Here is a 60,948-nt window from a genome sequence, read left to right as displayed (position 1 = left end):
GTTGTTCCTTGTGTTTCTGCTCACGGCAAATCAACCGGGAATTTGGGCTCAGGAACCGGGAAAGAGGAAAATGGGGAAAAAATGTGATTTTCTTTTGCTGGGGACAGCCAGAGCCAAGTCCCGTCCGGGGGAAGGAAAAGAGGGAGACACTGTGGAGCACTCGAATTAAATCCTGGTTTTTCTTGGGATGTTATCTGAGCCTGTGAGAGGAATGGAGCTGCAGAGAGGGATGGAGGGATGGATGGATGGACGGATGGATGGATGGATGGACAGATGGACGGATGGAACCACATCCCAGGGAATGCTGAGTTATTTTTGTGGGAGCAGTTTGGGATCCCTCAGAGCTGACCCAAGCTCCTGCCTCTCTCCCGGGCAGGACTGGACCCTAAAAGGGTCTCTCAGAAGAACCCCTGGAGCTGCAAACCACGCCCAGAGATGTCCCCAAGACCTGGGTGTCCCCAAACCCTCAGCCCATCCAGGTTTGGGGTGCCTGGCAGGAACCCCCCAGCTGCCCCAGAACCCCAAATCTCCCCGAGCTTTCCCCTCTCCCTGCCCCCTCCCAGCCCCGCAGCACATCTGGGACACCCCAGAGCCTTCAAAGCCACGTCTGCCGAGAGACGAAAGGCTCGGCTCGACTCCTGGCTGCAGATGAAAGGAAAAAACTCTCCCTCGGCGGCTGGAACGAGTTGCCGGTGCTCCGGAGCGGGGCTGGAGAGGCCCATTTCCTGCGCCGCCCTTCCAGAGGGACTCCGGAGCAGATTCCCGGGGCAGCCGCAGCCCCAGAGGGCTCGGGGATGCCTGAGAGGCTCCCGGGATGCTCCGTGGGTTGGTGGGGATGAGGGGCAGTGGGAATGGGAGGGGAAAAATCCTTCGGGATGAGCGCAGGACTGGGGAGAGGCTGCCGGGCGGATGCGAGCGACAGATTTTCCTCATTTCGTCCCAGGAAATTCTATTCCGATTAAAGGACGTTTGATCTCCGCGGAGCAGGGGGGGGAGGCTGGGGTGGGGTTGGGTTTCTCTCCAATTGTTGGGCTTTGAGGGGCGAATGGATCAGCGCAAAGCTCCCGGGATTTCAGGGCTGCAAAATGATGGTTTTTGGGGTTTGTGAAAAGGTGGAGGAGGAAGGGATGGAGACACAAACTCCCCCTCTCCCGGTTTTCCAAGGGGTTCATCCCTTTCCTTCAAGGAAGGGGAATCCTCCAGCTCCTCACCTCCTCCATCACCTGGAATAAAAGGGTTTTTTCCCAGGCTGAAGAAGGAAAATGTCCCGTTGTCGTGGGGGGCTGGGGGTTCTCAGGGGATCCACGGGGGTCTCGAGGAATTTGGGATTCCCCAAGGGCCGGAGTGGATAGGTTTGGTTTGGGTTAATTTGCTTTAAAAGGGGGTAAAAACCATTTAAAAGTGAGGCAGAACCACCAGAAGGGAAAAGCAGGAGGAAAGGGTTTGCTATTTCCCTCTGGTCATTATTCCAGCCCTTTCTCCACATCTCTTTCTCCCATTCCCAGCTGAGGAGGAAGAGGAGCAATGACCCTTCCATGGGAAGGTCCAGTTCCAGGCTGGACCCCCCGATGACCCCTTGGCCAAACCGTTCTTTGGCCCCTTCAGGCTCTCCACAAACCCCATCCCAAAAGCTCTTCCCAGATATCCCAGCCCGGGGATTTTCAGCCTCCTCGTTAAGCTCTGGGCCCATATTGAACCGTTTTATTCCCTTGGTTGCTCTCCAAGCTGAGGATTGTCCTAAAAATAACCGTTTGCAGTTCCGTGTGTGATGTTCACCCCCCTCTCCCAGCCTCCTGCTCCATCCCAGCTCCCCCTGCCCCGGTGAGGTCATCCTGACACCAAAACCGCTCCGTTGGGGACCTTTGATCCCCAGATTGTCACCCAAACCCCTGGCTGGAGGCATGGATTCCCTCGGGAATGGCAGCAGGACCGGGCTGGTGTCCATCCAGCTGGACAGATGGACTCCAGAGCCCCTGAGAGCCAGGAGACTCTTTTGGGATTTGTGGCTCCAGCCCCAAACTCTTCCTCAGGGATTCTTCCTCATCCCATCCTCTCCAGCCCTTCCAGACCCTCAGGACGGTGTGAGTGAGGTGGAATTTGGGGGATTTTCTGATTTTTCCCGGCAAATCCAGGCTGAGTCAGCCCCGTGTCCAGGGAGCGGTGACACCGCGGTGACACCCAAATGTCCTGGGGACACACTCCCTGTCCCTCACCATGCCCAGCAAATTCCCAGCCCCATTCCCAAGGAATGGCACATCCCAGAAGGATAGGATCTGCTGTGGATTCCCCTGGCATCAAGGACTTGTCACCCTCCTCCCTGTCCCCAAAGCCAGCACCCCTCTGGAAGCCCCAAGCTTCCCTTTGGAGCTAAAGGACACCCCAAAACCCCTTGGGGACACCCAGCCAGGACTGGTGTCCCTTCACACGAGGACAGTGTCCCCCCCAAGCCACCTGGAGGGTCCCCACTCCCGGCGTGGCTCATCCGGAGCCTTTGAGGTGCCGCTTCCGCCCTTCCCCTCGCCACATCTTGAGAGCAGATTGGGGAAAATGTGAAAAATCTGTTGTTTTCCTTCGGGTGCCTTTGAATCTCCACGGGCAGGAAAAGTGGGATCAGGACCACCGCCAGACCCTCGGGAGGTGTTGAGACCCCCCCAGTGAGGTGTTGGTGACAGTGGGGGTCACCCCGGTGAGCCCAAATATCCCCCAAAATCCAGCGGAGGATCCCCAAATTCCTGAGGATTCCTCGCATTGAGCAGCACTGGGGAATTAGGAATGCTGAGAAGGGGAAAAATGGGAAATTCTGTGAAAAATGTGGCTGGGAAAGGTTGGTGCAGTTGGACAATGGGGCAGGGTGGGCAGGATTTTGGGGGGTTCAGGGTGAAGGGATGGATTTGGGGTGGCTTTGGAGCCACCAGGACCTCTGTCACCTCCTGTCCCAGTGGCAGGGGACAGGCAGGGAACTCCAGCTGGGATCCACCGAGTGCAAACCCAGGGCTGGGTCACTGTGGGGTCTCGGGTCCCCAACTGTGGGGCCACGCTGAGGTCCCTGGGGACAGGGATGTCCCTGTTTATGGGATGTCCCCGTTTTTGGGGTGTCCCTGTTTATGGGATGTCCTCGTTTTGGGGTGTCCCATGTTAGATGGTGTCCCTGTTTATGGGATTTCCCCATTTTTGGGGTGCCCAATGTTTGGGGATGTCCCTGTTTATGGGATTTCCCCGTTTTTGGGGTGCCCAATGTTTGGGGATGTCCCTGTTTATGGGATGTCCCCGTTTTTGGGGTGTCCAGTGTTTGGGGATATCCCTGTTAATAGGATTTCCCCGTTTTTGGGGTGTCCCATGTTCGGGGATGTCCCTGTTTATGGGATGTCCCCATTTTTGGGGTGTTCCATGTTTGGGGATGTCCCTTTTTGGTTTTTTTTTGGGGTGTTGTTGGTGTTGTTTTGGTTTTTTTTGGGGTGTTGTTTGGGGTGTTGTTTTGGTTTTTTTTGGGGTGTTGTTTGGGGTGTTGTTTTGGGTTTGGTTTTGGGGTGTCCCAACAATAGACAGTGTCCCTGTTTATGGGATGTCCCCCGTTTTGGGGTGTCCCAAGTTTGGGGATGTCCCTGTTTATAGGATGTCCCCATTTTTGGGGTGTCCCATGTTTGGAGATGTCCCTGTTTATGGGATGTCCCCGTTTTTGGGGTGTCCAATGTTCGGGGATGTCCCTGTTTATAGGATTTCCCCGGTTTTGGGGTGTTTTTGGGGTCTTGCTCACACCCCCCCCAGCCAGGGCTGTGCCACTGTCGCCCTCTGGTGGCTCCTGCGGGCCCCGATGTGTCCCCAATGTGTCCCCAGAGTGTCCCCAGTGTGTCCCCGCTGTTCCCAGGGTGTCCCCGCTGTGTCCCCTCCCCTGGACCCCCCTCACCTCCCACCCCAAACCCACAGTCAGCGATGGGATTGGGATGGGAATTCAGTCAGGGAACGCTGCCCCCCAAAGCCCCAAAGCCCCTCAGCCATTTCCAGAGAAAAGGGATGGAAACACCCCCAATTCCCCCAAAATCCCTTTGGGCCGAAATCCCTGAATCCCAAGGGATTTGTGAAGGGAAAAGCCGCCTCAGACCCCACTGAGGATGTGGATTTGTGAAGGGAAAAGCCGCCTCAGACCCCACTGAGGATGTGGATTTGTGAAGGGAAAAGCCGCCTCAGACCCCACTGAGGATGTGGATGAGGAAGTGCAGAGTGAAACCCCAAAAAGCCAAAAGTGCAATTCCACCCTCCCTGAGCTCACCCCAGGGAATTCCAGTGCAGCCAGGCTGGTGAGGAAAGGCTGTATTTGTGGTGGCACAGGGTGACAGCGGGTGTGGCACCAAACAGGGAGGAATCCATGTAAAAATCGAGGGAATATTTACACACAGATCCTTTAAAAAGCCGGGGTGTGGGGTGGAAACTCCAGGGCTAAAACACGGCCCAGGGTCTGGGTTTAGGGAGTCCAGCAGGTCACAGCTTCACCCCAAAGGTGCTCCTCCACCCATGGGGTCACCCCAGGAGCTCCTGTCCCCTCCCCTCTCTTCCTGCTTCCCCACAAACATTTTTTTCCATATTTTCCCCCCCAGGAATTCTCTCCCTGAGGCTCAGGGCAGGTCAGACCTCAACCCTACACCCCTTTCCCCCCAAACACCCCTTTCCCCCACACACCCGCTGCTGCAAAATCCAAGCGTTAAATACAGAATTTATGGTTAAACACGGCATCCTGCTCCTTCCCAAAAACCCCGGAGAGCAGCCTGGAGCAGCATTCCCACCCCTGGCAAAGAAGCAAATCCTTCCCCTCCCTCCCCGCGGGTCATGGATGGGTGAGGAAAAGCCGGCAGGAAAAACCGGCAGGAAAAACCGGCAGGAAAAACCAGCAGGAAAAACCGGCAGGAAAAACCGGCAGGAAAAACCGGCAGGAGAAGCCTCTCTGTGGCCAGCCGGACAGACAGCCGGACAGACAGCCGGACAGACAGCCCCAGGAGCTGCTCCTGCTCCCTGCCTGCTCCTCACTCCCCGTTCCACACCTTTCCCGGGAGCCCCTGGGCTCTCAGAAGTCGCTGAGGATGCTGATGTCGGCGAACTCGGCGCGGTACCGGTGCGAGTAGAGGCTCAGCAGCAGCGCCCACTTCAGCGCCATGAAGCTCCACACGCACGACAGGTAGTAACTCTTGGGGTCAGTCAGGGCTGGAGGAGGGAAAAAATGGGGTTTTTGGTGAGAATTGCGGATCTGGGTAGCACTTGTGAGCAGCATGGAATTCCCTGGAATTCCACCGGGATGGGATGATCTCCTGGAATTCCACCGGGATGGGATGATCTCCTCAGCTCTGCCACAACCCCTGTGGGCAGCACTGGATTCCATGAAATTCCCCTGGAATGGGATGGTCTCCTCAGCTCTGCCACAATCCCTGTGGGCAGCACAGAATTTCCTGGAATTCCACCAGGATGGGATGACCTCCTCAGCTCTGCTACAACCCCTGTGGGCAGCAAGGAATTCCCTGGAATATCACCAGGATGAGCAGCACTGGATTCCCTGGAATTCCACCGGGATGGGATGATCTCAGCTCTGCCATAACCCCTGTGAGCAGCATGGAATTCCCAGGAATTCCCTGAAATTCCACCAAGATGGGATGATCTCAGCTCTACCACAACCCCTGTGAGCAGCACAGAATTCCCTGGTATTCCCTGGAATTCCCTGGGATGGGATGACCTCCTCAGCTCTGCCACAACCCCTGTGGGCAGCACAGAATTCCCTGGAATTCCACCAGGATGGGATGATCTCCTCAGCTCTGCACAGCCCCTGTGAACAGCACAGAATTCCCTGAAATTCCCTGGAATTCCACCGAGATGGGATGGGATGGGATGAACTCCTCAGCTCTGCCACAACCCTGAGAGCAGCACTGGATTCCCTGAAATTCCACTGGGATGGGACAGGATGATCTCCTCAGCTCTGCCACAATCCTGGATTCCATGGAATTCCACCGGGATGGGATGATCTCCTCAGCTCTGCCACAACCCCTGAGAGCAGCACAGAATTCCCTGGAATTCCGTCGGAATGGGATGATCTCCTCAGTTCTCCCACAACCCTGGATTCCCTGGAATTCCACTGGGGTGGGATGGGATGGAATGGGATGATCTCCTCAACTCTGCCACAACCCCTGAGAGCAGCAAGGAATTCCCTGGAATTCCACCAGGATGAGCAGCACTGGATTCCCTGGAATTCCACCAGCATGGGGTAATCTCCTCAGCTCTGCCACAACCCCCGTGGGCAGCACGGAATTCCCTGGAATTCCACTAGGATGGGGAATTCCACAACCCCCAAAACTCCCCTGGCTCAGGGATCAGAGCTGTGGGAATTCCTGGATGTGGTTCAAAAAACCACCCCAAGCTGCAGCTCCTGATTTCTCACCCCTCTCTCCCTTCCTCCTCTTTCAAAACTTCCCATCCCGGGGAAAAAAGAGGAAAAAATCCAATTCCTCCTTCTAAAATTGCTTTTCTTGCTTGGTGGGATCAATTCTTTAACGTCCATTAATATTTTTGCAGGTGGGACCAACCAGGGAATGTCAGGAACAGCCTATTTTTGCAGAAATTTGCCATTTTCCTCTATTTTTATCCCAAAGCTGCCTCTTCCCAGGCATTCCTTTGAAGCCAGGAGGGGATGGTTCTGCTTTTTGAAGTCACCTCAGTGGTGTCACATTTACTGTCAACGCCTGGGGGTTGTTTTGTCACCCAATTCGAGGGACACTTCCAGAACCTTGGTGGGGAAAACAATCCCAGCTTGAGCTGCCTGGGGGGTGACCAAAAATGAAGAGAATTCTTTTGAGGAACACACAAAACAACATTTTCCTGATAAATTCCAGCCATTCCATGTCCCAGCCCTACAATAATTCCCTGTGCAGGGGTTCTACCTTGTCCCAAATTAGGACTTCTCCTAAAAAAAAAAAAAAAAATTTTCTCTCCAATCAGTTTTTCCTTCCATCTCCAAGAAAGGAGGGGAGAACAAATATTTGGTTTTCCTTTTCTATCTGTGTTTTCAAGGATTTCACACCGGGTTTTTTCATCCCTTTGCACAGGAAAACTGGGGTTTTGTGATGGAAATGAGGAAATTTCCAGTGTTTTTGGTGCTTTGTCATGGAAATTCCCAGGTTTTTTGGGGGCTTTGTGATGGAAATGAGGAAATTCCCAGGTTTTTCTGGGGCCCTGTCATGGAAATGAGGAAATTCCCAGGGTTTTTTTTGGCTTTGTGATGGAAATGAGGAAATTTCCATGTTTTTTTGGGTGCTTTGTGATGGAAATGAGGAAATTCCCAGGTTTTTTTGGTGCTTTGTGATGGAAATGAGGAAATTCCCAGGTTTTTTTTGGGCTTTGTCATGGAAATGACGAAATTCCCAGTTTTTTGGGGGGCTTTGTGATGGAAATGAGGAAATTCCCAGGTTTTTTTTGGCTTTGTGATGGAAATGAGGAAATTTCCAGGTTTTTTTGGGTGCTTTGTGATGGAAATGAGGAAATTCCCAAATTTTTTTGGGGCTTTGTGATGGAAATGAGGAAATTCCCAGTTTTTTGGGGGCTTTGTGATGGAAATGAGGAAATTCCCAAATTTTTTTGGGGCCTTGTCATGGAAATGAGGAAATTCCCAGGGTTTTTTTTGGCTTTGTGATGGAAATGAGGAAATTTCCATGTTTTTTTGGGTGCTTTGTCATGGAAATGAGGAAATTCCCAAATTTTTTTTGGGCTTTGTGATGGAGATGAGGAAATTCCCTTTTTTTTTGTGCTTTGTGATGGAAATGAGGACATTCCCAGGTTTTTCTGGGGCTTTGTGATGGAAATGAGGAAATTTCCAGGGTTTTTTTGGTGCTTTGTCATGGAAATGAGGAAATTCCCAATTTTTTTGGGCTTTGTCATGGAAATGAGGAAATTCCCAGGTTTTTTGGGGGGCTTTGTGATGGAAATGAGGAAATTCCCAGGTTTTTTTGGGGGCTTTGGGATGGAAATGAGGAAATATCCCAGGGTTTTTTTTGGCTTTGTGATGGAAATGAGGAAATTTCCTGTTTTTTCTGGGGCTTTGTGATGGAAATGAGGAAATTTCCAGGTTTTTTTTGGTGCTTTGTCATGGAAATGAGGAAATTCCCAGTTTTTTGGTGCTTTGTGATGGAAATGAGGAAATTCCCAAATTTTTTTGGGGCTTTGTGATGGAAATGAGGACATTCCCAGGTTTTTCTGGGGCTTTGTGATGGAAATGAGGAAATTCCCAAGTTTTTTTGGGGAGCTTTGGGATGGAAATGAGGAAATTTCCAGGTTTTTTTTGTTGCTTTGTGATGGAAATGAGGAAATTCCCAGTTTTTTGGTGCTTTGTCATGGAAATGAGGAAATTCCCAGGGTTTTTTGGGGGGCTTTCTGATGGAAATGAGGAAATTCCCAAGTTTTTTGATGCTTTGTGATGCAAATGAGGAAATTCCCAAACTTTTTTATGCTCTGTCATGGAAATGAGGAAATGCTCAGGTTTTTTTGGGCTTTGTGATGGAAATGAGGAAATTTCCTGTTTTTTCTGGGGGTTTGTGATAGAAATGAGGAAATTCCCAAATTTTTTGGTGCTTTGTCATGGAAATGAGGCAATTCCAGGTTTTTTGAATGGCAGCCTGGGGATGTCACAGCAGGGCAGGGAAATTCAGTGACATCCCTGCTGTTTGTCCCCACAAAAGGAGGTGACAGGAGCCTCCCCAGATCCCTCCCAGTATCCCCAGTCCCTCCCAGTACTCACACTGGTGCTGGGTGATGGCCAAGGCCAGGAAGGCGCAGAATCCCAGCCCGGAGAGGGCGGAGAAGAGAATCCCAACGCAGAGGAAGAACCTCAGCCCTTTTAACCAGGTCCTCCAGTAATCCTGCAGGTACATCACATGCGTGATTAGGGCCCAGAGCGCCAGCACACCTGTCCAGGTGACAGCAGGGACGTCAGAACGGCACCCACGGGCAGGGACACACAGCCCGACCCCCAAAAACACCTGGGGACAGCAGGACACCCGGCCAGGTGACAGCAGGGACATCAGAATGGCACCCACGGGCAGGGACACACAGCCTGACCCCCAAAACCACCTGGGGACAGCAGGACACCTGCCCAGGTGACAGCAGAATGGCACCTGGGGACAGCAGGACACCTGCCCAGGTGACAGCAGGGACATCAGAATGGCACCCATGACCCCTCCACAGCACCTGGGGACAGCAGGACATCTGTCCAGGTGACAGCAGGGACATCAGAATGGCACCTGGGGACAGCAGGACACCTGCCCAGGTGACAGCAGGGACATCAGAACGGCACCCACGAACCCCCCACAGCACCTGGGGACAGCAGGACACCTGCCCAGGTGACAGCAGGGACAACAGAACGGCACCCACAAACCCCCCACAGCACCTGGGGACAGCAGGACACCTGCCCAGGTGACAGCAGGGACATCAGAACGGTCCCTCCTGCCCATCCCAGCCCTGCACTGCCAGGACCTGCTGCCCCTCAGCCCCTCCTGCCCACATTCCCTGCTCAGGACAGGTCAGATTCCCACCCTGGGATGTCCCTCGGACACTCCATGACCAATTCCCGCCGTGCTGGGAGAAAGAAGAGGTCAAACAGAAAACCCAAATCTATTTGGGTTTCAACCATCCTTGTTTCTTTGAGCTTTTGCCCTTTCCACCAGCACGGTGCCTGTCCAGGGCTGAAGGATTCAAATTCAAATTCAAATTGAGGAGTGAATGGAGGTAACCAGCTCTGGCCTGATGGTTTATCAGCTAAGATGTGCAAGAATGCATTTGAAACCAGCACAGAAACTGCTGGATCATCCCATGAAGGACCTTCACCCTGGAGGGGGCTTTGGGGGTGAGACAGGAGTAGTCAAATAGAAAACCCAAATCTATTTGCACTTCAATCATCCGTGTTTCTTTGAGCTTTTAGCCCTTTCACCAGCACGGTGCCAATCCAGGGCTGAAGGCAGATAACAGTTCTGGCCTTGTGGATTCCCTTAAGATTATCAAGATAAAAGGGGCAGAAGGAATCCTTTTGCCGTTGAGCACAAGAAATCGCTAATAATATTAATGACTTACGAGAAGTAATTTATATAACCACTCCTATCCTGGGGAATGTGATGAATATTCATGAATTTTACCTGTAACACTGTGTCTTTGGGGGGACTGAGGTGTGTTTGGTGGTGAGAAAGGAGTGGTCAAATAGAAAACCCAAATCTATTTGCACTTCAACCATTCTTGTTTCTTTGAGCTTTTAGCCCTTCCACCAGCACTGCACCCATCACTTCTAGCCTTGTGGATTCCCTTAATCTTATCAAGATAAAAGGGGGCAGAAGGAATCCTTTTGCCACTGAGCATAAGAAATTGCTAATAATATTAATGACTTACGATAAGTAATTTGTATAACCACTCCTATCCTGGAGAATGTGATGAATATTCATGAATTTTACCTGTAACACTGTGTCTTTGGGGGTACTGAGGTGTGTTTGGTGGAAACAATTCCCACACACCCGAATAAAGCAAATATCCACTGCTCTGAGTTGGTCTCTGAAGTGTCTCCAGGCTCGATTGGGGAGAATCAGCTAGGAGTCCCCAGGCTGGCAGGAGGGATGGATTTGGGAGCAGAGCAGATGTAGAGCTCACAAATGCAGAGTCATTGTTCCCCAAAGCTGTCCCCGGAGTCTGGTGACAGAGCTGAGACCTCAACTTCCCCAAAAGTCACCTCCCCCACTTCCTGCTGCCCCAGGCTCCAGCGATTCCAAGCCACATTTCCTCGAGAAATGGGGAAGTTGGGGTTTTGAGTCAGCAGAAAGCTGGTGTCTCCTGAGCCAGCCCGCATGACTCAGCAGAAATGGGCTGAGTGCTGAGTCAAGTTTTGGTGTTTTCAGCCCAAAATTGCTTCTGCTGCACTGAGCTCTGCAGGGTGAGACCTTCGAGATCCCCTGACCCCAGTCCAAACTTGATCCAAATCCTGATCCAAACCTGATCCAAATCCTGATCCAAACCCTGATTCAAACCCTGATCCAGATCCTGACCCAAACTTGAGCCAAATCCTGATCCAAACATGACCCAAATCCTGATCCAAATCCTGATCCAAATCCTGATCCAAACCCTGATCCAAACCTGATCCAAACCCTGATCCAAGCCCTGATCCAAACCCGGACCCCAATCCTGATCCAAACCCTGATCCAAAATTGATCCAAACCCTGATCCAAACCTGATCCAAATTCTAATCCAAATCCTGATCCAAGCCCTGATCCAAACCTTGATCCAAATCCTGATCCAAACATGATCCAAACCCTGATCCAAACATGACCCAAACCTGATCCAAGTCCTGAGCCAAACCCTGAGCCAAACCCTGAGCCAAACCCTGATCCAAACCTGATCCAATCCTGATCCAAGCCCTGATCCAAATCCTGATCCAAACTTGAGCCAAATCCTGATCCAAATCCTGATCCAAACCCTGAGCCAAACCCTGAGCCAAACTCTGGTCCAAACCTGATCCAAACCTGATCCAAACTCTGATCCACAATCCTGATCCAAATATGATCCAAATCCTGATCCAAACGCGATCCAAGCCCCAATCCAAACCCTGATCCAAACCTGATCCAAATCCTGATCCAAATCCTGACCCAAACCCTTATCCAAACCCTGATCCAGATCCTGATCCAAACTCGAGCCAAATCCTGATCCAAATCCTGATCCAAACCTGATCCAAACCCTGATCCAAACCCTGAGCCAAATCCTGATCCAAATCCTGATCCAAGCCCTGATCCAAACCCTGATCCAAACCCTGAGCCAAACCCTGAGCCAAACCCTGAGCCAAACTCTGGTCCAAACCTGATCCAAATCCTGGTCCAAATCCTGACCCAAACCCCAGCTCAGCTCCCCAGGGGCAGCTCTGGGCCAAAATATCACCTCAAAAACTCGGGGTTTGAAACAATTTTTACTGGGAAATGAAATGAAAGTTCTGACTTGTTGGGATGATTGACTGCAGGAGCTGCAGGTTTTCACCTCAGGGATTCCCCCAAATCCCTTCCTCCTCCCCAAAAGCATTTTGGCCTTAAATCCTGAGCTGGGGGAAGTGATCCTGGAGCAGCAGCAGAGCTCCAGTCCCACCCTGGGTTAAAACAACACCCAAATCCCTCCCTAAAAACACAGATCCCTGTGGATTTGCCCCAAACCCGAGGGCTGGAGTGGCCCTGAGGCAGGAGCTGCTCCATCAAACCCAAGGATTTCTGATGGGAAGCTCACTCTGAATCCAACCTCAATCATCCCCAGGAAAAGGAAACAACCCCAAAAAGCCCCAAAGAGCTGAGGAAAGAGGAACTCACAGGTATCAGGACAAGATGAATTCCTGGTTAAAGCACAAAACCCTCCCAGCACCCTTGGAACGAGTTGAAATAAATTTTGAAACAAGTTCAAAGCAGGCCTGGAACCTGGAGCACGAAACCACCCCGCCTTCCCCACCCCAGATCCAAATATTTGGATTTTATTTGGGCTGTCTGAGCTCAAGGGAAACAAACTTTCCCTTCCCCTGCAAACAGCCAAACAAAAACTGGGACGAACACCAGGTTTTGTCAGCCCCCCTGCTCCTCCCGGGGGGATCCTTCAATCCCGGGGAAAGCAGGGATGTTTTGTTGGGAATGAGCTCAGCTCCACGTGCTCCCAGCAGGGCTACGGAGATCCCGGGGAAAAACAACACATCTGGCAGCAGAGGCCCAAAAAAATCCCCAAGGAAACACCAAAAACACAAAGTTATTCCGCGAGAAGAATCTTGATTCCAGCGTTCCTGCAAGGAGCATCCCCATTCCAGCTCCAAACATGTGGTGATGGCACAGAAAAAGAGGATAAAAATGAAAAACAGCACGAAAAACTCCTTGCAAAGTCCACGAAAATGGTGAACAATTTCAAGATTTTTTTTTTCTGCGTGTTTACAAAGCCTTCAGTCCTTTTCCAGCTCAACAATCCTCTTTTATCCACTCCAGCTGCAGCATCAGCTGGAATGAGCTGAAATCCTCACTCCAACAGGAGTCAGAGTTTTGCCAACCAAATTTTGCCATTTCTCAGTTTTCCAAACTTTGCCTCATCTGGGGGATCCCAGGAGCCTCGGCTGGGTTTGGAAAAGGTCAAAAATTGGGGTTTTTTTCTGCCAAAACAGCTGGGGATCCACACTGAAATCTTTCAGGGAAAGAGCTCTGGAAGGAAAGGAACCTTTGGAATATTCTGGTGTTGCACCTGATTCCATGTTCAGCTTCCACTCCTTCAATTTCTCATTTTTTAAAAAATTTCAGGAGTTTCCAAAGCCCCAGTGACTGGATGGAAAGGGAATTAAAGCCCTGGAACAGCTAGAGAAGGATTTTTTTTGGGATCTGGGATGGAGCTGCAGAGTTTCTGCCTCCAACAGGGACACAAGGCCAGCCTCTGATGTGGGATGATCCCAAAATTCCCAAAAAAATCTGCATCCCAGAGATCCTGGGGACTGGGGAGCTGATTTTTCCAGGCAGCAGTGGGGGTTTCTCACTCCCAAAACCAACTGGAAGGACTGGAAATGCTGCTCAGCACCTGGAATTTCGTAATTACAGGGAACTGAACTCTACTCCCAGCCTCCTCATTTTCCCTCAGCAGAACTTTAATATCAGACTCGGATCAAATGAAGTTTTGACTGTAAATAATGGGGGATGAGTGAAATTTAGCACAGGCAGCACTGCAGGGCTGATCCCCAAGCAGGAAAGGTTCTCTGAGGAGATAAGGGAAATATCAACAAACTGATTGCAGAGACAAAGCTGGAGATTCCTCAGGATCAGGAGGAATTCTTCCAGCCAGGAAGTGTGTGGATAAACATCCCCAAACACAGATCTGAAGGCACAGCAGAGGCATTAAAAAATGAGATAAACACGGAGCAACAGGCAGAGCTTGGCTTAATCAGGGCACCTTAACGAGGATCTGCAAATTCCACTGTCAAAATTCCACTGTCAAATTCCACTGACAAAATTCCACTGTCAAAATTCCACTGTCAAAATTCCTCCCTGAACACAACCACAGCAAAAAACACCTTCATTTGCTCTTCCTCCTGCACTTCTGGTTGAAGATCCCCCAGCTCTGTGCCACCCAGCAAAGCAAAAGGCTGAATTCCAGGTAATTCCACTGGAATTAAAGCTTTTTTTTATTATTTTTGGAGGGAGAGGAAGCTGAGACAAGCCCAACCCTGCGCTTCACCCACGGATCCTTTCTAAATTTTAACTTCACTTTCTACTCTTCCTGCAGGAATTCAGCCAGGGAAGCCCTGGAGCTGCAGGACTCTGTCCTGCTCCAACCCAATCATTAACCCAGAGCCACAGAGCCCTGAATTTCCAGGATTTCTGGGGACATTGAGGTGGAGTTTCACCCCTGGGCCACAAACCTCTGCTCCAGAGGCTCTGGCACAGCTGCTCCCAGCATTTGGGGAAATCAGGAGGATTTCTTTGCTTCCCCAAAAACCTCAGTTCCCTATTGCTGCCCTTAAACCCTTCTTTAGCCTGATACCCCCTCAGCCCCGAGATTTCCCCCTAAAACACCCCTCAGCCCCAGAAAAGGAACTCCCTGGCCTTATTGCTGCCCTGACAACCCCCTTTAACCTGATCCCCCCTCAGCCCTGAGATTTGCCCCTTCAACACCCCTCAGTCCCAGAAAAGGGGATCCATGGTCCTACTGCTGCCCTGACACCCCTCTTTAGCCTGACCCCCCCGAGATTTCCCCCTCAAACACCCCTCAACCCCAGAAAAGGGGCTCCTTAATCCCATTGCTTTCCTGACACCCCCCCTTTAGCCTGATCCCCCCTCAGCCCCGAGATTTCCCCCTCAAACGTCCCTCAACCCCAAGGAAGGAGCTCCTCAGCCCCATTGCTGCCTTGACAACCCCCTTTAACCTGATCACCCCCCTCAGCCTTGAGATTTGCCCTCAAACACCCCTCAGTCCCAGAAAAGAGGCTACTCAATCCTATTGCTTTCCTGACACCCCACTTTAGCCTGATCCCCCCGAGATTTGCCCCTTAAACACCCCTCAGCCCCAGGGAAGAGGCTCCTTGGCCCCACTGCTGCCCTGACACCCCCCATGGGTCTGACAGCCCCTCAAGCCTCCCCTCAGCCCCAGAGAAGAGGATCTTCAGTTCCACCATCGCCCTCAACCCCCTCACACCCCTCACAGCTCTGAGGAAGAGGCTCCTTGACCCCACCATCGCCCCCAAGCCTCTTACAGCTCCCTTAACCCCGGAGAAGAGGTTCCTCTGCCCCACCATGGCCGCCAAGTCCCTCATAGTCCCCTCAGCCCCGGGGAAGAAACTCCTGGGCCCCACCGTGGCCCCCAAGCCCCTCACACTCCTCACAGCCCCCTCAGCCCTGGGGAAGGAGCTCCTCACTCCCTCCTCGGCCCTCCCAGCTCCCTCAGGGCTGAGCAAGGGGCTCCTCACTCCTCCTCAGCCCTCACAGTCCTCTCAGCCCCGGGGAAGAGGTTCCTCAGCCCCACCATGGCCCTCAAGCCCCTCATAGTCCCCTCAGCCCTGGGGAAGCAGCTCCTTACTGCCCCCTCAGCCCTCACGGCCCTCTCAGCTCCCTCAGGGCTGAGTAAGGGGCTCCTCACTCCCCCCTCAGCCCTCACAGCCCCCTCAGCCCCGGGGAAGAGGCTCCTCGGCCCCACCATGGCCCCCAAGCCCCTCATAGTCCCCTCAGCCCTGGGGAAGGAGCTCCTCACTCCCCCCTCAGCCCTCCAGCTCCCTCAGGGTTCAGCAAGGGGCTCCTCAATCCCTCCTCAGCCCTCACAACCCCCTCAGCCCCGGGGAAGAGGCTCCTCGACCCCACCATGGCCCCCAAGCCCCTCACAGCCCTGGGGAAGGAGCTCCTCACACCCCCTCAGCCCTCACGGACCCCCGGCTCCCTCAGGGCTGAGGAATTGGCTCCTCGGCCCCACTGCCGCCCTGCCCGTCTCTCTCAGCCTCAGCCCCCTCACAGCCGGGTCCCGATCCCCCTCACAGCCCGGTCCCGATCCCCCTCACAGCCGGGTCCCGATCCCCCTCACAGCCCGGTCCCGATCCCCCTCACGCCCCCTCGCCCCCTCACGGCCCCGTACCCGAGAGCCCCCCGGCCGCGGCCGTGCCGGGCTGCCGCAGAGCGGGCACGACGCTCCAGGCGCAGAAGGCCGAGAGGCCGCTCAGGGCGCCGAAGGACGCGTAGGCGACACGGAGCGCCAGGGCCCCGCTCACCGCCATGGCGGCCTCGGAGCGGCCCGCCCAGGGACGGGGACACGCCCCGCGACACCGGGACACGCCCCCGGCACGGGGACACCGGGACACGCCCTGGGCACGGGGACACGCCCCCGGCACAGGACACGCCCCCAGCACAGGGACACGCCCATCACGACAGGGACACGCCCCGGGACACTGGGACACGCCCCCAGCACCGGGACACGCCAATCACGACAGGAACACGCCCATCGCGACGGGGACACGCCCCCGGCACCGGGACACACCCCCGACGCAGGGACACGCCCCCGACACCGGGACACGCCAATCACGACAGGGACACGCCCCCGGGACACTGGGACACGCCCATCTAGACAGGGACACGCCCCGGGACACCGGGACACGCCCCCGACGTAGGGACACGCCCATCGCGACAGGGACACGCCCCGGGACAGCGGGACACGCCCCCGACACAGGGACACTCCCATCGCGACGGGGACACTGGGACACGCCCCCGGGACAGCAGGACACGCCCACGCGACACGGACTCGCCCCGGGACACTGGGACACGCCCCCAGCACCGAGACAGTGGGACACGCCCCCGGGACACTGGGACACGCCCCGGGACACGCCCACGCGACACGGACACGCCCCTGGGATACGCCCATAGACACCGGGACCAGGACTCTCCCCCCGGCCCCGCCCATCCCCAGGGCGCCCCCTGGCGGGCGGGAGGACCGAGGAGGAGGGCCGGGGACACCGCGGAGGGGACACGGGGGGACACGGGGAATACGGGCGGCGTGGGGACATCGGGATGCCGGGGGACACACGGCTCAGGTGGGGGACACGGGAGGCACCCGGGGACACCGGGAGGCGGGGCGCGCGTGGCCTTGGGGACATCTCCCGGTGGCTTTCGCTTCCTCCCCGGGGGGAGTTTTCCTGTAGGATTGCGGTCTGGGGACACCTCATCAAAGTCCTCAAAAGACTTTTTGGGGCTTTTCTGTTCCCTTTTTTCCCTTCCCCTTTTTTATTTAGTTTTTTTTTTAACACTTTTTTCCGTTCTGAGCGTTGCGTCTCGCTGCACTTCATCTGCGGGGACAGAAATTTCCATTGGGGAAGATGATGGGATTTTCTCACCTAATTCTCATCATTAATTAGTTAATTGTCCTGCGAGCGACGCGGGGACAGAGGCAGAGCCTGGGAATGCATTCTCCGCTCAGTAAAAAAATGGCTTTTTCTGAATTTCCCGAGTTTTCTCTCTTCCCAGAGGATCTTCCCGGGAACGGGGAAGCTCGGCTGGGCTGTCGGACTCCTGCTCTAGATGGCAGCAGCCTCCTTCCCTTTTCCCGAGACATCCCTGACGCCACCATCCCTGCTCTTCCACCATCCCCCATCCCTCCTCGGTGTCCCCGCGCGGAATTCAGGTCTCCGGAGGGGTTGGAGCACCTGGGAATTGTCGCTGACCTCGGGATGGGATGGGGTTTAAGGTCCCTCCAAACCCAAATCATTCCGTGATTCCAAGTGTTTTCTTTACTGGTGTCCCCAAACTGGGCACGGCTGTGGGGTGGTGGCGTGTGACAAGGCCTGGGAGGACGTGGAGGATCCTCGATTTTGGGATGGGGAGATGCAGGGAAGCTCTGCCGGGTACGGAGCAGCTCGCTGGGAAAAGTTGGTTCGGCCGGGATGCTCCTGACATTCCTGGCTGGAGATCCCAAAATATTCCCGGCGGAGCCTCCTGGTGACATCCCTGAAACCCCGGCGACATCCCTAAAACCTCGGTGACATCCCTGAAACCCTGGCCACATCCCCAACACCCCGGTGACATCCCCAAAACCGTGGTAACATACCTGAAACCCCGGTGACATCCCTAGAACCCCGGCGACATCCCTAAAATATCGGCGGCATCCCCAACACCCCGGCGACATCCCTAAAACGTCAGCGACATCCCTAATACCTCAGTGACATCCCTAAAATCCCAGCGACATCCCTAATAGTCCAGTGACGTCCCTAATACCCCAGCGACATCCCTAAAACCTCGGTGACACCTCCAAAACCCCGGCGATGTCCCTAAAACCCCAGTGACATCCCCAAAACCTTGGCGACATCTCTAATACCCTAATGACATCCCTAAAACCTCAGTGACATCCCCAAAACCCCGGCGGAATCCCTAAAATCCCAGCGACATCCCCAGCACCTCGGTGACATCCCTAAAACCTCAGTGACATGCCCAAAGCCTTGGTGACATCCGCAAAACCCCGGCGACATCCCTAAAACCTCAGCGACATCCCCAAAACCCTGGCAACACCCATAAAACCCAGGTGACATCCCTAACACCCCAGTGACATCCCCAAAACCCCAGCGACATCTCTAAAACCCCAGTAACATCCCGAAAACCCTGGTGACATCCATAAAACCTCGGTGACATCCCTAAAATCCCAGTGACATCCCTAAAATCCCAGTGACATCCCCAAAACCCCGTTGACATCCATAAAACACCGGTGACATCCCCAAAACCTAGTGACATCCCCAAAACCCCAGCGACATCCCCAAAACCCCAGCGACATCCCCAAAACCCCAGCGACATCCCAAAAACCCCAGCGACATCCCCAACACCTCGGTGACATCCCCAAAACCCTGGCGACATCTCTAAAACCCCGGTGACATCCCCAAAACCACTGCGACATCCCCAAAACCCTGGCGACATCCCCAAAGCCTCGGTGACATCCCTAAAACCCCGGTGACATCCCTAAAACCCCGGTGGCATCCGTAAAACCTCGGTGACATACCCAAAACCTCGGCGACATACCCAAAATCCCGGCGACATCCTGAAAACCTCAGCGACATCCCCAAAACCCCGGCAACACCCATAAAACCCCGGCGACATCCCTAAAACCCCGGCGACATCCCCAAAACCTAGTGACATCCCCAAAACCCCGGTGACATCCCCAAAACCTAGTGACATCCCCAAAACCCCAGCGACATCCCTAAAACCCCAGTGACATCTCTAAAATCCCAGCGACATCCCTAATACCCCAGCGACATCCCCAAAACCTAGTGACATCCCCAAAATCTAGTGACATCCCCAAAATCCCAGTGACATCTCTAAAACACCGGCGACATCCCTAATACCCCAGCGACATCCCCAACACCTCGGTGACATCCTCAAAACCCTGGCGACATCTCGAAAACCCCGGCGACATCCCCAAAACCACTGCGACATCCCCAAAACCCTGGCGACATCCCCAAAACCCCGGCGACATCCCCAAAACCCCGGCGACGTCCCCAAAACCCCAGCGAAATCCCCAAAACCCCGTCTGTCCTTGCCAAGGCCCTGCAAGGACCTGCAGGTCCTGCCTGCCTGATCTGAGGCGTCACCGCGATGTTTTTTTAGGCGTAAAAACCTCGAGAGCAGCAAAAAAAAAAAAAAAATAATCTCTCATTTCCTGTTGTTGCTGCAGGAATTCAGCCCCGCAGTGGAACGAGCGGCGTCAGCAGAGCCCAGACAGGTGAAATCAGCTCCTCCTCGCCCCAATTCCCCCGCGGGAATTTGGAGGTGATTTTTGTCATCCCTGCTCTGCTGACTCTGCCGAGCCCGCGGAGATTCTGTGCGATGATTTTTGATTTTTAATTTTTTTTTTTTTTTACGGGTGGAAAAGAGCCCGGAAGCTCAGCTCTTCCCTGAGCTGAGATGTTTCTTCTCTGAGCTGAGATGAAACAAAATCTGGGTGGTTTTTGAACATCAAATTTAGGGAAGATCAGCAAAAAAATTCGTGCAGAAGGATTTTGGGGAGATGAAATAAGGGGAAGGGGACGAGCGGTGGGTCAGGGACAGAAGCCACACAGGGAACAGTTGGAGTCGTGCTGTCCCTGACCCCACAAGGAGGTGACAGCGATGCCGGTGTCACCGGCTGAGGTGACATCACCCGGCGGTGGCACTGCAGGGCCTGAGTCAGCCGAGCCGGAGGGAACAGCTCCGCCAGCTCAGGAAAATCTCACCCAAGAAGTGACTGCGCCTGGAATTCCTCCAGCTCCGGGAGGGCATCGACACCTGGAGCTGGTTTTGGGGCAGAAATCAGCTTTTTTGGTCAGTTTGTGCTACAAATGTGGATTCCCGGGTGGATTCCCAGTGTCGGTGTGGGATTCCCACCCTGGGATATCCCGGAATCGCAGACTGGTTTGGGTTTTGGACACTTCCAGGGATTAAGGGGCAGGTTTGGCTCCTCTGGGAAATCCATCCCAGGGCTTCCCCACCTTCTCGGGGATGGAATTTCACCCCAAATCCTCACCCCGATCGGCTGTGGGTGGATGGGATGGAAACGAGGAGGAGGAGGAGGAACTGCTCCAGGTGGGAACAGCGACATTCCTGCTCCTCCAGCCAGCCCAGCCTGCCTGCAGCTCCCACCCCGCTGAGCGATTCTCACCTTTTGACCCAAAAATTACCTCCCCAGCCCCTCGGCACTGCCCGCCTCGGGGAGCAGCTCCGGCTAACACCTGGATTTTCCAGAGCTGTGGACCTTGGCCCTGCTCCCCAGCACCTGGTGACCAGGTTGCCTGGAGCAGAGTCGTTTTCCTGCTTATTGCTCCTGCCCGGAGAGCTCCGGGAACAGCTGGGAAACAGCCGGATTTACTGGATGAGGGATCCTTCCGCCTCCTCCCTCCGCCCTGCAGCGGGGACAGCTCGGTGGGGGTTGGATCTGGGAACAAAAGGAGGAAAATCAGCCGGGATGGGGGCAGCCCTGCTCGTTTCCCGAGAGCTGGGAACAGCCTGGAGTTCTATCCTGAGCGTTTGTCCTTGAGGCCTTTTTGTTTTCCCGCTTTTAAAGAGACATTTCGCCGATGGGAAAAACTGGGATTTGGACCCCAGGAATGTTAAAGACCACGAGGTGAAAGGAAGAAGGAGAAGTTGAGGAAATGGGGAGGTTCCAGCTTTTCCTGGTGAGAGGAATTGTTGCAAATCCCACCTTTGGGAAGAACACTGAATTTCTCTCTCCGGGTCATTGGTGGCACTCGATGACCTCGGAGGGCTTTTCCAACCTGACAAATTCCACTTTTCCACGGTTTTCTGGATGATCAGCTCTGGCTGGACTCAGATCTGAGGTGTTTGCAGCTCCTCAGGGACGCAAATGTGGGAATTGTTTCAGGAAGAAGCCGAGTGGGCACGGAAAGACCGGGAGAACAAGACGCATCACGTTCCCCAAAATGATAATGAGGGAATGAAATGCAACTGCCTGGCAGACCAAAACCTTCCTTCCTTCCTTCCTTGGGAACAGCATCCCCTCCACGGCAGCACTTCCTGCTCGAGTGATCACCCGTGGATGATCCAGAAATGGATCACACCCAAAATTAGGGAATGTGGCACAGATAACTCCTGGAGCTGTTGTTTCCAACCCCAATAAAACCCCACGTAATAACAAGAGGCATCACATAATTCGTGTTAATTCCGGAATTGCTGCTAATTCCGGGCCAATTAGGAGATAAAACACGGCGGTGGAGCCGCTTATTAAATTACAAATCATCCCGGTTAAATCCGAGGATTATTTAACGCCGAGTGTTTCGGGAAGACACTCGGAAAACCACTCCGGAATAACGATGTCAGGGGAGCAGGAGCATTAATCAAAGTAATGAAAACATAAATTAGGGGAGGCTGGGCCAATAAACAGGAAATAAATAGGGTTGGAGGGGAGAGAAACACATAAAGCAGCAGCATTAAAGGATAAACCCGCAGCGTTTGGAGCGCAGTAAATTCCCAGCCGTTTTCCCCAGGATTGGATTTTCGGGGCTGATTTGTGGCTGTGTCCCTTTGAACCAGGGACATGATAAATATGGAATGTTTTCTCCACCCCCACCTGCCAGCCAAACCCTCGTGGGGACACCGAGGGTTCCTCCTGGAGTTTCTCCCGTGCCAAGGGACAAGACCTGGCCGCTGATTTCCGGGAAAAAGTGGCAAAATAGAGGATGGAACGGAAATATTGGGATTTAACTCCAATTCCACTCCGTCCTGCCTTTGGTGGGTGAAGGATCAGTAGGATCAGCGTTTGGCTCCTCTGTAGGACTCGGGACATCGGGAACAGATCCCTCCCCGTGAGGCTGGTGAGGCCACAAGTCCCCAAAGCCACCCGGAGCTCGGCCAGGAAGCCGAGATTAATTAACGATTGCTCAAGCGCGGAGTTAAACGAGCGATAAGGGATTGATAAGGCAGAGCTGCCGCCCGTGGCGAGGCTGGAGCTGCTGCTCCGAGCCATCCAGAGCCGGGCAGCCCCTGGAGGTGGCCGGGATTGGTGACCTCACACCCGGCTGGGGCACAGCCACCATTCCCCGGTGTTCCCGAGCATGGGAAGGCCAGTGGGGAAGTCTGGGGGGTAACTGGGAATGGTGGGATTCTCCGTGCCTGGATGCCCAGGGATGGGATTAGGGGTGAGGGATGTCCCTCGTGGCTTAGGGACACCTGGGGACACTGCAGGGACACTGCAGGGACACAACAGGGAGACCCAGGGAGACCCAGGGACACCCCAGAGACACCGCAGGGACAACACAGGGAGACCACAGGGAAACCCAGGGACACCACAGGGGCACCACAGGGAGACACAGGGACACAATAGGGACACCACAGGGAGACTACAGGGAATGTTGGGATTCTCCGTGCCTGGCAGTGGGACACCCAGGGATGGGATTAGGGGTGAGGGATGTCCCTCATGTCTTAGGGACACCCGGGGACACTGCGGGGACACTGCAGGGACACCGCAGGGACACTGCAGGGACACCCAGGGACACCACAGGGAATACTGGGATTCTCCGTGCCTGGCAGTGGGACGTCCAGGGATGGAATTAGGGGTGAGGGATGTCCCACATGGCTTGGGGACACCCGGGGACACTGCAGGGACATCGCAGGGACACCGCAGGGACACCACAGGGAGACCACAGGGACACTACAGGGACACCGCAGGGACACCACAGGGAGACCCAGGGACACTGGAGGGACACTGGAGGGACACCACAGGGACACCACAGGAACGCCACAGGAACACCACAGGGAATGCTGGGATTCTCCATGCCTGGCAGTGGGACGCCCAGGGATGGGATTAGGGGTGAGGGATGTCCCACATGGCTTGGGGACACCCGGGGACACTGCAGGGACATCGTAGGCACACCACAGGGACACCCAGGGACACCACAGGGAGACCCAGAGAGACCACAGGGAGACCCAGGGACACAACAGGGACACTACAGGGACACCGCAGGACACCCAGGGACACCACAGGGAGACTACAGGGACACTGCAGGGAGACCACAGGGACACCGCAGGACACCCAGGGACACCACAGGGAGACTACAGGGACACTGCAGGGACACCGCAGGGACATCACAGGGACACCACAGGGACACCATAGGGACACCGCAGGGACACTGTCACCGCTGTGTGGCCCACCCCTGAAGCCCCTCACTGGTCCAGTAACGCCAGGACATTGGGCTGGATGGAACCACTGGTCCATACTGGGATGCTCCGCCTGCTTTCCCAAGGGATTGGGATGCCCACAGTGCCACCAGGGGCAGCGGGGACAGTGACCCCCCACAGGCCATCCCGCCCCCCGAGCGAGCGGAGCCGCTCCAGGCCATCCCCCGCAGCTCGGGAAGGGCTCTGAGCTCCGGCGGGACTGGGAGCTGTTCCCAGGAATGCGGGGTGGGAGGGAGGGAGGGAGGGAGGGAGCTTTGGGAAAGGGGAGGGGGGAAACCTCGTTCCTGGGTCTGAACTGGGATGGGGTGGGAATGGGGTGGGAGTGGGATGGGTGGGATATGATGAGGATGGGGATGGGATTGGGATGGGAATGGGAATGGGAATGGATGGGATGGGATGGGATGGTAAGGGATGGATGGGATGGGATGGATGGGATGGGATGGGATGGATGGGATGGGATGGGATGGGATGGGAATAGGACTGGGAGGGGGTGGGATGGGATTGGGATTAGATAGGATGGGGTGGGGATAGTATTGGATGGGATTGGGGTTGGGATGGGATGAGATGGGATGGGGTGGGATGAAATGGGATGAGATGGGAATGGGACTGGGAGGGGATGGGGATGGGATGGGATGGTATAGGATAGGATGGAGTGGGTATGGGATTGGGAATGGGATTGGAATGGAATGGGGATGGGGATTGGGATGGGATGAGATGGGATGGGGTGGGAATGGGACTGGGAGGGAATGGGGTGGGATAGGATGGTATAGGATAGGATTGGGTTGGGATTGGAATGGGATGGTATAGGATAGGATGGGGTGGGTGTGGGATTGGGATGGGATGGGATGGAATGGGATTGGAATGGGATATGATGGGGATGGGATGGGATGGGATGGGATGGGATGGGATGGGATGGGATGGGATGGGATGGGACTGGGAGGGGATGGGGTGGGATAGGATGGGGACGGGATGGGATTAGGATAAAATGGGATTGGGATTAGATAGGATGGGGATTGGATTAGGATGGGATGGGGTGGGATAGAACGGGAACAGCATGGGGTTGGGATTGGAATAGGATGGGATGGGATGAGATGAATAGGATAGGATAGGATAGGATAGGATAGGAATGGGACTGGAATGGGATTGGAATGGGATGGGGCGGTGGAAACCTCAGCCAAGAGAGGAACCGCCCGCGGTCCCCGGGGAGATCAGGCCGGTATCTCTCCCCGGACTGCCGGGTGTGGCTCCTCAGCCTCCAGGAGCTGCTGCCTTCCTCAGGCCTCTTCCTCCTTCTCTTAATTAGCTCTGATTTGCATGGGGGACGTGCCTGGGCAAGGCTGGCATCCCCCGCCCGGGCTGGAACAACCCCGGCAGCAGCTCGGGGGTCACGGGGCAGCTCGGGGGAGGTTGTTGTGGCTCCGGAGCCTCCAGGAATCCCGGGAAAAGCATCTCAGCCTCCAGGCGCTCGCTGGAGTGAGGGGGAGGAAGGATCGAGGGGAGGAAGGACGAGGATCGTGGTCCCCAAGGATGTCCCCAAGGCCAAGCTGTGACATCCCATCTCAGAATGACACTTTTGGGGACCCCGGAGTGACCCCAGAGCAGGAGGGGGAGCAGGGGAGGTTCAAGGCTCTTTCCCCAAATTCCTCGAATCCAGCTGATGTTTCCCATCCCTGCTCTGGCTGGGGCGGGGACCGAGTTAAAGGCAGATTTAAATGTGAAAATTGGGATTTGTTTCAAAAGTGAAGGCTCCTTTTGGCACAAACCCCTTTCCTTTTCGGCCAAAAGCCCCAGCCAAAGCCCCAGAGCTCTCCCAGGACCGCCGGGCCTCACTCCAGCTGTGCTGCTCCAGCCAGGGGCTGGGGGCCCCTCCCCAGTATGAACCATTCCCAGTAAAAACCATTCCCAGTATGAGCCATTCCCAGTAAAAACCATTCCCAGTGAAAAGCATTCCCAGTATGAGCCATTCCCAGTATGAGCCATTCCCAGTACAAACCCCAGTACAAGCCATTGCCCAGTTCAAACCATTCTCCAGTACAAACCATTCCCAGTACACACCATTCCCTGTGCAAACCATTTCCCAGTACGAACCATTTCCCAGTACAAATCATTCCCAGTACATTCCCAGTGCAAACCATTCCCAGTAGAAAGTATTCCCTGTATGAACCATTCCCAGTATGAACCATTCCCAGTACGAACCATTCCCAGTACGAACCATTTCCCAGTACACACCATTTCCCAGTACAAACCATTCCCAGTACAAACCATTCCCAGTAAAAACCATTCCCAGTACGAACCATTCCCAGTGCAAACCATTCCCATTACAAACCATTCCCAGTACTAACCATTTCCCAGTACAAACCATTCCCAGTACAAGCCATTCCCAGTATGAACCATTCCCAGTACGAACCATTTCCCAGTACACACCATTCCCAGTGCAAACCATTCCCAGTACAAACCATTCCCAGTGCAAACCATTCCCAGTGCAAACCATTCCCAGTACAAACCATTCCCAGTAAACCACCTCCCTCCTCCCAGCCTCTCTGGGTCCTGTTTCCCCCTCAGACAGACAGACCAGGGGAGTTCCCTGTGATCCCCCAAATCCCATGGAGACCCCAAATCCCCAGGATCTCCTTGAGGTGCTCAGGGACTCCTGGACACCCTGCAATCCAGTCTCGGTGGTCCCGGGGGACCCGGGGTCCCGGGTGGGGGGCTCCGGGGGTCCCGGGTGGGGGGGTCCGGGCTGAGCGAAGGGCGCAGGTCCCCTCTGGCCGCGGGGTCCCGGTGCGGGGCCGTGGGACCGGGGAGGGGCGGCGGGCGGAGCTCGGTGCCCGGGGCGGGGCGCACCCAGCCCAGCCCAGCCCAGCCCAGCCCAGCCCGGCGCGGCGGCGGCGGCGGCGGAGCCGCTCCCGAGCCCGGCCCCGTCCCGAGCAGCCGCCGAGCAGCCCCGGGCCGTGGCCGCGATGGCCTCGCCCCCCCGCGCCGCCGCCGCCGCATGAAGGTGCGCGGGGCCGGGCCGGGGGGAGCGGCCGGGGGGGTGCGGAGGGGCGCGGGGCCGGGGCGAGCGGGGCTGGAGCTCGGGAGCGGCGCCGCCGCCGCCGCCCCACCACCCCCGCAGCCCCCCGGGGGTCCCGGCGGGGACGGAGCGCGGCTCTCGGGGCTGCTCAGGAAGATGCACTTGTTCCGGAGCTCCAGCTACGACGTGCGGCTGGAGGGAGCCGGGGGGAGTCTGCCGAGAATCCAGGGAATCCGCTGGGTGAGTGGGGCTGTGGGGAGTCTGCCCAGAATCCAGGGAATTCTCTGGGTGAGTGGGGCCGGGGGAAGAGTGTCCCGAATCCAGGGAATTCTCTGGGTGAGTGGGGCCGGGGGAAGAGTGTCCCGAATCCAGGGAATTCTCTGGGTGAGTGGGGCCGGGGGAAGCCTGTCCTGAATTCTCTGGGTGAGTGGGGCCGGGGGAAGCCTGTCCTGAATTCTCTGGGTGAGTGGGGCCGGGGGAGTCTGTCCCGAATCCAAGGAATTCTCTGGGTGAGTGGGGCTGCAGGGAGCGTATCCCGAATCCAGGGAACCCTCTGGGTGAGTAGGGCCGGGGGGAGTCTGTCCCGAGTCCAGGGAATTCTGTGGCTGAGTAGGTCCGGGGAAGAGTGTCCCGAATCCAGGGAATTCTCTCGATGAGTGGGGCCGGGGGAAGCCTGTGCCGAATTCTCTGGGTGAGTGGGGCCGGGGAAGCCTGTCCCAAATCCAAGGAATTCTCTGGGTGAGTGGAGCTGAGGGGAGTCTGCCCAGAATCCAGGGAATTCTCTGGATGAGTAGGGCCGGGAGGGGAGCGTGTCCCGAATCCAGGGAACCCTCTGGGTGAGTAGGGCCGAGGGGAGTCTGTCCCGAATCCAGGGAATTCTCTGGGTCTCCCCAGCACCGGGAATCCAGGGCTGAGGGGAGCGCAAAGAGCCAGGTGAGGCTGCAGGGAGTGAATCCAGGCGTGCAGGTGAAGGTTCGAGGAGCCAGGTGAGGGTGGAAGGAGTGAAGTCAGGCGTGCAGGGAGCCAGGTGAGGGCACAGGGAGCCAGGTGAGGGCACGGGGAGCCAGGTGAGGGCACAGAGAACTAGGTGAGGGCACAGGGAGCCAGGTGAGGGCACAGGGAGCCAGGTGAGGGTACGGGGAGCCAGGTGAGAGTACAGGGAGCCAGGTGAGAGTACAGGGAGCCAGGTGAGAGTACAGGAAGCCAGGTGAGGGCACGGGGAGCCAGGTGAGGGCACGAGGGGAGCGAGGTGAGGGCACGAGGGGAGCCAGGTGAGGTTGCAGGCAGCCAGGTGAGCTGCACAGGCTGCACGCTTCCCCAGCCGCCCGCCCCAGGCCCGTCTCCGGGCGGAGCGGAGTGGAGCGGAACGGGCGGCCAGGCGTGAAACGAGCCCGGTGCCAGGTGCCAGGTGCCCGGTGCCATCCCACCCCGGCCGCCAGCAGGAAGGACATTCCCGGAGGGACACGGCGTTCCCGGCGCTCCCCCGCTCGTTCCCGCCGCGGGGATTTGTCCCTTGGCACCGCGGTGGCCTCAGAGCTGGGGGTTTCCTGGGGGTCCAGGCTCTGCTCTCTGCCCCTCGTTGTGGCCTCGAGGTGGCCACGGAGCCCTGGCAGAGCTTCCGGAGCTTTGCGTCCTTCCCCTTCCCACACTGCTTGACCTGGGAGACTTTTGGGGGAAAAAAAAAAGTGGAATTATTTTAAGGGAACAACCTCCGTTTGGACGTTTTCAAATGTCCATTTCCTCCCTGGAGCACCGAGGCTTCTTTCCAGATAAGAGTTTTCCTCTCTTTTCCCTTTCTCCCCGATTTTTCCCTCCGCGGAACTTTTAGGAACAGAATTTGGGGAGGATTTTGGAGGGGCATGAAGCCTGGGAAGCCTTCCTGGGATAAACCGGGATAAATCCCACCCGACCCGGCAGCGGTGGCACCTGTGGCGGGGCAGGAGTGTCCCCTCCCCGGGGGACACCCACATCTCGAGGGGCGTTGAGCTGATCTGAGCAGGGAAAGGGGAATTTTCTGGGGCAGGTGAGCGGCAGGGAAGCGCCTGGCCGTGCCTCGGAGCAGCACTATTGTCCCTTGTCCCCGCCGCGGGAAGCTCCTGGAAACTCCTCCCGGCGGCCTGGCTCCGTCTCGTCCCTCCTGGGGACATCATCCCAGCGCCAGCAAAGCCCTCCCGCCTCCAAAGGACACCGCTGTCCCCAAGCGGCTCCATCCTCAGCCCTTCCCTGGCGACAAGCGCCACCGTGCCAGCCACAAGTGCCACCGTGCCAGCTCCCTGGCGAGGACAGAGGGGCCGCAGCGGGACCCCAAACCCCATCCCGGGGGACCCCAAACCCCATCCCGGGGGACGCCGAGCCCTGCGGAGGCTGCGGATGGGCGAGGACTTTCTGCGGAGCCGTAAAGCCCGAAATAGCCGCGGTTGTTTTGCTCGGGATCCCAAACAAAAGCGGCCCCGAGCACGGAACGGTCGCTGGCGGCCTTGGCCAGGCGCCCGGCGCTGCCGGATTCCTGGAGAAAGGCAGGATCCCGACTTGTCCCGTGGGCAGGAAGATGGAAAAGGCAACTCCTTAGGAAGCTGCTTGGAGCGACGCCGTGACAATGGGGGGGGTGGGGGGCGACCTGCTGGATGTCGCAGGGAGGGGATTTGGGGAGCAAAGTGAGGTTTGGGTGATTTCGGAGCCGTGCTGGAGGTGAGGAACCCCCGGGAAGGAGGAATCTGATCCTTGAGAGGGATTTTTGTGTCTCCTTCGGTGTCCTTGGAGCGCGGCCGGAGTTGGCCCGGGGCACAGGCTGGCTCTGAGCCCCAAGGACAGTGCTTGGGGGACAGCAGAGGCTGTTTGGGGACCGGGACAGTGCTGGCTTGGGGCCGCGGGTGTGACAGGGACCTGCTGCTCCCACAGGGGTGACAGGGACTTGCTGTACCCACGGGAGACAGGGACCTCCTGCTCCCACGGGTGACAGGGACCTGCTGCACCCACGGAGGTGACAGAGGCTTCCTGCTCCCACGGGTGACAGGGACCTCCTGCACACACCGGGTGACAGGGTCCTCCTGTACCCATGGGGCGACACAAACCTCCTGCTCCCACGGGTGACAGGGACCTGCTGCTCCCACGGAGGTGACACAAACCTCCTGTTCCCACGGGTGACAGGGACCTGCTGCTCCCATGGGTGACAAGGACCTGCTGCACCCACGGAGGTGACAGAGGCTTCCTGCTCCCACGGGTGACAGGGACCTACTGCACCCAGGAGGTGACAGGGACCTCCTGTACCCATGGGTGACAGGGACCTCCTGCACACACAGGGTGACAGAGTCCTCCTGTACCCATGGGGTGACACAAACCTCCTGCTCCCACGGGTGACAGGGACCTGCTGCTCCCACGGGTGACAGGGAACTCCTGCACCCACGGAGGTGACACAAACCTCCTGCTCCCACGGGTGACAGGTCCTCCTGTACCCATGGGGAGACACAAACCTCCTATACCCACGGGGGTGACAGGGAACTCCTGCTACCACGGGTGACAAGGACCTGCTGCACCCACGGGTGACAGGGACCTCTGTCTCGTCCGGGGTGACACCTCTGTGTCCCCTAGAGTGGCTCCGCGCCCTGGCCACCTCCCGGCTCCGTTGGCAAACATTTGCTCTGCGGTTCCTGCTCCCCGTCACGGGGCTCGGGAGAGTTTGCAGAGTGACTGAGTCACCGTGTCCCCGCTTTGGTGACAGCCTGGCCAGGTCAGGAGCGGTGTCCCTGCTCTGGTGACAGCCTGGCCAGGTCAGGAGCGGTGTCCCCGCTGTGGTGACAGCCTGGCCAGCTCAGGAGCGGTGTCCCCACTTTGGTAACAGCCTGGCCAGGTCAGGAGCGGTGTCCCCGCTTTGGTGACAGCCTGGCCAGGTCAGGAGCGATGTCCCCACTTTGGTGGCAGCCTGGCCAGGTCAGGAGCGGTGTCCATGCTCTGGTGACATCCTGGCCAGGTCAGGAGCGGTGTCCCCGCTGTGGTGACAGCGCGGCCAGGTCAGGAGCGATGTCCCCGCTTTGGTGACAGCCTGGCCAGGTCAGGAGCGGTGTCCCTGCTCTGGTGACAGCCTGGCCAGCTCAGGAGCGGTGTCCCCGCTTTGGTGGCAGCCTGGCTAGGTCAGGAGCGGTGTCCCCGCTGTGGTGACAGCCTGGCCAGGTCAGGAGCGGTGTCCCTGCTCTGGTGACATCCTGGCCAGCTCAGGAGCGGTGTCCCTGCTCTGGTGACAGCCTGGCCAGCTCAGGAGCGGTGTCCCTGCTCTGGTGACAGCCTGGCCAGCTCAGGAGCGGTGTCCCCGCTCTGGTGACATCCTGGCCAGGTCAGGAGCGGTGTCCCTGCTGTGGTGACAGCCTGGCCAGCTCAGGAGCCGCAGGTGGAGGCTTATCCCTCGAGGATTCTACACTAATTAACTCCTGCCCTTAATTGGGTTTTCCATCCTCACTGTGCCCCTGGGCTGGGATTGCTCCGACCTTCCCTGCCCGGAGCTGGCAGAGTTCGGGAGGATCCTTGGGGACAATCCGGGGAGGTGCGGTGACCCCAGCCGGGAATACCCGAGGGTGACCCCAAACCCCTCACAATGTCCCCAAACCCCGCCGGTGTGACCCCAAACCCCTCAGAATGCCCCCAAACCCCCTCCGGGGTGCCCCCAAACCCCCTCAGAATGCCCCCAAACCCCCCCGGGGTGCCCCCAAACCCCCTCAGAATGCCTCCAAACCCCTCAGAATGACCCGAAACCCCTCAGAACGCCCCCAAACCCCCTCAGAATGCCCCCAAATCCTCCCGGGGTGCCCCCAAACCCCTCAAAATGCCCCCAAACCCCCTGTGCCCCCAAACCCCCGGAGTGCCCGCAGCCGGTGTCCCCAAACCCCCTCAGAATGCCCCCAAACCCCTCAGAATGCCCCGAAACCCCCTCAGAATGCCCCCAAACCCCCCCGGGGGTGCCCCCCGTGCCGGGTGAACGCTCCCGGCGCGTTCCCAGTGCCGGGAACTGGTCTGACGGGTGCGGGCCGGGGTTGTTTATCCAGGGCCGTGGCCAGCAGCGAGCCCGGGCGCCTCGGTCCCTGCGGGCAGCGACAGCACCGGAGCTTTGCCCCGCGATCCGGGCAGGGCTGGGGGGGCCGCGGCTCCTCCCTCCGGGGGTTTGCTTTCACCTGGAGCATCCCCCGAGGACACCTGGAGAAGAATGAGCTCAGGAGGGGTGTTGGGGTCAGGATATGGGCGCAGGAGTCAGGAAATGGGTGCAGGAAATGGGTGCTGGGTGCAGGAAATGGGTGCAGGAAATGGGTTCTGGGTTCAGAAAACTGGTGCTGGAAATTCATTATGAGTGCAGGAAATGAGTTCTGGACTCAGGAAATGGGTTCTGGGTTCGGGAAATTGGTGTTGGGGTCAAGAACTGGGGGCTGGATTGAGGAAATTCGTGCTGAGTGAAGGAAATGGGTTCTGGATTGAGGATTTGGGTTCTGGATTCAGGAAATTCATGATGAGTGCAGAAAAAGGGTTCTGGATTGAGGAAATGTGTTCTGGATTCAGGAAATTAGTGCTGAGTGCAGGAACTGGGTTCTGGATTCAGGAACTGGGTTCTGGATTCAGGAAATGGGTTCTGGGAAGTAATGTTGAGTGCAGGAAATGGGTTCTGGATTCAGGAAATGGGTTCTGGATTCAGGGAAGTAATGCTGACTGCAGGAAATGGGTTCTGGATTTAGGAAATGGGTTCTGGATTGAGGAAATGGATTCTGGGAAGTAATGTTGAGTGCAGAAAATGAGTTCTGGACTCAGGATTTGGGTTCTGGATTCAGGAAATGGATTCAGGAAATTAGTGCTGAGTGCAGGAAATGGGTTCTGGATTCAGGGAATTAATGCTGACTGCAGGAAATGGGTTCTGGATTTAGAAAATGGGTTCTGGATTGAGGAAATGGATCCTGGGAATTAATGCTGAGTGTAGGAAATGAGTTCTGGACTTAGGATTTGGGTTCTGCATTCAGGAAATGGGTTCTGGATTCAGGTGCTGGATTCAGGAAATGGGTTCTGGATTCAGGATTTGGATGCTGGATTCAGGATTTGGGTGCTGGATTCAAGATTTGGGTGCTGGATTCAGGATTTGGATGCTGGATTCAAGATTTGGGTGCTGGATTCAGGATTTGGATGCTGGATTCAGGATTTGGGTGCTGGATTCAGGATTTGGGTGCTGGATTCAGGATTTGGGTGCTGGATTCAGGATTTGGGTGCTGGATTCAGGATTTGGATGCTGGATTCAGGATTGGGTCTGGATTCAGGATTTGGGTGCTGGATTCAGGATTTGGGTGCTGGATTCAGGATTTGGATGCTGGATTCAGGATTTGGGTGCTGGATTCAGGATTTGGGTGCTGGATTCAGGATTTGGGTGCTGGATTCAGGATTTGGATGCTGCATTCAGGATTTGGGTGCTGGGGCGCTGCCCCCTGGCCTGGTGAAGAGCTGGAGCTGCTCTGGGGGTGTCAGAGGGGGGCGAGGGGAGCACAGCAGACCCCCCACCACCCCCAACCCCCTCCCCTTTGGTTTTCCAGACGCCACTGCTGGACTCGGAATCCCCGCTGGACTATGGACACAGCATCACCCAGGTGGGGGGTCAGGGAAGCCCCCCGAGGACATCAATTTGGGCAGGGTGGGGGGCTGGGGGGGGTCAGAGCACCCCAATGTCCTGCAGCCATCGGCTCTGCTGTGGTCACTCCTTGGGCTCGGCCATTCCCGGGGGTGATGATGGCCATCCCGAGCTCGCAGGGGGACAGGTGACAGCCCAGCCGTGACCCTCCTTGTCCCCCTGCCACCCTCAGGCATCCTCGGAGAAGATCTGGAGGGCAGGGAAGCTCCTCTTCGCCCACCTCAGCAGCTCCCGGCCCGGCCTCATCCGCGACCACAAGCACCACCTGCGGCACCACCGGTGCGATGGGAGCTCCGGGGGGCTCTGGGGGGCTCCGGGGGGCTCTGGGGGTGCCATTCCGGGGGGTTTCTCACACCCTGACCCCCTCCAGGCAGTGCTGCTCGGGGAAGGACCTGGTGGATTGGCTGCTGAGCGCCGGAGTCGCCGTCCAGACGCGCGGCCAGGCGGTGGGCATCGGGCAGGTGCTGGTGGACGGAGGGGTCCTGACGCACGGTGAGGCTCCGGGGGTCTCCTGGGGGGCTCCGGGGGTCTCCTGGGGGGCTCCGGGGGTCTCCTGGGGGATTCCAGAGGTCTCCTGGGGGGTTCCGGGGTCTCCTGGGGGTTCCGGGGTCTCCTGGGGGTTCGGGGGTCTCCTGGGGGTTCTCCGGGGGTCTCCTGGGGGTTCCGGGGTCTCGGGGCCCGGGGGTCTCCTGAGGGCTCCGGGGTCTCCTGGGGCCCAGGGGCTCCTGGGGGGTTCCGGGGGTCTCCTGGGGGATTCCGGGGGTCTCCTGGGGATTCCGGGGGTCTCCTGGGGGGTTCCGGGGGTCTCCTGGGGGGTTCCGGGGGTCTCCTGGGGGGTTCCGGGGGTCTCCTGGGGGCTCCGGGGGTCTTCTGGGGGATTCCAGAGGTCTCCTGGGGGGCTCCGGGGGTCTCCTAGGGGGCTCAGCGGGGGAGCAGAGCCCAGCTGACCCCTGTGTCCCCCCGCAGTGAGGCAGGAGTGGCACTTCCAGGACAAGGAGACGCAGTTTTACCGCTTCGCCGAGCTGGAGCTGAGCCCCGAGGGACCCCCGCGGGACCCCGAGGAGCTGCTGGAGGCTCTGAGCTTCCTGGCTCAGCTGGGACCCGACGCGCTGCTCTCCATGGCCCTGCGCAAGCCGTGAGTGCCCGGGGGGCTCCTGAGGACCCTTTTTGGGGGGGTTTGGAGCGCCCGAGGGGATGCTGTGGGTGGGTGGCGCGAGGATGTCACCCCGGGGGTGGCTGTGGCGCTGGGTGGGGGGACAGGGGAGCTGCTGACCGTGTGTCCCCCCCAGGCCTGCCCAGCGCACGCAGGATGAGCTGGAGCTGATCTTCGAGGAGCTGCTGCACATCAAAGCTGTGGCGCATCTGTCCAACTCGGTGAGTGTGGCTGTGTCACCAAATCCTGTGGGGTTGGGGTGTCCCCGGGGCTGCACCTTGACCCCAAATCCTGCGGGGTGGAGGTATCCCCAGGGCTACTCCTGTGTCCCCAAGTCCTGTGGGGTGGTGGTGTACCCAGGGCTCCTCCTGGGCCCCAAATCCTGTGGGGTGGGGATGTCCCCGAGGCTGCTCCTGTGTCCCCAAATCCTGCGGGGTGGGGTGTCCCCGTGGCTGCTCCTGTGTCCCCAAATCCTGCAGGGTGATGGTGTCCCCAGGGCTGCTCCTGGACCCCAAATCCTGGAGGGTTTGGGGTGTTCCCAGGGCTCCTCCTGAGCCCCCAAATCCTGTGGGGTTGGGATGTTCCCCGGGCTGCTCCTGAGCCCCAAATCATGGAGGGATTGGGGTGCTCCTAGGGCTGCTCCTGAGCCCCAAATCCTGCGGGGTGATGGTGTTCCCAGAGCTGCTTCTGTGTCCCCAAATCCTGCTCCATCCCATTGTTTCCCATCTCGGCATCCTCTCCCGACCCTCTCTGCCCCTCCCTCAGCCCTTTCCCACCCCGTTCCCCGATCCCCCGTGTCCCCTCCTGGCACAGCCGCGGGTGACAGGGGGTGACAGAGGTGTCCCCAACGCAGGTGAAGCGGGAGCTGGCGGCCGTGCTGATGTTCGAGGGACACCAGCGCGCTGGCACCGTCTGTGAGTCACCAGGGACACTCGGGGTCACCAACCTGGTGACACCAACACCGTTCCCAAAACTGGATTTTCCCTCTCTGTCCCAGTGTTCAGCCAAGGTGACAAAGGCACCTCCTGGTACATCATCTGGAAAGGCTCCGTCAACGTTGTCACCCACGGCAAGGTGCGTTTGTCCCCACGCTGGGGGGACACCCGGGGGACACCCAGTGTCACCTCCCCTCACCGTCCCGCGCTGTCCCCAGGGCTTGGTGGCCACCCTGCACGAGGGGGACGATTTCGGGCAGCTGGCGCTGGTGAACGACGCGCCGCGGGCTGCCACCATCCTGCTGCGCGAGGACAATTGTCACTTCCTGCGCGTGGACAAGCAGGACTTCAACCGCATCCTCAAGGTGGGGCGGGGCGGGGCTCAGCCCGGGTGGGGTTTGGGGGGAATTTTGGGGAATCCCGGCGGGGCTGACGGCTGGATCGTCCGGCAGGATGTGGAGGCTAACACGGTGCGGCTGAAGGAGCACGGGAAGGTGGTGTTGGTGCTGCAGAAGGACCTGCAGGGTGGCAGCGGGCAGGCGGCCTCGGCGAGGAGCAGCAGGTGACACCGCTGTGCCCCTGGTGGCAGGGGACACTCCTGTCCTGGTGGCAGGTGACACCGCTGTGCCCCTGGTGGCGGGTGGCACTCCTATCCCCATGGTGACTGGTGACACCCCTGTCCCACTGCTGATGGGTGACACTCCTGTCCCCCTGGCGGCAGGTGACACCCCTGTCCTCCTAGTGGCAGGTGACACCCCTGTCCCGCTGGCAGCAGGGGACACCTCTGTCCCGCTGGTGGAAGGTGACATCCCTGTCCCCCTGGTGACGAGTAACACCCCTGTCCCCGCTGGTGCAGGGTGACACCCCGTCCCACTGGTGGCAGGTGACACCACTGTCCCGCTGGTAGCAGGTGACACTCCTGTCCCGCTGGTAGCAGGTGACACTCCTGTCCCCCTGGTGGGCAGGTCACATCGCTGTCCCGCTGGTGACAGGTGACACCCCTGTCCCCCTGGAGGCGGGTGACACCCCAGTCCCCCTGGTGGGCAGGTGACACCCCTGTCCCGCTGGTGGCAGGTGACACCACTGTCCTCCTAGTGGCAGGTCACACCCCTGTCCCCCTGGTGGCAGGTGACACCCCTGTCCCACTGGTGGCAGGAGACATCTCTGTCCCGCTGGTGACTGGTGACACCCCTGTCCCCCTGGTGACAAGTGACACCCCTGTCCCACTGCTCCTCTGCCCTCTTCAGCCTCCCGTGGGGCAGATTTTGGGAGGAGCAAAAGAGATGACAAACAGGGACACCAGGCCTGCCTGCCACCTCTGCCTGGCACGGTGACAATCGTCGTGGTGCCACATCCGCCCCTCCTGTCCCCACCAGGTACCTGGTGATGGCTGGGACACCCGAGAAGATCCTGGAGCATCTCCTGGAGTTCATGAGGCTCGACGCCACCCTCTACGACCCCGTGGGTAGGTGGCCATGTCCCAGGGAATGTCCCCGAGCCACCCCACCGTGGGTTTGGGGACAGGCGGGGGGACAGACCCGAGCGGGGCTCCTCAATCCCGGTGTGTCCAACCCCAAATCCTGCTCCTCTCACCCTAAAATCCCCCAAAATCCCTGAACCCGCGGCCGGGAGAGGGCGGCAGCTCCGGGGCGGCGAGCGGCGCTTCTCCCGAGCTCTCCATCCCCCCCTGCCTTCGGGAGGAGCAACCCGGGCGAGCCGCGAGCCAGGAGATGTCCCCAGCGGGTCACAAATCCGAGTTTTGGAGTCGCCTCCTGCCGATCCCGGGGATTTCCGTTCCTTCCCAACCCATCCGTCCCTTCCCGCGGGGTTCGGGAGCAAATTCTGCCCCGCCACCAGCAGGGTCCCCTTGATGGGGACAGCCCAGGCCAGCCCCGGCAGGGCACAGGGGACCTTTCTGTGTTGGGGACAGCAGTGACGATGTCCCTGTCCCTTGCAGACACGCTGCTGGGGGATTTCCTGCTCACCTACACCGTGTTCATGCCGACCTCGCAGCTCTGCCGGGCCCTGCTGCACCAGTATCCTTCCAACTGGGGGGACTGGGGGGCTCCATCCCCCTGCTGGGGACACGCTCAGCCCTGTCCCTGTCACCTCAGCGGGAGCCCCAAATCCCTTCTGGAGCTCTTGGGCTCATCCCCCTTCCCCGGGGTGCCACCCCTGGGTGTCCCTGTCACCTCAGCGGGAACCCCAAATCCCTTCTGGAGCTCTTGGGCTCATCCCCCTTTCCCGAGGTGCCACCCCTGGGTGTCCCTGTCACCTCAGAGGGAGCCCCAAATCCCTTTTAGGGCTCTTGGGTTCGTCCCCTTTTCTCGGGGTGCTACCCCTGGGTGTCCCTGTCACCTCAGCGGGAGCCCCAAATCCCTTCTGGAGCTCTTGGCCTCATCCCTCTTTCCCGGGGTGCCACCCCTGGGTGTCCCTGTCACCTCAGCGGGAGCCCCAAATCCCTCTTAGGGCTCTTGGGCTCATCCCCCTTTCCCGAGGTGCCACCCCTGGATGTCCCTGTCACCTCAGCGGGAGCCCCAAATCCCTTTTAGGGCTCTTGGCCTCATCCCTCTTCCCCGGGGTGCCACCCCTGGGTGTCCCTGTCCCTCCCCACGGTTTCCCGGTGTCCTTGACTGGTCCCAGTTTCCGCGCGGAGCCGCTGGAGGGCTCGGAGCAGGACAAAGCCATCTACTCCCTGCGGAAGCGACGGAAAATCCTGCGCCTCGTGAGCCAGTGGGTGCTGCTCTACGGGCGGCTGCTGCAGGGCGACCGCAGCACCACGGCGCTGCTGCAGGTGCGGCGGGGGGACAGCGCGGGGACAGCGCGGGGACACGGCGGGGACAGCGGGGATCGCCCAGAGCTCACCCCCTGTCCCCTTGTCCCCGCAGAACCTGGCGGACCTGGCGAGCCGGGACCCCCGGCTGGGTGGGCTGGGCCAGGAGCAGGGCCAGGAGCGGCGGAGACCCCGAGCGTGAGTCGCCCTGATGTCCCCTGGTGTCCCCCGGTGTCACCGCGCGTGTCCGGAGGGCTGCGCTTCCCTGGGGAGGAGCTTTTGGGGTGGCTCTGGGGCTGTCCTGTCCCCAGCGGGGATGGTTTTCCCCGTGGGGAGGATGTCCCACGGTGCCGGTGGGGCAGGGAGGCTGGGAGGTGTCCGGAATCCCGGGGGTGGCCTGTCCCCTTCCTGTCCCCAACGGGAATGGTGGCTCCATCCTCCCCCTTCCCCTCCCGCAGGCTGGAGAACGGTGACGGCAGCGTGTCCCCCCAGCCCAAGGTAGGGACCCCCGAGGGGTGACAGGGCGGGATGTGGGTCCCCACACCCTTTGGGGACACCCCACAGGAGGGGAGGTGACATCCTGCCCTCCTTGCCACCTTCCCCAGGCTCGGAGCTCGGCAATGTGGCTCGGCAGCCCCGAGGAGGCGATTCTGGACAGCACGTGCGCCCTGAGAGCCCAGGACAAAGGTAGTGCCCCGTGGCGGGGACTGTCCCCACCCAACGCGGGGACGCTGAGGTCCCTTTTGTCCCCCCGCAGTGCCCTACGAGGTCTACAGGGCTGACCACTCGTGCCTGGTGGCCGTGCTGCCCGTCAACGCCTCGGTGCGGGATGTCCTGCGAGCCCTGGCGCCGCGGCTGGGCCGCGACAGGGAGCACGTCCTGGTCAAGGTGACCTCGGCCGGAGGTGAGGGGACACCCCCGGGGTGGCATTGTCCCCGTGGTCCCGCTGTCCCTTCCTCCACGCCGGGTCCGTTTCCTCCCCGCAGACAGGGCGGTGCTGCCGCCGGACGCCGTTGGGGTGTTCACGGCTCTGGGGCTCAACGAGAGGCTCTTCGTGGTCAGCATGGATGAGCTGGGCAGCCTGGTCAGTGTGCTGGGGGTCCGGAGTGGGCAGAGCCCCCCAGAGGGGCTGGGGGCTTTGTCACCCTCAGTTTTGGGGGTGTCTGTCCCTCCTTGGGGCTTTGTCACCCTCAGTTTTGGGGGGGTTTGTCCCTCCCTGGGGTCTTTGTCACCCTCAGTTTTGGGGGTGTCTGTCCCTCCCTGGGGCTTCGCTACCCTAGTTTTGGGGGTGTCTGTCCCTCCCTGGGGGCTTTGTCACCCTCAGTTTTGGGGGTGTCTGTCCCTCCCTGGGGGCTTTGTCACCCTCAGTTTTGGGGGTGTCTGTCCCTCCCTGGGGGGGTTCGCTGAGGGCAGGAGGGGTCAGGGGTCTTCTCCCCTGCACAGACCCCCCACCCCGAGCAGCTGGGTCCCCACGCCGGCTCCTCGGACACCCTGGACCTCATCAGCTCCAAGGACCTGGCCGGTCACCTCACCGACTACGACTGGAGCCTCTTCAAGAGCATCCACCAGGTCCGGAGCGCGGCGGGAGAGCGGCCGGGGAGGGGATTCGGGACCCTCCCGTCACGTTTCGGGGTTGGCAGGTGGAGATGATTCACTACATCGTGGGGCCGCACAAGTTCCGCGAGGTCACCACGGCCAACCTGGCGCGGGTGATGCGGCGATTCAACGAGCTGCAGTTCTGGGTGGCCACCGAGCTGTGCCTGTGCCCCGAGCTGGGCCGGCGGGCGCAGCTCCTGCGCAAGTTCATCAAGCTGGCAGCACAGTGAGTGCTCGGGGTGACCCCAGCCTGGTCCTGGCTCTGTCTCTGTCCCTGTCCCTGTCCCTGTCCCCGTCCCCATCCCTGTTCCCATCCCCATCCCTGTCCCTGACCTGTCCCCATCCTCGTCCCTGACCTATCCCCATCCCCATCCCTGACCTGTCCCCGTCCCTGTCCCTGACCTGTCCCCACCCCTGTCCCTGTCCCTGTCCCCGTCCCTGACCTGTCCTGTCCCTGTCCCCATCCCTGTCCCTGACGTGTCCCCATCCCCGTCCCTGACCTGTCCTCATCCCTGTCCCTGACCTGTCCCCATCCCTGTCCCTGACCTGTCCCCATCCCTGTCCCCATCCCCGCCTGCAGCCTCAAGGAGCAGAAGAACCTGAATTCCTTCTTCGCGGTGATGTTTGGTGTGAGCAACACGGCCGTGACTCGCCTGGCCAAGACCTGGGAGGTGACAGCTGGGGACAGCGGGAGGTGTCGGGGGGAGGGTGGGACAGGCAGGGGTCTCCGGATGGGACAGCAGGGTGCCAGCAGGGTGTCCCTGTCGCTGTCCCTGCACAGAGGTTGCCCCACAAGATCCGGAAGCTTCACTCGGCGCTGGAGCGGATGCTGGTGAGCACAGCCCCTCCCGTCCTGTGTCCCACTGCCCTTCCCGCCGGGATTTGCCCCTGGAACCATGGGGACAGGGGTTGTGGCTGTCCCCCTTGTCCCCTCGTGTCGCTGCCCGCCCCGCTCCGTCCCCAGGACCCATCATGGAACCACCGTGTCTATCGCCTGGCCGTGGCCAAGATGAGCCCCCCCATCATCCCCTTCGTGCCCCTCCTGCTCAAAGGTGGGTGTCCGGCACCGGGCTGGGCTGGCAGGGACCCTCTGGGTGTGTCCAGCGCTCCCAGGGACCCCGAGCTGAGCCCTGAACCCCCCAGACATGACCTTCATCCACGAGGGCAATCGCACCCTGGACGAGAACCTCATCAACTTCGAGAAGATGGTGAGTGGGCTGGTGGCTCCTGGGGACCCCTCGGCTGTGTCCCCGTCACCTGATGGGCAGAGCTGTGGCACTGGGGGTCCCGGGGTGGTCACAGCCATGGCAGGGACGGAGTTTTTGGGGGACAAGGCAGAGCCGGGTGGCAGCAGGTGACATCTGTGCCTCACCCGCAGCACATGATGGCCAAGACCGTGCGGGTCCTGCAGCGCTGCCGGGGCCACGCGCACCGTGAGTGATCCTGGGAGCCGGGGAGGGGACCGGCAGTGTCCCCTGGGGCTGGGGCTGAGCCCCTGGGGACAGGAATGAGCCCCCGCCCTCTCTGTCCCCACCCAGCTCCGCTGTCCCCGCTGCGGAACCGCTCCCCGCATCGGCCCGAGGACGCCAAGGCCCTCAGGATCTCCACGTGTACGTCTGGAGCTCACCAATCCAACCCTCACCCCCTACCCTGGGGGGTCCCAACCCTCCGAGGGGGTCGCTGAGCCGAGGGAGAGGGAATGGAGAGGAGGAGATCCATGGAGGAGATCCGTGGAGGAGATCCATGGAGGAGATCCATAGAGGAGATCCAGGGGTGATGAGGAGGTTTGGGGTGATGCAGGGCAGTGGAGGAGATCCATGGGATGATCCTACAGGGATGGAGAGGGTCAGGCCGCGCCGGGGGGATGGAAGAGACCCCAACCCCGACCTCGGCTCTCCCCCCAGGCTCCGAGCAGTCCCTGAGCGTGAGGAGCCCTGTGTCCACCTGGGCGTACCTGCAGCACCTGAGGGCCATCGACAGCCAGAAGGAGCTGCTGCGGCTCTCCCGGGACCTGGAGCCCTGAGGGTCGCGGGGCCGGAGCGGGGATTTCGGGCCGAAGCAAGGATTTTGGGGCTAGAGCAAGGATTTGGGGCCGAAGCAAGGATTTGGGGCCGGAGCAAGGATTTGGGGCCGAAGCAGGGATTTGGGGCCGAAGCAGGGATGGTGGCCCGGCTGCCGGCGGCGGGGCAAGCCCGGCTCTGCTCCGGTAGCCCCGGGCCGTGCTGGAGCTGCCCCAGAGCTCGGCCGTGCAGCGGGTGCAGCCCCGGAGGGTCAGCCGGAGCCCAGGTGAGCTCCGGGCAGGTGAGGGCACAGAGCAATAGAGGTATTTTTGTACGCACGGCTGCTCTCCCCGTTCTTCTCCGAGCTCGGGTTCACCGCCGCGTCCCCGGTGTGAGCTGAGGGACAAGCCCGGAGGTGACACAGCGCTGTCACCAGGAGGGGACAGTCAGGAAATGACTGAGGGGTGAGGGAGAAGCCAAACCCGGCCCTTATTGCACCAAACGCCTCTCCCGTGCCAGCTGACGCAGCCCGGGCACGGCAGGGACCGCTCCCTGCTCCGGGATGGATCGCTGGGGCATCCATCGGGATTTGCCGAGCTGAAGGAAGGGGCTGTGAGCCCCCCAGGCCGGGCTGAGCCCCCCGGGAATGTGGAGGGTCAGTGGAGCAGCTCTGGGCTCTTCCCAGGAACGGGACTGCTCTGGGATAATCCCAAACCTCACCCCGGGATAATCCCAAACCTCACCCCGGGATAATCCCAAACCTCCCACCGGGATAATCCCAAACCTCGCAGCGGGATGATCCCAAACCTCGCACCGGGATAATCCCAAACCTCACCCCGGGATGATCCCAAACCTCACCCCGGGATGATCCCAAACCTCACACCGGGATGATCCCAAACCTCGCACCGGGATGATCCCAAACCTCGCACCGGGATAATCCCAAACCTCACCCCGGGATAATCCCAAACCTCGCACCGGGATGATCCCAAACCTCGCACCGGGATGATCCCAAACCTCACACCGGGATAATCCCAAACCTTACACCGGGATGATCCCAAACCTCACACCGGGACCGCGGTGGTGTTTTGGGGTTTCCTGGTGCTGCCGGAGGCCCCAGTGAGGTCGATCCGTGCCGGGGGGGTCACGGCCTCCAGATCTGAGGTTGGACAGCTTATCACCCCCAATTAACGCTGCTCCCAGTTCACACCAGTTGCCCAGAGCACGAGGAGCACTGGGGGACTCCCCTGGTCCCCAGTTCAGCCCAGCTCGGACCCCCAGAATGCTCCCCCCGCGCCCCTCGACCTCCCCCGGGGGTCAGGCACCGGAGCCGCGGAGCAACCCCGCGATTCTGGATTTACCAGCCCTCCTCCCACTGCGGGCAGCCTGTAATTAACCGCGCGCTTAATGAGTTTTGGGGAAGTTCGGGTGCAGCCCGCGCGTGGAGCCCTCGCTGCCATCACGCCCCTCCCTCCTTCCCTCCGGACCCACAAATAGCAGGGAGCGCCGGGGAGCTCCGGCATCGCCAACCTCTCCCGGGCTGCCCTTCCCTCCTCCCGAGGCACGATGGAGTTCTGGGTCCTCCTGCTCGGGGCAGGGATCGCCGTGGGCTGCGTGTCCGGCCGTGAGTGACCAGTGGGGCTGGGCTGCGGGGATCCCGGGGGATGGGCTGGGAGCGCTGCTCTAAACTGGGAACACCTCCTGGGACAACTGGATCGTGCTGGGATGGACCTAGCCAGGCTGGAGCTCCCTGGAGGGGGATTTTCCACGCTGGAAACTCAGCCCGGGATGGGGGTGGATTGGCTAACCTCCCTGGTCTTCAGCCTGGTTGGTTCCTGGTGTGTCTGGCCCTGCTTTGGCCCTGCGGAGCGCAAGGAACTCTTCTCTGGCTCCTCCCCTCCATTTATCCATGGAAAAAAAAAAAACATTGGGTATTTTCCAATCCCAATTCTATATCCACCTGTGGCTGCTGGCGCTGCTGGGGTGGAAAACACACCACAGGCTGAGCTGTTCCACCCTTCCCGACCCCGTGGTGACCAGGAGAGGCTCGGGGGGCTGAGGGAGAGGAGCTCTGGCTTCAAGGAGGGGCTCGGGACCACCGGGATGTGGCTCCCGGGATCCCACGGGGACGAGGAGGTGTCAGCGCTGCTGAGCTCTTGCACAAAGTGTGAACTGTGATCCACTGGCGACGACAGGATTTCGTCACCCCCGACGCTGCCAGGAGCCTGTATCTGATGGCCCCGGAGCGGATGAGTCCCCTCGGGATGAAAGATGAGGAGTTTTGCAAGGCCAGCGAGCAGGAGAAGCTCCAAACCAGCGCCGGGTTGGGAGCAGGAGTTTCCCAAGAGCTCCGTGAGAGTCCTGAGCTGTTCCAGAAGGGAAAGCCAGGTGGAGGTGGCTGGGAAGCTCGGCTGGCTCGTGGTCAGTCCTGGCCACCGGATGGACCTGTTTGGTGGAGGTGGAACCACTTCATTTCTCCTCGCGTGGGCAGTGGGAGATTTTTCCCTGATTACCCCACAGGCAGGGGTTACCCACAGCGTGGGTTTGGCGACCAGGAACTGAGGATTTGGGAAGCTCAGGCTGTCCACGGGTTAATCCGTCCTTCAAAAGGTCGCTTGCGGAGCTGGGTTGGGTTTTGCTCCGTGTTTTCCCGGAGGAACGAGGTCCTGAGTCAGGCCAGGGGCTTGGGGAAGCAGCTCCGGCTGAGCTGTGACTCATCCCCGTGCCCGAAACCAAACTGGGAGCACAGGGAGAACTCCGTCACCTCCCCACTGCCCGGAGGATGGAGCTGGGCAGGGAACAACCCCCCTTTCCTAGCCCAAAACCCCTTTCTGGCAGAAGTGAAAATGAGTTTAGGAGGGGAAGGAAGGGTCTCGTCCCTAAGAAAGAAATATTTGTGCGGTTGGTGCAGCCAGAGAAGATCTTCGAGCAGGACAGCCGTGGGATTCGGGATGTGGAATTTGGGATTTGGGATGATGATGCTGAACCCGCCCCTCCGAGGGCTCCGCAGCGCTCCGGGCCCCGCTGAGTCACCGCGGCGCGGGGTCGGAGCCCTGCTGGGACACGCTCGGGCTGCTGTGACAGCCCCGGGCCACTCGGCACCGGCACCGGGACCGGCTCGGCGGTGACGGCGATGTGTGGGCAGCTCCCGCCTTGCACAATCCCGCCGGGATTGCTGCTGGATTGAGCCTGGATGAGTGATCCCGGGTGATTTATCCCGGCAAAGCTGGGATGTGTCCTGGGAATGGGGGCAGCTCGGCTGCTGGTCAGACTGGTCGGACTGGGGGGGGGTTTGGGCACAACCAGCATCGCTGACCACCCAATCCATGGGATGTCCTTTCCCTGGAGGTTCTTCCAGATTTTCTCAGGGATTCAAGAAACTCCGAGGGCACCGGAAGAAACCTTCTCTGCTAAAACCCTCCTGTTTCAAGTGGATTTTCAGGGAATGAGGAGCCAAGCGGGAAAACCAAGCCGAGGTCACCCTCAGGAGCTGGGGGGACAAGGGACCTCAACCCCCAGGACCTGGGTGATGTGACCGAGCCCAAATAATTGGGGTGAAGCGACAAAGAGAACAAAACAACGCCGTGCGAGGGAAGGCGGCGGTGCCGGCGAGTTTGATGTCACCCTCATGGCCTGGATGTCGCTGTCATCGCCTGCTTGTCGCGGGACAGGCTGTGCCGCGGCAGGATTTGCCCCGAGGCCACGTTTCACCCGCCGGAGCCCGAGTTGGGCAACCAGCGGTGCCTCAGATGCCGAGAGATTGCGGCTGCGGCAGGAGAGCAACGCCTTCTCCTCCAGGGATCCCTTTGCCGGCTGGGACACGGCTGTGGTATGGCCTGGGACAGTGTCACCCCCCTGGGACAGTGCCACCCCGCCGGGACAGTGCCACCCTCCTGCTGAGGTGACTTTTTGCCTCCTTCCATCCCGATGAGGAGCAGGGAGCTCCTCCCTCTCGGCTGTCCCAGGACAATCCCAACCCCTCGGTGACCTCCAGCTCCTCTTTGCTCGGTGACAAATGTCACTTGTCCCCTGAGAGTGGCGCTTGGCCCCTCGGAAGCCTCAGCCGCTGCTATTTTTGGCCGGGCTTTGTCACCCTGGGTCACACAGCTGGGTCACAGGTGCTCAACAACTCGCTCGTTATAAACATCTCGGGAAGGAGTTTTCCCAGTTTTCCCAGTTTTCCCAGTTTTCCCAGTTTTCCCAGCAGGAGGAAGGATGCAAACGAGGGTTCCTGGAATGCGGCAGCTCCTCGGGCAGGGCCTGGGGCGCTCGGCTCATCCCGGGCTGAATCACAGCCAGCATTTCCTGGGGTCACCCGGGAGGTGTTCCCCGCTGTCACCCTGACTTGGTGACATCCGCGGCCCGAGAGGAGTGACCGCGGGGACAAAGACCCCCTGGGGAGGGGACAGAGGGCGGGGTGGGGATGTTCCTGGGGAGGGGGTGGCTGCGCTCAGCCCCTCCTCAGGGCCACCCCCGTCTGTGTCCCCCCAAGATTTGTACACAGCCCCCGACTCGTGCGAGGGACGCTGCGGGGAGCCCTTCAGCGAGGAGGACGAGTGTCACTGTCACCCCGGGTGCGAGAGGCACCACAGCTGCTGCGAGGACTACGAGAGGCACTGCGGGCCCGGTGAGCACCCGGGGATGGCGATTTGGGGGTCCTGGGCTGTCCCCAGGGTGTCCCCTCCCCGTGCTGAGGGTGCCAGGGGTTGGTCCCGAGCCTTTTTGGGGTCCTGGGCTGTCCCCACGGTGTCCCCTCCCCGTACTGAGAGTGCCAGGGGTTGGTCCCGAGCCTTTTTGGGGTCCTGGGCTGTCCCCAGAGTGTCCCCATCCCCTGAGGGTGTCAGGTTTTGGGGTCCTGGACTGTCCCCAGGGTGCCCCCTCTCCCTGAGGGTGCCAGGGGTTGGTCCCGAGTCTTTTTGGGGTCCTGGGCTGTCCCCAGAGTGTCCCCTCCCCCTGAGGTGGGGGGTCTCTCTGGGGTCCTGGGCTGTCCCCAGAGTGTCCCCACCCTCTGAACACCTTTTCCTTCCAGGTGGGGAAGAGGCTGAAGATGGAGCTCGAAGCCGCGGTGAGTCAGGAGGGACAGAACCTCCCCCAGGTGCCTCGGGGTGTCACCCCGCTCTGTCTTGGGGTGTCACCGCCTTGCCAGCAGCGCTGTCCCCTCCCCAGAGCCGGGGGACAGAGGCACAGGGGGCAGGAACCAGCTGGGTTTGCACCCCCTGCCCCCCGAAAATGCGGAAAATGGGGAGGGGGTTGTCCCAGCGGATGTGGCAGACAGGGACTGGTGCTTCCCGTGTCCCCTTGGTCACCTCCTGTCCCCAGAGCGTGGGGTCGGTGAGGGTTGGGACCCCCCGCACCCCATAACCCTCCATGTCCTGGAATCCCCAGTGTCCCGACGGGACTTGGATCCCTGTCACTTTCCCCGGAGCTGTCCCCAAGCCCTGCCTGTCCCCACAGACGGCTTCTCCAGCAGCCGCGACTCCATCTCGGACCAGGAGCTGCTGCAGCTCTCGGAGCAGCTTTACCGGCTGGATCACAACAAAGCCCGGCCGAGCGACATCGCCATCAACCCGCAGCACCTGGCGGAGCCCGACGAGACCGGCGACAAGCAGGACCGCTCCCCGCAGCCGTGAGTGACACCTGGGGACCTCGGGAAGGGGACAGCGACCGGCGGCCACCCGGGCAGAGCTGGGCTGGCTGCGGAAGGAGCTCCGATCCCCAGCCCTGCTCTCCTCCAGGCTCTACAAGTACGTGAACGAGGAGCTTTTCTCCAAGCCCACCTACGCCAGCTTCATTAAGCTGCTGGATAATTACCAGCGGGCCACGGGCAGGGAGGAGGAGGTGACGGCCGAGGAGCTGAGGGAACAAGACCACTTCCTCGAGGAGGTGATGAAAACGGAGCTCATGAGGAAACTCTTCGCTTTCCTCCACGGAAAAAGTGAGTGTGGAGCAGGGCAGAGCCGCGGGATGGGAAGGAATCCCAAAGGGGATTGACCTGGGAAGGACAGAGGGATGAACCCTACAGAGCTGCCAGGGCAGGGGGAATCGAGCAGGGAGAATTCCCGAGGGAATTCTCGGGGAAAAGGGACGGGGACAGCCCAGCTGTGCCTCTCCCGGTGTTCCCATCCCGGGACGTCTCCCGTTTTCCCTGCAGATCGCTACAGCTCCGAGCAGGAGTTCGTGGAGGATTTGAAGGAGATGTGGTTTGGTCTTTACTCCCGAGGGGATGGAGAGAGAGATTCCAGCGGTTTCGAGCACGTTTTCTCAGGTACAGCCCCGCCCGGGGTCAGGTGAGGGCAGCGCCGGGCAGGGAGATCATCCCACCATCCCCTTCGTGTTTAGGGGAAGTGAAAAAGGGAAAAGTGTCCGGATTTCACAACTGGATCCGCTTCTACCTCCTGGAAAAGCAGGGAGTGGTCAACTACTTCAGCCACAACTTCAACGGGCCGGTGAGCTCTCCTGGGGGTCTGGGGCACCCCAAATCCCACCCCACCGGGGTGACCCATCGGGGATGTTCCCTCTGCTCCTCCCTGCATGTCCAGGGGTGGAGTGGGGCTGGGAGGGTCAGGACAGACAACGCCAGGGGCAAAAAGGGTTCCCAAGCCTTGAGGGAGAGATTTGAGGCCAGGGGGATCTGTGGGAAATGGGGAGGGGGTTGATCCCAGTGGATGTGGGAGACAGGGGGTGATGCTTCCCGTGTCCCCGTGGTCACCTCCTGTCCCCAGGGCGTGGGGCTATGAGGGTTGGGACCCCCAGCCTGGCTGGGAGCTGGAGGGGCTGTGAGGATTCCCGGAAGGGCTGGGCGTGGATTCCTGGTCCTGCTGCGCCCAGAACCGAGCAGGGCCAGGGGTGTGACCCCAAACCCCCTCTGTCCCCAGTGGGACACCTTCCCCGACGTGCTGGGGCTGCAGTTCAGCTGGGATGGCTTCTACAAGGAGGTGGGCTCGGCCTTCATCGGCTGCAGCCCCGAGTTCGAGTTCGGCCTCTACACCCTCTGCTTCCTGGCGCGGCCCGGCCGGGCGTGAGTGCTGACCGTCCTGAGTCCGTCTGTCTGTCCTGTGTCTGTCTGTCTGTCCCACGTCCGTCTGTCCGTCCTGAGTCCCTATGTCCACTCTGTGTCCGTCTGTCCACCCTGTGTCCGTCTGTCCGCCCTGAGTCCGTCTGTCCACCCTGTGTCCGTCTGTCCACCCTGAGTCCGTCTGTTCACCCTGTGTCCGTCTCTCTGTCCTGTGTCCCTCTGTCTGTCCTGAGTCCGTCTGTCCGTCCTGAGTCCCTATGTCCACCCTGAGTCCGTCTGTCCGTCCTGAGTCCGTCTGTCCGTCCTGAGTCCGTCTGTCCGTCCTGTGTCCCTTTGTCCGTCCTGTGTCCGTCTGTCCGTCCTGAGTCCGTCTGTCCGTCCTGAGTCCGTCTGTCCGTCCTGTGTCCCTTTGTCCATCCTGTGTCCGTCTGTCCGTCCTGAGTCCCTCTGTCCACCCTGTGTCCGTCTGTCCATCCCTAGCCCAGCCCTGGGGCCAGCAGGGCCTCCCTGAGCCCCATCAGAGTCAGGGCATGCCCTGAATTTGAGGTGGCATGGGTGGGGATGGGGACAGGGATGGGGACAGGGATGGGGACAGGAATGGGGACAGGGATGGGGATGGGGGACGGGGATGGGGGACACAGATGGGGACAGGGATGGGGATGGGTGACATGGATGGGGACATGGATGGGGACAGGGATGGGGATGGGGGACATGGATGGGGACAGGGATGGGGATGGGGACAGGGGACAGGGATGGGGATGGGGACATGGATGGGGACAGGGATGGGGACAGGGATGGGGAGGGAACAGAGTTGGCTGGGGACCCTGGGGACATCCTGGAGATAGGACTGTGGGACGAGTGGCTCAGGGATGTGACCGTGGGGACAGCAGGGCGGTGACAGGCGCTGTCCCCACAGATGTCACCTGAGCCTGGGCGGCCACCGCCTCAGCGTCCAGACCTACCCCTGGACCAAATCCACCTACGGCAGCGGCAGGAAGTTCATCGCCACCGCCTACGTGATGTCACCCTGAGGGGACACGGGTGGGGGGCGAGTGGGGACCGGCCCGGCTGCGGGATGGGAGTGGCCGCGCTGAGGGCCCGGAGGGGCCGAGCCCTGCGGGGAGGGGGCGAGGGGACACCCCCAGACCCCACGGCGTGTCGCGGGCCCGGCCGTGGCGGAGGAGCAGCGACAAGGGGAGGATTTGTCACGGAAAGGAGGATCCTGAGCGGAATAAACAGTGCCCTGGCTGGAGGAGAGGCGGTTCTGGGGGCGGGGGTTCCTCCTTTGTGCGCCCCCACCCCAATTCTCCCTCCACCCCCCCCCAGCTCTCTCTGGACCCCCAGGCTTTGTCCCCCCCGGACACCGCCAAGCCCCCGGGGCTCTGTCCCCGGAGACCCCCCGGGAATTCGGCTCTGCCCTGGGTGTCTCCCCCACCCCTGCCCAGCTGGGTCCTCCCGGGGGGCTGCAGCTCCCCAGAGACCCCCAAACCCTCCCCGCCCCGAGCTGGGGCTGCTCAGAGCTCCAGGTGCTTCTCCGGCACCTCCCTCAGGGGGACAAACCCAGCGGGACCCCCAGCCCGGCACCCTCTGGACCCCCGAGAGATGACGACCCCCGGGCCGGGAAATGACGACCCCCGGGCCGGGAAATGACGACCCCCGGGCCGGGAAATGACGACCCCCGGGGCGGGGAGATGTCACCCCACACTCGGGACAAGACCCCAACCCACCCCCAGGCTCCAGCCCCTTCCTGCTCGGCCCCTTCCCCCGGATTTAGGGGGTCACGGAGGGGAGGGGGGTGACAGCCACCAGCGCCCCCCGCTGTCCCCTTCCCCTCCTCTGCCCCCCCGGGCCGGCGGGACCTGCGCTCGGGGGGTCCCAGGGCGGCGGGAGCTCGGAGCTGCCTGACAGATGGTCCGGCTGCAGCAGCTCCCGGGCAGGGCTGGGAGTCCCCGCACCATCTGCCAGGGGTCACAGGTGACCCCCAAACCCCGCCGCGGGGACGGGGGGGGATGCCAGAGCTTGATTTATAGAAATGCGCTGGGAAATCGGGGAGGGGGCGGCTTTGGGGGGACAGCCGGGTCGTGTCCCCGCGGTGTCCCCCTGAGCGGGGGTGTCGCCAGGGGTGACTGTGGAGCCATTTGGGGGTCCGGAGTGGGTCTGGAGGGCAGCGGGCAGGGCAGAGCTGCGGGGCGAGGATGCTCCGGGCGCTGCTAGCCCGGCGGGGAGCTCTGGCCAGCGGGTGGCTCCTGCCCGGCAGGGCTGCGCTGGCACAGAACGCCGTTCCTCCTCCTCTCTGCCACCCCTGCCAGCAGCCAAACGTCCCCGGTGTCGCCAGGATCACACAGACCCTCGGCCCCGCGCCCTCGGGGAAGGGGAGCTGGGAAATGGCGCCTCCGACACACATTTTGGGGCAGAAGGGAGGGAAAACCTCGCCGGGAAAAGTCCTGGGGGCTGCTGTGGGGCTGGGGGCAGCACTGGGGCAGGGGTTTGGGGGTGCTCAGAGGATATTGGGGGCTCAGAGGATATCGGGGCTGCTCTGCCTTTGCACCCAGACGAGACCCCTCCGGCTGTCCCCAGCGCTGGGAGGAGCAGGGACTGTCACAGTGGGATTTTTCCAGGTCCCTGCCGGGCTGATCCCCCCCCGTGAGACACCCAGGGTCGGGTGGAACAGCAGAACCCACCACCGGTGTGTCCCACGCCCCCCAAAACTCCTCCTAGAACCTTCCAGAAGCACCTCAACCTCCTCCCCACCATCCCCGGGGACCCTCCCAGCGCTCCACATCCCTCCACACCTCCCCACCCCGGGGGTCTCTCTCCCTCTTCGGGGCAGCGCGGGAGACCCCCGGGCCTCGCCCCCCGTGCGGGGGGGGAACGAGACAAAACCGAGCGGCGAAGAAAGGGCAGGGCAGGAGAGGAGGGGCAGGTGTCAGCAAGCTGCCTCCAGCCATCTGTTGCCAGCTCGGGGACTCCTGGGCCTCCAGCTCCGCGCCTGACGGGGACAGCGCTGCCTCTCGGGGGGCAACCCGGAGCGGCGTGTCCCCCACCTGAGGCAGCCGGAGGGGGGAGCGAGGCTTCCTGCGAGGGGCGGCCCAGGTGTCTCTGGCACAGCTGAGCTCGCGGGGACACTCGGGGGACATCGCCCCTCGCTGCCGGGTGGGGGAATGTCGGGGTGTCCCCTGGGGTTCCCCCCAAAGCGCACACGGTTTGGTTTTTCTTTCCAAAAAAAACCCGGGGTGTTTTATTTCCCCCGGTGTTTCACCGTTTTCCCCTTTTTTCCTGTTTCTCCCGTTTTTCCCCCTTTTTTCCCGGGCTTTGCTGAGCACAGGGAACTGGGAGAGAAGGAGAAAAGAGCGTCTGGCCATGGAATTCCGGGATCATCGCCCTGCCCAGGGCCAGGAAAAATCACCGGGAGATCCCAGAGATCCCGGGGAGATCCCCAATATTTTTAGGAGGGAATTTTCGGGGTCCCAGGCCGAGGAATGCTCTGTCACCCTCCCGTCCTCACCCCAGCTCCTCCGCTGTGTCCTGCCTTGCTGTCCCCCTCCCCGAGAGATCCCCGCGGGATTCCCCCGAGCAGCATTTCCCCCAGCAGTTCCATCAGCACCGCGCAGTGAGGATGAGGATGAGGATGAGGAAGGTTCCGGCTCCAGCTGAGCCCCCGCCAGGCAAAGCCCGCCGCATTAGACCCTAATCCGAGCGGCCCCGGGGAGCGGAACGAAGCGCGGAGCTTCCCTAATCCCCCCGGTAACCGATCCGGCCGTAACTGCCCCGATGGCGCTCCGGCCACATCTGGTCCGGCAGCGCCCGGCTGCACCTCGGCCTAAGAGGATGAGGATGCTCGGGGGATTTGCTAAACCATTTATGGCCCGGGCGCTCCTCAGCCGGGATCTCCGGCTGGATTCATCCCCGGAGAGGCACCGCTGGGCTGATCCCGAAAAATCCCGGGGGGATGCAGCCTCCCGGGTCATTATTTGGGTCATTTCTGCCTGAGCCCCTCGCTCTGTCCCCTCCCCAGGGCCTGGAAGGGGGGTGGTCTTGTCCTGGGACCCCCCGAGGGGGTTCGGGACCCTCCTCTCTAGCCCTGAGAGCCAAATTAGAGGAGAAACCACCCAAAACACCCACGGGGTGGTCCGTGAGGTGGGGGAGACCCCCGGAGTATCCCCCAGCCCGGGGGTGCAGCGGGGAGCGGGCAGAGCAGGACCCGGCCGGGTTTTGGGGTGTTAAACCCCTTAAACGGGATTTATCCCGGGTGAGGATGGGGTGGAGGCGAGCAGAGCAAGACCCTGGCGGGTTTTGGGGTGTTAAACCCCTTAAACGGGATTTATCCCGGGTGAGGATGGGGTGTGGAAGAGCAGAGCAGGACCCTGGCGGGGTTTTGGGGTGTTAAACCCCTTAACCGGGATTTATCCCGGGTGAGGAAGAGCAGAGCAGGACCCTGCCGGGTTTTGGGGTGTTAAACCCTTCAACAGGGATTTATCCCGGGTGTGGAAGAGCAGAGCAGGACCCTGCCGGGTTTTGGGGTGTTAAACCCCTTAACTGAGATTTATCCCGGGTGTGGATGGGTGGGAGAGAGCAGAGCAGGACCCTGGCGGGTTTTGGGGTGTTAAACCCTTTAATGGGGATTTATCCCGGGTGTGGATGGGGTGGGAGAGAACAGAGAAGGACCCTGCCGGGTTTTGGGATGGTAAACCCCTTAACTGGGATTTATCCCGGGTGTGGAAGCGGTTGGAGAGAGCAGAGCAGGACCCTGACAGGTTTTGGGGTGTTAAACCCTTTAACCGGGATTTATCCCGGGTGTGGAAGAGCAGAACAGGACCCTGCCGGGTTTTGGGGTGTTAAACCCTAACTGGGATTTATCCCGGGTGTGGAAGAGCAGGGCAGGACCCCCCCGAGACCCCCGGAGCATGGCCGGCAGCTGGGCTGGGGTCTCCCCGGAGCAGGGGTTAATGAGGGAGCGGCGGCCGTTGGTCCCATATGGACACGGGCACGGGGAGGGGTCCTGCCGGGGGTCCTGCCGAGGGTCCTGCCCGCCTTTTTTTGGGGCGGGGGGAGGCAGAGCCCCCTCCCCGCGCTGCAGAGAGCCCCCCGAGGGGCAGGGGGAGGGCGCTGACCGCTCGGTGTGGAGCTGCTCCAACATCCCTCCCATTCCAGGAGATTTTCCCAAACCCCCGGGGGGTTCCAGCACCCCAAACCTTGTCTCCCGGGGGTCCAACACCCCGAATTTCGTCCTCCGGAGGGTCCAGCACCCCAAACTTTATCCCGCAAGGGCTCTGACACCTCACAGGGCATTCCTTGGGGGGTCCAACACCCCAGATTTCATCCAGCTGGGATCCAGCACCCCAAACTTCATCTCCTGGGGGTTCCAACACCCCAAATTTCATCCCCTGGGGGGTCCAACACCCCAAATTTCATCTCCCGGGGGGGTCCATCACCCCAAATTTCATCCACCTGAGGGGTCCAACACCCCAAATTTCATGCCCCGGGGAGTTCCAACACCCCAAATTTTATCTCCTGGGGAGTTCCAACACACCAAATTTCATCTCCCGGGGGGGTCCATCACCCCAAATTTCATCCACCTGAGGGGTCCAACACCCCAAATTTCATCCCCCAGGGATCCAACACACCAAATTTCATCTCCCGGTGAGTCTAACACCCCAAATTTCATCCCCTGGGGGGTCCAACACCCCAAATTTCATCCCCCGGGGGATCCAACACCCCAAATTTCATCCCCTGGGGGGTCCAACACCCCAAATTTCATCCCCCGGGGGATCCAACACCCTAAATTTTATCCACCTGAGGGTTCCAACACTCCAAATTTCATCCCCCCGGGGATCCAACACCCCAAATTTCATCCGCCGGGGATCTAACACCCCAAATTTCATCCCCCGGGGGGTTCCAACACCCCAAATTTCATTCCTCTGGGGTCCAACACTCCAAATTTCATCCACCTCAGTGTTCCAACACCCCAAATTTTATCTCCCGGGGATCCAACACCCCAAATTTCATCCCCCGGGGGGTTCCAACACCCCAAGTTTCATCCACCTGGGATCCAGCACCCCAAACTTCATCCTTTAGGGGTTCCAACACCCCAAATTTCATCTCCCGGGGGGTTCCAACACTCCAAATTTCATCCTCCGGGGATCCGACACCCCAAATTTCATCCACCTGAGTGTTCCAACACTCCAAATTTCATCCCCCGGGGATCCAACACCCCAAATTTCATCCCCCGGGGATCCAACACCCCAAATTTCAGCCCCCGGGGGGTTCCAACACCCCAAATTTCATCCCTCGGAGGGTCCAACACCCCAAATTTCAACCACCTAAGGGGTCCAACACCCCAAATTTCATCCCCTGGGGGGTCCAACACCCCAAATTTTATCTCCCTGGGGGTTTCAACACCCCAAATTTCATGCCCCGGGGGGTCCAACACCCCTCAGCACCCAGCCGGCCACTCGGGGATGACCGCTGGGTGGGCACTGCACCCACCCTCCCCGCGACACAGCGGGGTCACATCCCTCTCCCCAGGACCCTCCCGCTAAATCCGGTGACGCCGGGACGGTTCCGCTGGCCCGCAGCTGGCCCGGGGGCCGTTAGGGACCCAAGCCGGGGTCGCGTCGGTTGCCCCCTCGCCGCCTCTCGTGGCCAGGAGCCCGCGGGGCCCCCCCTGGCACCCTCGTGTCGCCGCCCGCGGGGACTCGGAGCGGCCAACTGTTCCCCGGCGGGCGCAGCCCCCGCTAATCCAATCCATCAGGGGGGTAATGAGCTATGAAAGTGTGGATTCAATTAAGGGGGATTGCGGCGGGGAGGCAGCGCCCGGCGGCAGACGGCGAAAGGAGCCCCGGCTCCCCTCTGAAAGGCTCCATCTGTGCCGCCGGGGCTTCTTTGTGCTCCCTGAAAGCGCCGCGCGGCGACAAAAGCCGCCGCGTCCCCGCCGGCCGAGGCTCCGGTGGTTCCCCCGGGGGGAAACTGAGGCACGGCGGAGGAACTCGCGGAGGGTTTGGGGGGGAATGGTGGGTCAGGGGATCGGTGATGGTGTCGCTTCGGGGTTTAATTTTGATTTATGGGGTTTGTGAGGGGGTTTGAGTGGGAATTGTTGAATTGCGGGATGCAGGAATTAAGGAGTTCTGGAATGGTTTGGGTTAAAAGGGACATTAAGGGACATCCGGTGCCACCCGTGCCGTGACAGGGACTGTCCCATGGTGCTCCAAGCCCTGTCCAGCGTGGCCTCGGACACTTCCAGGGATCCACAGCAGCTCCGCTAAAGCTCTCCCCACCCTCCCAGGGAGAAATTTCTCCCCATCTAAGTCTCCTCCCTGTCAGCCTGAACTCCCCCCGATTTATTTGGGTTGGAAACACCCCGGAGACCTCTTCATCCGAGAGGCTTCCCGCCTGATTACAACTTGGGAGGGATTGGCCCGGGGGCGAGTTTAAAGATGGGATTATTCCTGTACAAATTCTGATTAAACCGTCCCCAAACCCTCCCGCAACATCGTTAAGCCGAGCTCTAATCTCGCCCGAGCAGAGACTTCGTCAATAACTCCAAATCTCTGCGTTGTTGGTTTATCTGGTGGGGATTAAGCTGGGAGCTTCCTCAACTTGTGTTAGAACAGAGGAAAAAAAAATAAAATAAAATAAAATAACCAAACCGCGGGGTTTTGGGAGGGTTTGTGTTGGCAGCTGCCATCTCCCATGTCCCAGCCAGGGAAGGGCTGGAGGGAATTCCAGATGCCAGGGAGAGCTTTGGGGACTTCCCGGTGTTGTCACCAGGATGAGGGAACGTCCCCGATGCCATCCCGGCCCTGCAGGGTTTGGGGACGGTTTGTGTCACCTCAGCCCTCGGTGACATTGTGGGACACAATTCCTGCCCTGGTTGGGACTGCAGGGTGCAGGGATGGATGTGGGATGGATGGATACGGGATAGATGGATGGATATGGGGTGGATATGGGGTGGATGGATATGGGATGGATGTGGGATGGATGTGGGATGGATGGATGGATATGGGATAAATGGATGGATGTGGGATGGATATGGGATGGATATGGGATGGATGGATGGATGGATGGATGGATGGATGGATGGATGGATGGATGGATATGGGATGGATATGGGAGGGAAGGATGGATGGATATGGGATGGATGAAGGATGGATACGGGATGGATATGGGATGGATGGATGTGGGATGGATATGGGATGGATGGATGTGGGATGGATGTGGGAGGGATGAGGGATGGATGGATGGATGGATATGGGAGGGAAGGACGGATATGGGATGGATGGATGTGGGATGGATGTGGGATGGATATGGGATGGATGGATGTGGGATGGATGCGGGATGCATATGGGATGGATGGATGTGGGATGGATGGATGGATGGATGGATGGATATGGGATGGATATGGGAGGGATGCGGGATGGGTGTGGGATGGATGGATGGATATGGGATGGATTGTTGGAGGGACGGATGGAGGGATGGGTGTGGGATGGATGGATATGGGATGGATATGGGAGGGAAGGATGGATAGATATGGGATGGATGCAGGATGGATACAGGATGGATATGGGATGGATGGATGGATGGATGGATGGATGGGTGTGGGAGGGATGGATGTGGGAGGGAAGGATGGATGGATGCGGGATGGATGTGGGATGGATATGGGATGGATGGCTGTGGGATGGATATGGGATGGATGGATATGGGATGGATATGGGATGGATGGATATGGGATGGATGGATGGATATGGGATGGATGGATATGGGATGGATGGATATGGGATGGATGTAGGATGGATGGATATGGGATGGATATGGGATGGATATGGGATGGATGGATGGATATGGGATGGATGGATGGATGAAGCCGCAGGAATTTGACACCCCAAACAGGACTCCCCCACCTTCACAGCCACATCCAGGACCAACTCCTCAGCCAGATGGAGAGAAGAAACTCTGAGGGCCACCGAGGTGACACCGATGGGGTGGGTCACACCTGGGGGTCTCAGCTTTGCACGACCCCATTTAACCCCCTGCTCCCCAGCGTCACCCGCGGTGCCACCACCCCGCTCCTCCCGGGACCACGGTGGCTCCTCTCCCCCCTCTAATCAGCAGGAAAAGTTCCTTGCCAAAATCTGCCATCCCCGAGGGGGAAAAGACGATTAAATCAAGACCCCACAGCCCGATATCCCGGCTTAGTGGGAAAATCCGCGTGGTTTCCCGAGCCGGGCACATTAGGGGCTCATGGCCGGCGGTGTTATCAGATTACAGACAAATATCAGAATTACAGCTCTGAAAGCCTGGCTTTAGGGCGACTTAGCAATTATCCAGCCCTGGGCATCCCCACCCCGCTGGGGAAATCAGGGCGACCCCGAGCCGCGACCCCCGGGGCTGCCCCCGAACGGGGTGGGATGGGCAGTGCCCTCCGAGCATCGGCCAGGGCTGGACCCCCGATTGCCCCCGCGGGAATTCCTCAGGTGGGATGGGAGGGAAATCTCTTCTGGGACGTCTTCCCAGCCCCCCGACCCCCTCTGCCCCGTGTCCCCCCAGCCGGGGGTCTCTGGGAGGAGGTGGGGTGCTCAGGGACCCCCAGAGGGGACGAGGGACATCCCACCTCCATCCCCACGACCCCCAGGCTGTGCGCAGCAATGCTCAGCAGTCCTTCTCAGCTCCCCGGCAGTGCCAACCCCCCCGCCCTGCGTCCTGCGGGGACACGGGGTCACCGCCACCCCCGGGTGCCCCGCGCCCCCTCCCCACGCCAGCCGGGGGCCAGCTGTGGCCTCGCAGCGCCGGCCTGGCACGGCTGCTGGCCTGCTGGCACGGGCTGCGGCTGCTGGAAGGGCGCTGGCCCGGCTGTCGGGCGCACACGCGCCCGGGGGAGCTGGCACCGAGCGGGGCTTGGCCAGTGGCCAGCCGGAGAGGGGCCGGGGGGGCTTGGGGCACAGCTGGACCCTCGGCCCGGGCGGGCAGCGGCCGATGTCCTCAGCCCAGGGCATGGCTGAGGGGGTCACGGTGCCACCGGGGGGGTGCGAGGGGGGCTTGGGGGTGTCCGGCAGGGAGCTGCGGGGGCGGGTGGGACCTCGCGGGGGTCACAGCGCGGTGTTTGTGTCCTTCTGTGCACGCGGGGTGGGTGACACGTTTTTGGGTCCGTCTGTGCACGCGGGGTGGGTGACACGTTTTAGGGTCCCTCTTTGCACTCGGGGTGGGTGACACGTTTTAGTGTCCCTCTGTGCACGAGGGGTAGGTGACACGTTTTTGTGTCCCTCTGCACACACAGGATGGGTGACACGTTTTAGTGTCCCTCTGCACACACGGGGTGGGTGACACGTTTTAGGGTCCCTCTGTGCACAAGGGGTGGGTGACACGTTTTAGTGTCACTCTGCACACACAGGGTGGGTGACACGTTTGTGTCCCTCTGCACACACGGGGTGGGTGACACGTTTTAGTGTCGTGTGTCCGTGCCGGGAAAGCTCCCCGCACCGCGACAGGGTGACACCACCCCAGACAAACCCAATCCAGGCAGTTCCTCCCCAGGCCGGCTCATCCCCCTCCCCTCCCTTACCCTAAATCCGCCTCTCCCTCTTTTCTGGGGACACGCGATGTCCCCGCCCCGTGTCCCCCGTGTCCCCCGTGCCCTGCTCTGGCTCGGAGCAGCCCCGCAGAGCCCCCCCGGCCCGGCTGCAGCTGCGGGGGCCCCCGGAGAGCCCCCCGCCCTCAGCCCGAGCCGGGCGCAGCTTGCGGGGCCGAGCGGCGGCGACTCCCCGGGGCTCCGGCACAGCCGGCGCGGGGCCGGGGGACAGCGGCGGGACACGTGCGGGGTGTCCCCGCGCCCCAAAGCCGCCAGACGCTGCCGAGGGTCGGGGCGCAGCTGGGGAGGGAGGGACAGAGGGACACGGGGGTGCTGCGGGGGGGAGATGGGGTGAAGTCAGGGCGGCCGAGTCCCCCCGCGCGGGGCAGGAGGGGAGAGGTGTCACCGTGTCCCTTATGGAGAGACTAGGACATGTCCCGGCTCCCCAGATCCCCCCGGTACCCCCAGAGTTTGGCCGTGCTCCAGTTCCTGGTTCCGAATCCCAGTTCCTGGTCCCAAATCCCAATTCCTGGTACCCCGAATCCTAGTTCCCAGTTCCAAATCCCAATTCCAAATCCCAATTCCTGGTACCCCAAATCCCAGTTCCAAATCACAGTTCCCAGTTCTAAATCCCAATTCCTAGTTCTAAATCCCAGTTCCAAATCCCAGTTCCCAGTTCCAAATTCCAGTTCCTGGTACCCCAAATCCCCCCAGCATTCCCAGGACTGTGCCTTGCCCCAGTTCCCCGTTCCAAACCCCAATTCCCAGTTTCAAATCCCAATTCCTGGTACCCCAAATCCCCCCAGCACCCCCAGGGCTGTGCCGTGCCCCAGTTCCTGGTTCCAAATCCCAGTTCCCAGTCCCAAATCCCAGTTTCTGGTACCCCAAATACCCCCAGGACCCCCAGGGCTGTGCCTTGCCCCAGTTCCTGGTTCCAAATCCCAGTTCCAAATCCCAATTCCTGGTACCCCGAATCCCAATTCCCAGTTCTAAATCGCAGTTCTTGGTACCCCAAATCGCAGTTCCAAATCCCAATTCCCAGTTCCAAATCCCAGTTCCTGGCACCCCAAATCCTCCCAGCACCCCCAGGGCTGTGCAGTGCCCCAGTTCCCAGTTCCAAATCCACACAGCATCACCAGGGCTGTGCCTTGCCCCAGTTCCTGGTTCCAAATCCCAGTTCCAAATCCCAGTTCCCAGTTCCAAATCCCACTTCCTGGTACCCCAAATCCCAGTTCCTGGTACCCCAAATCCCAGTTCCAAATCCCAAATCCCAGTTCCAAATCCCAGTTCCTGGTACCCCAAATCCCAGTTCCCAGTTCCAAATCCCAGTTCCTGGTACCCCAAATCCCAGTTCCTGGTACCCCAAATCCCCCCAGCACCCCCAGGGCTGTGCCTTGCCCCAGTTCCCAGTTCCAAATCCCAGTTCCCAGTTCCAAATCCCAGTTCCTGGCACCCCAAATCCCAGTTCCTGGTACCCCAAATCCCATTATCCAGTTCCAAATCCCAGTTCCTGGCACCCCAAATCCCAGTTCCCAGTTCCAAATCCCAGTTCCTGGCACCCCAAATCCCAGTTCCTGG

The 60,948-nt window shown here is 59.9% G+C and overlaps 3 protein-coding genes and 2 long non-coding RNA genes across 6 annotated transcripts; 3 read left to right on the top strand and 2 right to left on the bottom strand.

Annotated features, from left to right (window-relative positions):
• Positions 1-4,293: 4,293 nt before the first annotated feature.
• Positions 4,294-16,300, bottom strand: SLC48A1 (solute carrier family 48 member 1). Its single transcript, XM_085041259.1, has 3 exons — positions 16,117-16,300; positions 8,765-8,932; positions 4,294-5,193 (listed from the first exon to the last, which is right to left on the bottom strand). The coding sequence occupies exons 1-3, from the start codon at positions 16,253-16,255 to the stop codon at positions 5,057-5,059; spliced, it is 444 nt and encodes a 147-aa protein (XP_084897385.1). The 5' UTR covers positions 16,256-16,300; the 3' UTR covers positions 4,294-5,056.
• Positions 16,301-17,018: 718 nt separating this feature from the next.
• On the top strand, positions 17,019-21,640 carry LOC146425808 (uncharacterized). The gene is made up of 2 exons (XR_014846369.1): positions 17,019-17,652; positions 19,687-21,640. It is a non-coding gene; the product is annotated as an uncharacterized LOC146425808 (long non-coding RNA).
• Positions 21,641-25,388: 3,748 nt separating this feature from the next.
• Positions 25,389-26,171, bottom strand: LOC146425807 (uncharacterized). The gene is made up of 2 exons (XR_014846377.1): positions 26,106-26,171; positions 25,389-26,018 (listed from the first exon to the last, which is right to left on the bottom strand). It is a non-coding gene; the product is annotated as an uncharacterized LOC146425807 (long non-coding RNA).
• A 408-nt stretch (positions 26,172-26,579) lies between these two features.
• RAPGEF3 (Rap guanine nucleotide exchange factor 3) lies at positions 26,580-42,135 on the top strand. Of its 2 annotated transcripts, none has more exons than XM_085041175.1 (27): positions 26,580-26,934; positions 33,246-33,299; positions 33,513-33,619; positions 33,711-33,832; positions 34,307-34,475; positions 34,630-34,714; positions 35,347-35,407; positions 35,491-35,567; positions 35,647-35,793; positions 35,881-35,990; positions 36,805-36,893; positions 37,386-37,464; positions 38,072-38,222; positions 38,317-38,399; positions 38,660-38,699; positions 38,807-38,888; positions 38,959-39,105; positions 39,188-39,285; positions 39,645-39,770; positions 39,842-40,023; positions 40,378-40,468; positions 40,579-40,629; positions 40,762-40,849; positions 40,941-41,005; positions 41,176-41,230; positions 41,336-41,407; positions 41,702-42,135. In XM_085041175.1, exons 1-27 carry the CDS (start codon positions 26,674-26,676, stop codon positions 41,818-41,820), a joined length of 2,811 nt encoding a protein of 936 aa, XP_084897301.1. In that variant the 5' UTR covers positions 26,580-26,673; the 3' UTR covers positions 41,821-42,135. The 2 variants fall into 2 exon arrangements, with proteins under 2 accessions (XP_084897301.1, XP_084897302.1); XM_085041176.1 differs by having other exon boundaries at positions 26,592-26,679.
• Positions 42,136-42,752: 617 nt separating this feature from the next.
• On the top strand, positions 42,753-50,061 carry ENDOU (endonuclease, poly(U) specific). Its single transcript, XM_085041264.1, has 9 exons — positions 42,753-43,418; positions 46,287-46,421; positions 46,824-46,859; positions 47,249-47,420; positions 47,530-47,729; positions 47,946-48,059; positions 48,134-48,240; positions 48,670-48,812; positions 49,726-50,061. The coding sequence occupies exons 1-9, from the start codon at positions 43,361-43,363 to the stop codon at positions 49,838-49,840; spliced, it is 1,080 nt and encodes a 359-aa protein (XP_084897390.1). The 5' UTR covers positions 42,753-43,360; the 3' UTR covers positions 49,841-50,061.
• Positions 50,062-60,948: the final 10,887 nt, after the last annotated feature.

The sequence above is a fragment of the Lichenostomus cassidix genome, chromosome 29 (genome assembly GCF_008360975.1).
Source record: "Lichenostomus cassidix isolate B80296 chromosome 29, HeHo_3.0, whole genome shotgun sequence".
NCBI lineage: Eukaryota > Metazoa > Chordata > Aves > Passeriformes > Meliphagidae > Lichenostomus > Lichenostomus cassidix.
Note: the sequence above shows the minus strand (reverse complement) of the source record. Positions and strands in the feature narration are given on the sequence as shown.

What these genes read in the sequence shown, in the direction of transcription:
- SLC48A1 (XM_085041259.1), bottom strand. Translation starts at nt 16,255, where the DNA reads ATGGCGGTGAGCGGGGCCCTGGCGCTCCGTGTCGCCTACGCGTCCTTC. An exon ending in CGCGGCCGGGGGGCTCTCGG is followed by an intron (nt 8,933 to 16,116) that starts GTACGGGGCCGT and finishes TCACCTGGACAG; the next exon opens with GTGTGCTGGCGCTCTGGGCC. An exon ending in GGCCATCACCCAGCACCAGT is followed by an intron (nt 5,194 to 8,764) that starts GTGAGTACTGGG and finishes TCCCTCCTCCAG; the next exon opens with CCCTGACTGACCCCAAGAGT.
- RAPGEF3 (XM_085041175.1), top strand. Translation starts at nt 26,674, where the DNA reads ATGAAGGTGCGCGGGGCCGGGCCGGGGGGAGCGGCCGGGGGGGTGCGG. An exon ending in CCAGCGCGCTGGCACCGTCT is followed by an intron (nt 35,408 to 35,490) that starts GTGAGTCACCAG and finishes TCTCTGTCCCAG; the next exon opens with TGTTCAGCCAAGGTGACAAA. An exon ending in GGCCCTCAGGATCTCCACGT is followed by an intron (nt 41,408 to 41,701) that starts GTACGTCTGGAG and finishes CTCTCCCCCCAG; the next exon opens with GCTCCGAGCAGTCCCTGAGC.
- ENDOU (XM_085041264.1), top strand. Translation starts at nt 43,361, where the DNA reads ATGGAGTTCTGGGTCCTCCTGCTCGGGGCAGGGATCGCCGTGGGCTGC. An exon ending in TTTCGAGCACGTTTTCTCAG is followed by an intron (nt 48,060 to 48,133) that starts GTACAGCCCCGC and finishes CTTCGTGTTTAG; the next exon opens with GGGAAGTGAAAAAGGGAAAA. An exon ending in CTGGCGCGGCCCGGCCGGGC is followed by an intron (nt 48,813 to 49,725) that starts GTGAGTGCTGAC and finishes CTGTCCCCACAG; the next exon opens with ATGTCACCTGAGCCTGGGCG.